The sequence below is a fragment of the Cottoperca gobio genome, chromosome 15 (assembly GCF_900634415.1).
Source record: "Cottoperca gobio chromosome 15, fCotGob3.1, whole genome shotgun sequence".
Lineage (NCBI taxonomy): Eukaryota > Metazoa > Chordata > Actinopteri > Perciformes > Bovichtidae > Cottoperca > Cottoperca gobio.
The window spans coordinates 16913567-16978597 of NC_041369.1; the positions used below are offsets into that span (position 1 = coordinate 16913567).

The 65031-nt window shown below is 41.5% G+C and overlaps 3 protein-coding genes across 5 annotated transcripts in view; all 3 read left to right on the forward strand.

Annotated features, from left to right (window-relative positions):
• The window catches only part of eef1akmt2 (EEF1A lysine methyltransferase 2), a 5761-nt gene extending 3178 nt beyond the window's left edge, over window positions 1–2583 (forward strand). For all 3 annotated transcript variants that reach the window (XM_029449572.1, XM_029449574.1, XM_029449573.1), the window contains 2 exons: window positions 113–329; window positions 1830–2583. In XM_029449572.1, the coding sequence (XP_029305432.1) occupies window positions 113–329; window positions 1830–1927 (315 nt within the window). In that variant the 3' untranslated portion in view covers window positions 1928–2583. The remainder of the gene's footprint in view (window positions 1–112; window positions 330–1829) is intronic.
• A 2018-nt stretch (window positions 2584–4601) lies between these two features.
• LOC115020359 (protein FAM53B-like) lies at window positions 4602–26345 on the forward strand. Its single transcript, XM_029450329.1, has 5 exons — window positions 4602–4884; window positions 14628–14912; window positions 16645–16699; window positions 18858–19735; window positions 25126–26345. Exons 2-5 carry the CDS (start codon window positions 14832–14834, stop codon window positions 25459–25461), a joined length of 1350 nt encoding a protein of 449 aa, XP_029306189.1. The 5' UTR covers window positions 4602–4884; window positions 14628–14831; the 3' UTR covers window positions 25462–26345.
• A 14114-nt stretch (window positions 26346–40459) lies between these two features.
• nkx1.2la (NK1 transcription factor related 2-like,a) lies at window positions 40460–58695 on the forward strand. Its single transcript, XM_029450232.1, has 3 exons — window positions 40460–40585; window positions 56116–56333; window positions 57678–58695. Exons 2-3 carry the CDS (start codon window positions 56117–56119, stop codon window positions 58286–58288), a joined length of 828 nt encoding a protein of 275 aa, XP_029306092.1. The 5' UTR covers window positions 40460–40585; window position 56116; the 3' UTR covers window positions 58289–58695.
• The last annotated feature ends 6336 nt before the right edge of the window (window positions 58696–65031 follow it).

Sequence of the window (65031 nt, forward strand, 5' to 3'; positions counted from 1 at the left end):
GTTCACCCTTCATATAAAGACGAAACATTAGGCGCCATGTTGTATATTTGCTGTAGGGTTGATCAACAGGTAAACCTTTTTTTAAAGTCTCACTTTTTTCCCTGTATTTTAGGAGCTGGATTTCTTAAACTGCCAAGGGGAGCTAAAGGGTTTTGATGTCTGCATCGACAAAGGGACATTTGATGCAATAAGCTTAAACCCAGACAACTCCGTGGAGGGCAAAAAACTCTACGTCCAAGCTCTTAAAGATGCTCTCAAGGACAAAGGATTTTTTGCTGTCACTTCCTGTAACTGGACAAAAGAGCAGCTGCTAGACCGATTCAGTGAAGGTGAGGGGAAACACTGGAATTTAAATATTGTATGTCTAATCATTTATTTTGTTACATTCTGTTGAATCTTTATGAGAGAGGACTTTCTCGTCAGGGTAAGTAGTTCTCCAACAGTTGTACGAGGCTGATTGACTCTAAAAAAACAACCCTAATTAGACAGGTAATCTAGCCTGTTGATCAGGCTTTAATAAAAATGTAAATCATGATTATGTCAAGTCATTCCTTATACAGTTTTGATTCTACCTTGCCATCGCTCAAGCAGTTCACAGTTAATTATTTTCTAGCCGCATGCAGTCCTTTATTCACCGTTTTAAAGTATTGCAAAAGGTCAGTGCTTTGATCTTGGGCAATATATTAAGAAATGCATGAGATGTGTGTGTTTCTCATTTCCCACTGGTATTGTACGAAAGAGCCACACACTTTGTGCAAGCAATTGAAGCAATAGATGAGGTTTGGTCAGAATCAGCCCTTGAGAAAATAAGGTCACTATTATATTTCATTGAATTAAGAAGCCTCTAAATATGTTTATAAAGCTACATTAATGTCTGCTGTTCTGGCTAACATTCGTACCTGAGTTAAGAAGTAATGGCAGCACACAAAATAGTCCCTTCTTTTGGAAATTTGACATAGATGTGTGCATTCTTGCGCTACAGTACAATGTGGTTAACTACTTGTCAGTTGTTACCAAATGAATAAGAATGAATAGCTTGTAGTGGAAAACACAATAAAAAAAATCTAAAAATATATATCAGGGTTGCTTGTAATGATAAAGGCTCCCTGTGGAGTTATTGACCATAAAGCTGTTTTTCTTGGATTGGGAAAAACTGTCCAAAGCTTTCACACTATTTCACTGATCCACAGTCATTGTTAACGTGCCAAGTCGTGCAGCAATATGCCAACAAAGGCAGAGGAAAAGAAGATGCTGGATTTGAAGTACTTTTTCTTTTTTTGTAATTGGCTTTGCTAATCTTTCATGAGAAGGGAAATACATGCTGTTTGTTAGAGCTCAAGGATACACACCGTGGGTTTTGGTGAATAACACTGAATGTATATAACTTGTGAAACTCTGCAGGGCATCTTTTTTTAACTGAATACGTGCAGTGTTGTAAATGGGTTACAAATAAGGGGGAAACATGTTGAGTTGTTGTCTGACACACAGTCAAAACACAGACACGATTCCACAACTGCTTCAGTTACCTGGCAGGTTGTTAAGCTGCAGGCAACAACAGCCAGAATTTGGGCTAGCTTCCATTAGCTGTCACTCCTCTCAGTGTAGTCACTCTGGAGAGCCTGCAGGGGGCCAAAGGGCCTTGAGAGCTCATCCGTCACACTGACAGACTGTCTTTACAAGGCCCCAGGATGCACCACAGATGGTGGATGGATAGTTCTTGACTCACAGTTCTTCTCATAACCCCTCTGTAGCCATAGTCAACAAAAAAATGTTGATGTTCTGCTAGTTTGCACTTCTTAACTTGCACATTTCTCTGTGTTGCTTCACAGGTTTTGAGTTTGTACAGGATTTGCCATCACCCAGTTTCCAATTTGGAGGCAAGACGGGAAACAGTGTGACAGCACTCATCTTCAAGCGAGTACATTGATGCACAAGTCCCCAAAGACTATGGGACTCTGCACGTTTTTCTGCTTATCACAGGAAATCCACCTTTGCAGACTTTTTATACAAGACCTGATTATATAGTTGTGTAACTATAAACTATGTGTAAGGAAGCAGATCTGCAGTGTAACTGAGTGGGACGATTCTCTTGAAATAAATTAATCAATCTTTGTTTTGTTGCCGTCGTATTAACTTTGCATTGATCCACAATACTTTAGGAACCTGTTGTGTATATATATGCATATAAAACTGGTCTGTAATAGAGTTTTGCAGAAAATTAAGTTTTATTCAAGCAATTTTTCAGTCTTTGTTCGGTGAGTTCTCACAGGCCTAGAGGTTAAAACTCATTCTGTATTCATTTTGTAAAAGTGCTTGAAGGGAACGAAGATATAAACAATCATTTGGACTGAACATTTTTTCCCTGTTTTCCATAAATCATCTTATAGCTCCTCAAATTACTTTGCCAGGACCCTGTTGAGATTGTTTGAAAACCACTGTTCTGTCTTACCAGGTAGTTAATTGCATCCATCTTTCATGTCATGTGAAAAATAGCCCATACCTAATTGGCTAAACTGGAAACCAGCAGAGCTTGGGGTCCCGAGGACTTTTGACAAAAAGAATAAACAAGAGGCCATGCTTTCTGTGGAAGAGAAGCCTGTCTGCCATTTCCTTTCTCAATGGCGTGATTAATAACAGTCAATCTCTGGATCCTAATTGCAAGCTGTGCCTGTGGTCCAATGGGAGCTGTGGATGTTGAGGCACGCTGTTGAGTAAACACATGCAAGCTTTACAAGAATTACTGCCTGGAATTTTACAAGGCTCTGGATATCCTGCCTGGATGTGCATATTATGCCCACGTTCACAACTCTCACAGATTTTCCCATGAAGTGAAACCTCCTCCATTGAATAGCCTGTCCTTTACCTTTCGTCAACGTTCACTCTCACTAAAACAAAACACCTATAAAGGCAGATCTTTTTTGATTTTGTTATTAGATATTAATATGTACTGAAGTTACCTCTGTGAATATACTGCAGCCTGCTCATTTCCCTTGCACAGGTGCTGTTGCTAAGAAACAGACTACACCACAATCCATTTTGCCTATGTAAAGTCACGAGTTTCTTTGGTCAGTTTTTCCATGAAACATCATTCCTCACCGTGGACTTGGGCTTGAATCAGAATTAGGTTTGTTGCTAAGAAGGTTTTCACATACAAGGAATTTGACTTGGTATTTTGGTGCATAATGGTGGAAATATACATAGTAAGAGAAAAGTACTGCAAGTAAAGAATCTTAAATATAAAATAGAATTGTATAATAAAATGTGTAAAATATATCTGTTGCTGTGATTAAATAAACATCTTATTGGTCGTGTCATATCCTTTCTATATTCGTACACATACATCATACACATGAAGACGGATGAGATTTAGCCCATAACATTAAAATATGCATAAAATATTAAGCAGATCAAGACAAAGTTCCAGACAAGGACCATTTGTAGAGTTGGGGGGATAAAGGACAAATACTGTCTGTACTATAGTCTGCTTAAAGATAGTGTTGCTGTAGTCTACATGCTTTATTTTACATCAGCGCCATGTGAAGTGGCAGCACTTAACAATGAGGGGGTCCCCAAAGCAAATCCTGTTTAGGGCCCCCAGTGGAGCGTGTCTCAGTCAAGGGCCAGCCTGGACTGAGACACGCTCCACTGTGCACTGTAGACTCATTCAGGAAGTCAACCTGGCTTTCTTGTTAAAAGGGTCCATTTGAATCAAAGGGGAAGTTGGAACCATTTCATCTTTAAAATCATTTTATTACCAATTCACCATGAAGTAAGAAATAAAACTGGACATTTCTAGGTTGAACTGAGCTGTACAGTACATTTACCACCATCAGCACTTTCATGGCTTTTGGGTTGGCACAAATGTCTGAAGCTACACTTTTATTCCACTCATAATACTAACCTATAAGGGTTTCAGACTTGATGCCATAGCCCACTGGCTGCCCTACCAGCATGAATACCGTGCTTTCATTTTAACCTCTCAAGTGTGATACTACAAATATTTATGTGTTTTTATTCCCATCTCCCTGGAAACACGTTTGAAGTCCTCCTAATAGGATTCACGTGGATTGATTGAATTTCTCCACCATGTAGTTTTCCATCGCAAGAGAGCCAATGTGGAAGTGGGAAAGAGTCCTCTTTCAAGGAATGTCCAACCTTTCTAAACTCTGCCTTTTGAGTAATGACTACCGTGATTAGCTTACAGCATGATATATTAAGTCCACGGAGACTTTAAAGTCCATTTTTTATAATAATTAACTTTTCGGTACATGTCTGGGTCATTGTTTTAGGCTGGTTACGACTAAAACAGACAGAAACGACCAAGAGTCATGGTAGCAACTTTTATGTTTGGTTAATTAGTGTAAATGTAGCTTTCTTTGTAATACTGGGACGTCAACGTCTATTTGCTTCAATAACATCAATGAAAAGCATGATACAAAGTAGCACATGAGTATTGTGAATGCCTGAGGGAGGACCGCAGCGGAACGTACCAACTCGGAAGGGGTGGGGGTGTTAGTATAAAAACAAAGCTTTGAGCCGTGTGTTATCACGCACTTAGATGTTTTGTTTTTCTACACGAATAAATACTGATAACGATTTAACTGTAGAGTAACATGATACTCCCGTGGCTAAACAAGTTTATTATTCGGTCACTTTTCTTCCTGTCTCCCCTCGTCCGCATGGTTCTTTCTGTACGCGGATATTGTTACAATCAGTGCTGAAGGCTGAAACCAGCAGCGAGCTCTCAGCTGCTCGCAGTCCGGCTTAGTCCTGCGCTGGCGACGCTGAACTGTCGGCTGCAACTGCGAGAAAGTTTAGGTGATTTTGTTCCTGCTTTCCCTTTGTTGAAGATGACCTAACTTCGAAAGAGCCTCTGCTGGCCAGGTAGTAAGACATTTGTTCAGAAACACGATAACTGTGTTGAGGCGTGCATCATCATGTTTCTTCTTTCACTGCTGTATACTTTGTCTGCTCATACTAGGCTTTCTCTGCTAGCAGATTTGTTAGATTACTTTGGGGGCAGAAATCAGAAAGGTCTCTTTTTTTTGTTGAATTACTTTTAATGGCATTTTGTCTCAGTCTCTGCTACCTTTGAAACCTGATTTGGCTCAATAAAGTGCAGTTTGTAGCATGTTGCACACTTTTTGGATGTCACATTATTGCCTCCAATTCATTTATTACAACGTTTCTGGAATAAATCAGCTGATATGAAGTTTGCAACTCAGTTTGCTCGCTCAGCCTGACCAACCTGTTGCTGCATTAAAAGTTACTGCTTAATAACCTGCTGTAGAGGGGCTGCACACATTAACTAAGCTCTGTGAGCCAGAAAACTCCCCATCCATCTATCAACCATGGTAATAAAGCCTAGGCTGTTGTCACAGTACCTGTGTAGGTGTCAGAGAGAGGCAGTGTGGTTGATTTGCAGCTCATATTGACATATGGCTCCTCACCACAACCTGTGAGAAGAGATTGAGAGCAGCTTGAGTGCTTTGAGTCATAAGGCCTTGTTGAATATGTTTCACCAATCTCCACCACAGATTGTTTCCCCTCTTGATGTCTGTAATTACTTATTGCCATGCTTTTGACATAGTTCATCATTTCTTTGTGCTGAAGAGGTTGAAATTATGAGCCACTTTATTCTTCCTCAATCTTGTTTCTGTTTTCAGAGCAAAGCTATAAAGCTGCATCCTTGGAGTCCAATCAAAATTTACACTGTGTTTGTGGTCCATTTTTATGACTATGCGGGACAGAATTTATGTTATTACACATATGAAACTAAAACTGAGCTTACACAAATTGATAAGAACTGATAAGATACTGATAATAACTTAAAGAGCAAAGTCAATTTTCTTTTTATATCTATGTGTGGATGTATTACTGACTATGAGTCTTAATCACAGCACAGGAGAGCACACACAGTTCATTTAGAAACTACTTCATTGCCTTCTTAGTTCAAAATGAAAGGCACTTTGAATATGAAGCACCATGGCTGCAAAGCACTAAACTGCTTATTTGTCCGTGTTGTTTCCTTTCCTTTGTGGGTTAGGAAGTAACTGTTGGTGCTTATGTTTTGCCCTCTCTAATATTGCACGGCAGTTTGTTGATCTTTGTGGACACCATAAACATAACACCACGTAGAACTGGTTTGTACCCTAATTGTAAGTACCTGGAAATGTTTCTTGCTGCCAACATGGCAGCAGTAGTCCTTGACTCGAGGCGATGGCTGGCTAGTTTGGTTAACTAAACAGGAAATGACTGTAGTTTTTATTTTTTCAAGAACCCTGCTCAGAAAATGCCCTGGAAGTGAAGCAGAGAGTCGGCTACAAGATTTAATCGCATGTCAACTGTAGTGTCTAATTACAAAGAGGATGTTGATGGATGCCTTACGAATACCGGCAGAGGAAACCTTCTGAGTATCTCTGATCTGCCTTTCCAGTTTTGGTAAAAAATTATGATTTACTATACCTGGCTTTGATTTAAAAAAATAAATAAGCCACTGCTCGATTATTACAAATTGATGTAAACAAGCAAAGGGCAGCGTTGAAAATGTTCTATACTCTGTTTCATAAGTTCATAAGTTTCATAAGTTCTATACCTCTGTTTCATAAATCCTTACTTTGACAAATATTTGACAGACATCTGTTTTCTACGAAACCTACGAAGCCAAAGTACAAATGCATTATGCATTAGTGTTTAATATTGCGATAAAACAAACCAGCCATAGAAGGCCTTTTGAGTAAATGCAAAGCAGATATTTGCACATTCAACCAGCTCAGATGCAGGTGCGTTTACGCAAGTCTAAAAGTCTAAAATTAGAAAAAATATTATTTTAATCTAGAAATATCTGACTACTGATTTAATTAAAAAATATATTCTGATCAAACTTTGAATGGAGCTTCTATACCCAACACAATACTGAGCAAAGAAGAAGTAACACATTCTCATCACAGTTGCTGCTAATCACTTTTATCCTTTTATGTTTTTAGTGAAGCACAACTTCATGCACTGCAATTGTACTCCTCGACAACAGCTCTGGCATTGTTAGTCTGTAGACTTGTTTTTGGACATACTATAGACATAATTTATGAGAGCAATTAAGGCCGGGTTTTTAAAGGGGATCGTTCTGCACTCCAGTGTGTGCTTAAGACGCGCACATTTGCAACGTCTTTTGTGTTGCAGGCAAAAGGCCCTATTAGAGCTCCATTCTGTCTGTGGGCAGCTGTGTGCCTGCGAGCGAGCCACTGGTCCATTCTCCGTCTGTGTGTACTACTCTCACTCAATCCACACACTGACACACACTCTGCCACTTTCCACTCTGTCAGTTTCTTTCTTTTTTGACTTTCTGAAGATTTCAATCTTACTTTTTGCCTGTTTTTCTGCTCCATCTTTCTGTTGCACTAATACCGTGGCTCTCTTTCTTTCACTTGTTCTCTGGCCCGATGCATTATGCAAAGCTACCAGAAAAGGATTGTTAGCCATGCCTGTTGTGCCTCTATGCTACTCTCTATTCACTTCAGAAGCTTCCTTTTCTTCTATGTGACCTGCAATCATAACTGCAGCTGCTTCGCACACATTAAAACTCATACCACTTGGCTTCAGAGAGTTCAAAACAAATACTTTATTATTTCATGTTGTCAGGATACTTGTTGTTCCTCATTTTGTATATTCCTTCCTCATTAACATGATAGATTTGTAAGTCTGGCGTCTCAACGCCCACAGAGCCAAAGACCTGCAGCTGAAAAGAAAAGAAAAGAGGCATTCTCACATACACCAGAGAAGCACTCCCCCAACCCCCCAAGACATGCACCACACTCTACTTAGAGATGAAAAGCATTCTGGGATGCAAGAGGAAGGCTCCCATCTACACACCCACTGTGGTTTTTCTATGTGGCGATAGTGAGAAATCAACTTAAGTTTACCAAAAGAATAAGTTTTGACTCTCAAATAGGACTTTATACCCTCGGGGTCTTAGTTTTCTTTCAATCTCTGTTTATTTTCCTCATCTGCTTTGGTTTGGCTTCTCCTCAAAATGTCAGCCGTCACATAGCTCATGACTGAATGATGTTGTTCGGAGATAGCTTTGATCCAGTCTGGTGAAACAATCCACAAATAACATCCTTAGGAAAAAGAGATCTGAAAGCTTCTGTTCCACAGTTGTGACAAAACTAAGTCTCCCCTCCAAGTTATAGGACTTCTGCGGTTAACTGCAACAGCTTTTCCTCATACAAACCTGACACTTAATGTGTAACGTCTTCCATGCTTTTTGTGCAAACGTAGGATTGAGAACAGAGCCACGGTGTCATGACAATTCTGCTTGCACAAAGAAGGCTAATTAGCATTGCGACGTAGCTGGGTGCGAGTGCGTCTGCTTGTTTTACATACACCTGCAGGTCAGTGCAAACAACTGCACAAGGCTAAACACTAGCAAGATTTGCAACCAATTAGCCTTCTCGCAGCAGATCAGCTGACTCAGAATGTCAGGAAGTAGATTTAGGATGGTGCAGATGGAGATCTAACAGAAGCATTAAGAGAAGTTTAAGCCAATCTTTAGTTTGTGTGTTAGTGAGCAAAGTGTCACTCCTATTCCAATTTACAATCCAGTAAAAGATGGACCTTATCACTGCAGAGTAAAGGGTGTAACAATTCAATCTGCTTTCACACCTTCAGTAGGCTTTCAAGTTTTGAACCGATGCATCCGTTTTACCTCTTGACTACACACTCTGCTGAGCAGTCAGAGGGTCCATATGGTGAGCTGAGCCCCCTCATGAATAAATGGACCGGTGGAATACTGCTCATAGTTTCTTTGTTTTTTTCCCATACGCACTCTCAACTCACCCATAATACACGTCCACATCGTGAACATTGCGTAACAGCAGTAATGTCACTTTATTAGTCGATTGGTAGAGACATTCTGTATAACATCACTTGCTTACACAATATAGGAGTGGTCGCCCTTATAGAGCTGCACAATTGCATGGGATTGCTAGCAGTGCTGGAGGCTCCCATGTAATGTATCCCTGATGGATTAGGGCTCTGGTTAGTGTGTGCAGAACAGAACAGGCACTCATGGATAATGGAAGAAACCACAGGAGGAAAGGCAGGGGTTGATGGGGAGGAGGGGTGGGGTGGGTTAGTGTAATTAGTGGGGTACCTGATGTATGGAGAGTCGTGGCATGCGAAGGTCACTCCAGGGGGCAAGAGGCCCCATACCTCCCTTTTACTCAAACTGAAACACCTGATCCTACGCCTGTCAGGCTTCTTAAGATTTCAGTTAACTAAGTCCTTGTCTGAGACACCGCTCGACCCCCAAATACATTTCAGGCTGCCTAAATAGAGACGCTGTGTTTGCATGTTGCATGTCACCGTGTTGCAGCTTAGTAAACTGGCCCTGTTCAATAGTCCATTTTCCTACAACAAACACACTCGCTGATAAAGAAATGATGAACTGTTCAGATCTGGGTGATGTCTGCCTTTTTCACAACATCACCAGTTGTCACTGTTGTTGTCCACTGTTATTGTTTGGTTGCCATGGCTACCTGTTGAATTCCAAGAACAGTGTACTACTTAGCAACTGTTTTATGAAGAAAGTCAGCCCCCAGAAATATATCTGTGAAAAATCTTGAATTGATTAAAAAACATCCTTTTAATGTTTGATGGCGTGACTGCATAACGTGACATTACATCATGTTGTACATTACTAATCTGCTCTCTGATAGTAAATGTAACAACAGCAGATGTGTTACGTTAGCCTTCTCTTAAAGCTATCGCATGTAAGTAAACATAGTGGGGTAGAGCCAAGTCACTGCTTACTTAATGAGGCAGATAACCTCCTATACATGTGAATGTAGAATCATGATGAGGTGTTTGTTGCACTAGTTTATTTATTCTTTTTTTGAAAGCAGGAGTGGTCAATAAGGCATGTAATGTGTCATAATGCTTTGTCGATATCACTTGTGGATGTCACTCTTTATGCATTTGGTAATAAAGTCAGTGCGTTCCACACCCAAATCAGCAGCGGCATGTGACCACATGGGAAGCACAACCCGCACACTGCAAAGGGAAGTTTGCTTGCAAATGTGTGTTGTACTAGTGTGTCTTCTTGCAAACTAAGCTGTGAGAAGAACGGCAGTATTAACTGGACTGTCGGGTTTTAAGGAAGGGCAATTCTCAAGAAGTTCTTTTGAGTTATGATTCTTTATTCAGTTTTCATTCCAGAGTTGTTGTCACAGGTAACCACTCTTTTTCTAAAGGGGAAAAAATAAGGTGAGTGATCTTTTTAAATCGCTCATTAAGTAGGACTTTAAGTGTCGGCTGTGTTTAAGCTGAGGTTGTTGGTCGCTGTCGTTAGAGAAACGTTCAGGGGAATCTGCAACAGGAGGCCAGAGCCCGACTACTGACAACGCATAAAGTTTGACTGAATGAGCTCTTCATTGTTTATGCACTTCTGAAGATCTAGTGGTGTGATGGCGTGTGGTTTTTGGCCAGTGTTCCCGTACCACTGGGTACTAGGGTGATGGCCAGAAGATTCAGTGGTATGTCTTGACCTCCCTAGGACCATTTTTATGACCCGGCCTCATTATACGAGAGAGGGGTGGCTGTGTGTTCACCCTGAATTAACAATCAACACTGCAGACTTTCACAAAAGAATGGCTCTTACTTTTATTCACCCCAGACTACAAACAAACCTGACTGTGCAAAACCTTTCTAATTCTAAAGTTTAATTTTTGTTTCCCTTGACCATGTCCACATCGACATCCAGCGTCTTGCACCATAAAAAGTGTTCTAGCAATGCAATAGAGAAAACTTCCCAGATTTAAATGTACGGTGTGCACAACGTGTTTGATTTTGCCTCGCCCATGCAGTGTTTTGTTTGTTTGCTCCTCATAGTTTCATGAGTATGAAATGAGTTAGTTTCTTTCCGCTGTAGCCACCGATCAAAGTCTTGACACCAGACGCGCTCCGCACAAGTATGCACTAACCAGAGCCAATTGGTGATGGACACCAACACCCCGTCACAGAACTTTAGGGGGCCCCAAATAGGCTTCTATTCATCTGCCTGTACAAATCACCGCCTGGGCAAAGAGCCATATTATCTTAGCTGCCCTTTCTAGTGCCCTCCTGAGTCATTGGCTATTGTGAGCCAAGAGCTGCTGTCTGCACCCCAGAGTACACAAATCTGACTCAAATTAACATTTAGTCTTTAGTCCCCTATAGAGGTTACATTTCTTTACGTGAACCTAGAATGTTCTATAGGCCCAAACAATATCTTAGTTTCCATTTAGCGATGAAGCTTCAGTTTAGTTCTAATCAAATGTGAAATGACAACTGCACAAACATCTCATTCGACATTTGTTTGAAACGGCGCGGTGAAAGTAGGATTTATGATGAGTAGATGACTAAATGAGTCCGTGTTTCTCCAGATCACAACTTGCTGGGCTGTCCTCGATCTTTACAGCTGTCCTGAAAATGTCAAATGTCTTGTATTTAAACTAATCTGAAAGGATTACATGTGCAGGAACACGCTTCATTTGATATCTTCTATACCTTTTAAGCAGGGTTCGTACAAAGTCTTGAAAAGGCTTAATCTTCATCTACGCAAACCACATTTTTTTTTATATATATTTGAAATGAAACCATACCATTGTCATATTTGTGTTTTGTCTCTTGGCATCTCACGCCGGACACAGAGCAGTCAAGCGTTAAATAATGATCAAAACATAACACTCAATCTTCATATGAACAGCTGGTAAAATAAACAAAGTGACAATATACGTTGATTGCTGTGGGTATAAAGGAATTCTGTAAACTTTATTTTTTGCATCTGCATTTATAGTAACAATTGAGATTTCATAAAGGCTTTGAGAATATTTGGTTTAGGAACCTTGAAAGTGCTTGAATCTTACTCTTAAAAGGTTGTACGAATCCTGCTTGTTTAAATAATTGCGTACGATATTAGGGAGTACTTTGTGGTGTGCTGTGAACTTCCTGGATTTACTTTTAGTTTGACCGCAACAGTAAGATGTAGCCGACAAGAAGACCCACTTTAAGCAATGAAAATCTGATCAGATCAGTAGAGTCTGCACACAAGTGCTCTACAGTTCTCTCTCCATTAAGCTCTGGTTTCCCCATCATGAGGAGTCGGTTCATTAAGTAAGCATGGCTCCGGGGTTGAATTCACACTCGGCCTGCCCTATCCCATGACCCCACATGCCAGTCACTACACACAAGTACAGGTCAACACGCACACATACACACACACACGCACACGCACACACACTCAGTCTCACTGGCTAGTTGCTGTTTGAGCCCTGATGGAAAACGTCACACTTTAGTCAAACGGCACACTGTAACAACCTTTACACAGGACCGTCATGCTCCTCAACTCCCACTCTGTCTAACGCAGACGCACACTCGCACTAACGCTGCTACATTGCCGCGCCCATTACTCACTGTCAGTCCTAATCAGTAAAGTAATCTGCAAAACTGATCAAGAAGAACATTCCCGTCGTCTCCTCTGACTCCCAGCACCAGCCCCTCTTGCCAGCGGAGGCCCAGTTGTGCTCCACTGACTCTCCTGGATAAATGGAGATAATGGGAGTCATATGCTAGCAGTTGGTTTGGAGCAGGCATACATGAAACATTTATAGTCTTCATGTAGTCATGGGGCTCGAGAAGAGGGAAGGGATCGAGATGACATAGTGAAGTAACACAACATGACTAGATATAACATTTCTTTATCAAATCCCTGTGTGCACAACCTGCCCATTTCTTTCTTTTATGATGTGTCGTCGTCGTCCGTCCGTCCCCCCCCCCCCCTTTTATTTCTCCATACAAGTTACTGTCCCACAAAACTCATTTAATACCCAGTGCACGCTTGCATCTGTCTCTCAGAAGCATGTTATATAAGTGCAACCACTCTCACTTAACATGAAACCACATGTTACACGGACAGGATAACATGGTAGGCCTGGAAGATCCATCAGCCTCATGTGTTGCTCCACAGCAGAAAGCTGTCATTAGCAAACAGTTGATCTGAACCATGCTGGTACTCTCTAATTGGATGTCGTCAGTGTGTTTGGTGGTTGGCTAATGACGGAGAGAAGTCAAGCCCAAGGTCACGGCAGCTATTTCTTCTTTTACATTTTTTTTTTTTTTTTTTTTTAAGGATAAAGTAAGCCTAACTGTCCCAGCCTGTCATTTCCCATGCATTAATATTAGAGACATTGAGAAGAGCAGACATGATGATGCATGTTAAGCATATGCACCATAGCAGCTACTGTCTGTCCTTTACCATCTGCGGGTGCAGGCAGTCGATGAGGCAACCGCAGCTCCATATACGTTCCTTTTTTTATTCATGCGTCTTAGCCACATCTGTAGTCATGTGCTGTGAGTGATTCCTTCTCCCGGATTAGCTGAATTTTGCTTTCTGTTGCAGCATGTTTAGATTCCCATATATTTTGTGCATTATGTTGACATGCCAAATGTTCCATTATGTAAAGGGCTTAGGAAACTATTTAGCATATGGCAGCATGTTTTGTTTACAAAGACGGTAGTTTTATAGGCGTTTAGCTATATGGAGAACTGAGTGGTTAAGTTGCTATAAGCGTCAGGGTGGTAAGTGCTGAATGGAAAAACACAAGTCAGCACTCAGGTTTTTTCAACTTTGTCAGCAGTTAAATTTTTGCATAAAATTACCAAGTTAAAAATCCAGAAACCGTGAATGAAGCTCAAACATCCACGTGAAGTAAGAATAAGCAAACATTTAAAACTAGACGGGGCAAACCTGAAAATAATGTTTATCGGCCCTGTGTTTTGGATTCGCTCCCAAATTTAATGTTTTTTTTCCTTGGCCCATGCTTCACCCTTCCACCAAGTTTCCTTAAAATCGGGCTAATAAACAAATAATAATCCTGCTGACAAACAGACAAACGAACCGAAAACATGGCGGAGGTAATGAGGTGGGTTATATTATTTATGTGTGTTATTTAACTGGTTTTATTTAGTCTGACTCACCGGATGTAGACGGTGGGTTTAAGCCTGCCAATAGCCACGCATCGCACGCAGCCTTCTACTTCCCATCTGCTATCAGCGCTATATACTTTTGCAAAGGGCACCATCACTACATCCGATTCTTAGCGCTGCCCAAGACAATTTGTGATTTGGTTTAAAGAAATACAAACAAGCCAGAGTGTTTTTTCCCACTACACCAAAATGATAATATGTAGGAGCCAGATGTAGAGGTCTGGCTAGGTTTCATTGGACTTCAGTCAAGCACCACAAAACAAAGCATAGTAAGTGCAGTTTGCACACAGGTATGCACAGTATTGGATGATGCATATTTAACACCTTTTGTTAGTGTTGTCTTCAGTAGATCTTTGAAACCTCTTGTAAAAGTCTTAATTACTACAACTGCTTTAGGCTATGCTCAAACCCTAAGCTGTGTATAGACTCATCTCTTTGCCCGACACACCCAAAAGCTGGATTTTCTTTGTCCTCCAACTTTTGTACCTGTGGCATAGTGGAAAATAACTGTGTTGCAATGATCTGTCGTGTCCTAGATATAAACCCAGTGTCAGTGTTTGAATGAGTATTTGCCTTACATTACTTATCTCTTTCCGTCAACACAGGGATCAGCTGAAGTGTGACAGACACCCTCCTACCTCCACCACCACCACTGCCATCAGCACTTAAGGGCTCCACTGCAGATGGGAGGTCACCAACCGGTCGTCTGTTTCGCCCAAATGCACTATCTAGCCTTCACCCTCATCTAAAATGGCTGCCCGTGGCCTTCAACTGCATCCGAACAGACTGGATCAGAGCTGCGTGTTACCATGGTGATCATTTTCTTGAAAACACTGGAAAAGAAGAAGGCTGTCAATGATGTAAGGTCCAAGAGCAGCGAGAGACGGCTGGTGAGAGAACATTTTTTAAGTTTCACACAAACCGGTTGTTAAGTATTGTTGCATGTAAGCTACTGCACAGTGTTTCACAGTCGGCTCAATGAAAAGGTCAGTGATTTATATAACATCAGAGCGTGGCGACATGCCACAGATGCCCCCCCCCCCCCCCCCCAGACCACAATGTTCATAAGTAAGTAATTTAAAATATTTTTTTGACTTTATTGTCTTACACCCAACATGAGAACATCCATTTCAATATAATCTTTGTGCGTTCAGTGCCAAGAGGTCCAGGATTTGTTTAGCCTAGCTTAACACAAAGATTGAAAGCAGGAGGTAACGCTAGCCTAATGTAGCTCAGTCCAAAGTTAAAACAAATGCATTGTAACAACTCAAAGCCAATTTTCTTTCAGCTTTTATGTTGAGTATTTCACATCTGTTAAACAGAAAATGGAACAAGATATTGAGTGTTAAGAGTTAGCTTACACAGTGTTTTGCTAACCGTAGGGCCCACTGCACGTAGCGTTAGCATCACAGAAGTCTTGGATGTTATGTTTGACGTTGGAAGGCTTTTTTGATAGAAAAGTCAGCCAAAATCTTTTCTCCTTTTTTAGATTTTTGTGTTCAGATAGACTGACATGCCCCAGACCTGCAGACGCTCGACAAGTTACAGGAAATACAATATATTTCCTTTTTCATCTACACCTTGGTTTCAGTTAAAGTACAGAGCATGCCATAAAATAAAATAATGCATTTGATTTTTCATCTCTCAACTCCACATAGACAGAAGAATAGATCAGTTGTGTAACATTTGTAATCTAATCAAAGAATCAAAGCTTTCCATCTCCCTGCTGTTATCTCCCTGGCTCTTTGCTAAATATTTACAAAATATTCATAATGTTTTGCAAAGATTAACATCAAGAAGTCTTTGTAATGAAAGGTCCAGGAACCAGTTAGCTGATCAGGTTTAGCATGCAGCCTAGCCTAGCCTAGCCTAGCCTAGCCTAGCAAATGATGTTTCTCTTATGTTCCCTGTCTCGTCCTCACTGTTTCTTTTTCAACATCTTTTATACACTATTGAATATCTTTGCTGTAAAATATATGGCGGCTTAATAATACCCTTTCACTCATAAGTTAACCATGTAGAGCCTTGGGTTTTAGTGTATTAATTGTTTCATTTACTCATCCTATGCAATCCTATGTCTTGTTTTTGGGTTGGGTTTTTGTAGCGGTGATGAGTCAGAGCAACGCATCATAGCATTTCCCTTTTTGTCCAGAAAGCCACCACCTTGTTGTAAAAAAAAAAAGAAATGCGAGAGAGGATAGAAGATAGGCGTGTGTAGATACAACCGTTTTCTACTTCCTAAATAACATTTGATCTTTATGAAAGTATAAAACAGGCGTGATGTTTGTGAATATAGCTCTCTACACGGTAAGATTACCGTCAAGCATCATCTTGAAAGTGGAAGTAGGCATTACTTTTTTAAATTTGTAATTAGTGGATTAAAAAGTACAATATCTTTCTTTCAAATAGAGTGGAGTGGATTTATAAAGTAGCATTACATTGAAAATACTCAACCAAAGTGTTACTTTCCTTGAAACGTGCAGCGATTTTAAATCGACATTGATCTTTTCATTTGATCGTGGTTCTAATGGCAAACATGTTGGACTTTTTGTTCTGCACTTTTTTTGGTGTATTCTGTGTCTCCCTGACTTCCGGTCTCTCTGTTTTGCTTGTCCTCCACAGCGTGAGCTCCACACCATGAGCAGAGGGACCACCCTCTTCTCCTGTGGAACTGTGGGTGGGTTATCTCGATTTGGATATTTCTTCTTTACTTCCTCCTTCATGCAATAAGAAAGCATAGCACTCATGTTCCATACTCTTTTTAATATTGCATAATAACTGGTGCTCATTAATTTGTTGTGTGTGATAGTTGTATTTGTCTTGTATTGTTTGTGTGTTTTGTTGAAACGGTGTTCATGCTGCCCTCTCGGCCAGGTCACTCTTGAACAATAGATTTTAATCTGAATGAGACTTTTACCTGGTTAATTAAAGGATAAATGTATGATTTAATCCCATCTTTCTGTCCTCTGCATTCACTCAAGGTCTTGACAGTAATAACGGTTGAGGTGGGATCCTTTGCCAAAACATAATTCCACAGATGTAATAACAAAATGGATTGCCCCTTTAATCCCATGATAAATGGACCCCCACTATAACCGTCGCATTGTTGATCCACTCAGTCTCTCACTTCTCTCTTTCTCTCGTCAGTCACTCAGCCCCCTCTCACCATCAGGGTGCACCTGCCTCCACACAACGTTGCACACCACTCTCATGGGAGTAAACTGTAATTGAATATGCTGTTACCAATGTCAACAATTTCCCTTTGGCTCTGTTGGCGTCGCAGTAATTGCCCCCCGTGTTGAACGACATGCTACTGTAAATCCAACCCCTCCACGCTATCACTCACTGTCCTCTTCTTCTTTTGTGGAGTGGGGGGGGCGTGGTGACGTCAGCGGGAGGAGCGTGGCGTGCTGTTTCCACTGTTGATGTTGACATTAACATTGTCTCACGTGTCTTGTTAGTTCAACCAGCACTTTGTCTCTTTCTTTCAAAGGGTGGCTATTTGAAGTTAATCCCTTTCTCCCTTTGTCAAGTTGTTTTCCTAACATTCCTGTCAGGTCGTCACTGTAGCCCCCGTACATTGTTTGTCCGCCCAAAACAATGATTTCCGAGCACCAGTCTGTGAGAGAGCATGCCAAAATTAGAGACAGGCATCCAAAAGATCGGGATTTTGGATCAGCAAAGGGCCCTTTTTGCCAAAAGCTTCAATAGATGCACGACTTGACCGCTTGGCTTAGTAGCTCGAGCCACCATGGCACTTTACTGTAGGTCTATTATCTCCCACAGCTAGATAGATAGACTCTATTGTGCAGACAGTGAGACAGCTGGCAAATCAGAATGCTTTGCGAAGAATACACCGCTGACCATTTGCCTAGTGGGAGTGTCTTACCTGCTGTTTCACTGGCTGATTCTTATCGTGATGGGAAGTTCAGCAGTCTTGCAGGTCCAGGTTTTAGATTGAGATTCGTCTTTGCTTTTGTGGAACAACTTGCTCTGTACCGAGGAACAGTCGTTGGTGATCTAGGATTTCTATCATAGACAATGTTAGATTTTTGTCTGTAAGACAGGATGTTGATTCTAATGAGTAGAGTATGGGGCCATTACAATTTACAACTGAGGTTTTCTCTTCATGTCATATAGTTGTGAAAAATAATCACACATGGCACATAGTGATCTTGTTGAGTCACGCTGTCAGAGCCCTAAACCATACAGTATACCACATTTTTCATAAAAAACAACACACTTCTTCAGACATACGAAATGTTAATGTCTTTTTAAATGCATTGAGAAAATGTACTTTTTTCCCCTTCTTATCTCGCTGCCAGCTTTCAGAATGGTTACACATGAGCAGCACTAGCTTGAACTGTGCAGCTGCAGTGTATTTCTTCCAGGCTTAATCCTATCATTCATCATAGGGCAAATGACTGATGACAAATTTATAATCTTTTTTCAGATGCATCAAAGCTCAGAATTTTCTGTTGATTTTTATGCTTTGCGGTGTGTAACTGCCCTAAATGACCCTAAGTGTGTGTGTGTTCAGTTTTATTCCCTATGGCAGTCGCCAGACATTAATCTCCAGCTTTTCCTTAGAGCAACCATTCCCTCTCGCCTTAAGCTTGTTCCTATTTGCTTGTGCCTTTTGTGTCTGTGTAGTTACATATTAAATGTTCCTTTGAGACACTGTTGCCTTTCTTTTAAACTAATATTCGTCATGCTGTAATTAACACAGTGAAGAGTTTGCCTATTATTACTTATTGCATAGAAGGAGATGCATAAAAAAAAAGGGCTGCTATCGAGGTCAATGTGAGTGAGTTTGTATGTTTTGAATATTGCAGAGGCAGATAGGTGGCTGGACCTGGGGCAGAGCTGTGCCATCCAGCAGAGAGCTCCCTGCCAGTCTGGTGCCAGTCTGGAGAGCCTGTGGGATGTGATGCCTGAGCCGGGGAACTGGCACTGGGCCAGCTCGCCAGGCAGCGCCACAGCAATCACCACGCTGATAAGAGATCTCAGCCTCGGCGGCGGTGGCGTGACCACCTCCCACTCCTCCCACACCACATCCACCACTGATCCCTACACCACTACAGCCACCAGCCAAGCTCCTACGGCACCCCCGAGCAAACGTCAGTGTCGCTCCCTGTCGTTCTCTGATGAATTCAGTGGGTTCCGCTCATCTTGGAGGCCCCAAGGCTCCCGAGTGTGGACAACGGTGGAGAAACGAAGGTGCCACAGTGGAGGAAGTGTGCGAGGAGGAGGGGGTTTCTCCAGCGGTCATTTTCCTGCCATGCAGCGTAGCTCCAGCTTGAGTTTGCCCTCAAGCTCCAGCATGCCCTCAGATGGAGCCGTGGACATGCCGCTCTTCACCCAGCGTATGCCTCTCCACCCTCAATTCACTGCCTCTCCAGTCTCGCCTACCTCTCCTTCCTCGCATCATCACCACTCCCTCCATCACCACTTCCTCAGGCCCCTCTCCCTCTCCCACGAGCAGATCAGCCTGCCAGAGCTCCAGAGGGAGGAGGCGTCGGAGGCCAGCTCTCCTGACTCCACCCCAGAATTGGGGAGGAGGGCCGGCCTGAGAGCAAGGGGCATGGGGTGTCTGTCTCGAAGCAAGTCCCAGCCCTGCGTGCTGAATGACAAAAAGATTGGTATGAAGCGCAGGAGGCCAGAAGATTCCCAGGAGCAGCGGCCCTCTTTGGACCTGGCAAAGATGACTCAGGTTAGCTGGAAATGTTGAACACATGTTGACACTCGCAAACAAGCACACACTGTCACATTCAATCGAATGCGTGATATTATAATTTGTGTAATTTCACAGAGTTTAGTATCACTGATTAAACACCTGGACCTGAACTCACGTACCACACAGACAAACACCTTCTTGTTTTAGACCAAGGGGAAGGTAAAGAGATCCTCAAACAATAACTGGGCCTGTCTCACTCAGAGTCTGATCAGGGATTGGATTAAATCAAGCTGAATTAAGTTTTCTGGGTCGTCAGTCCGGGGCTTCAGGGCTAAGTGATCTCAGGCCTCCCTCACTCGAGCTCAGGGAGTGGTTCTCGCTAAAGAAGCATTCCTCATGTTCGGTCACGCTGCCTAGCACCACGCTCTAGCAAGCCCGGCTCCGGTTTATCATTTCATTTCCTTTGTTGGGTAAACAGTCCATCCGAAAGTTGGACCCCTCGCCGTTCATTTGCTTCCTCTCTGCAACTTCTGCCCGTGTATTTCCATCTTTCCCTCCCTGTACTGCTTCATCTCTTTCCTTTGCCTTCTGTCTGTGATCAGGCAGCCAGAGCAACCATATGTGATTTAATAGTGGGGATATTTGGATGCTGCTTTCCCCACGACAAGAGTTTGTTTGTTCTTTTGTAAGGTCAGAGGAAGCAGGGAAACGGCCAGAGAGTAAAAATGACCCCTGGACAAACCAAAACCCAAAATAGAACCGTAGAAGTATTTTAATGACATGTGCTGTTTTGATGCTTGGCAGTGCTCTGATGTATTTACAGGAGCCCAGAAAGATCTTGATTTTTTCACATCCTGCATCATTATTCATTCGAATGCTCTTAAAATACTGTATAGAAGCTACAGCAATAACAACAGGCACTGATGCCAAAGCCAACCTTTACCCTGACTTCTGTATATTCCTGAGTTCCTGCATGTATTATTCATGTGGCACGCTAGATTCTGCCTTCATTCTACCCCGTCTTACGGAAATATGGTCTCTTTCCTGTTCTCTTATTAGAAAGTACCATCAATTTATCCCTCTACCCCTCCCTTCCTTTTCCCAAAGATTTGTGTTCCCAGCCAGTCACTCTCAAGACCTAGCCAGGGTTGGATCAACAAGGACTTAGTAATGAAGCCTAGCGAGCATGTTTCCTTTAGTCATGCCAGCTGCTAAGAGGGGAAAATCAGGCATGATGATCACACATGTACGCACAAACACACACATGGAGTCAATTTGACGTTACCTCTGGTTGCAACGATGCTCGAATGCAGGAGCACACCTCTGCAGAGACATCGTTTCTCGCCTCAGACTGTGATGAGTGCATGTACTCAGCACTGTTGAAAGGAGTCAGGTTGTGCATGTTGGATTAATCATTTCAGAATCTACTGTCACTGTGTTTACTTTCTCATTCTCCCTCATGTCTGAAGTGAGGACAGCAGCACAGCTTAATTTATATCGCTTTTACTCTTTAACTTATCTCAGCCTTACTTTGAAGTTATACCCCTTGTCATTAACCAGTCCTGGTCAAAGGCTGCCCTTAACGAGCAGGGTTGTACAATGTCACGTAAATTAAAAGACCCAAAGCACCCATTGAAGATTCTCGCAGCTGTCTTAGGTGTCTCTGTGAGAGTCGAGGGAAAGCTCCAGGAGCTGGCAAACTGTCTGGAAAAGGAAGCGGTAACGTGAAAACGCTGGGCTGGTTACAACCTGTGCCGTGTCTGTATACCGTCAGGGCACAGATGAGATCTAAACACCTCTTTTTGGAATTTGGTCCTTCATGTGATTGGTGGAAGCAAGTTTTTACCGGCAGTCGAAGATGTCAGAATTACATCACATTTCTGGCGTTTTTACTTCAGCTGCTTTTGGGAAAACTCGATGTGTGAACTGACCGCTGGCAGTCGGTGTGATTTATGTGACACTCTTTCTCCTTTTCCCCCTGACTACGCCCCGCTCACACTTTCTCCCACTCAACTCCCCTCACTCTCAGGCTGAAACGGCATCCCACTCGGCCCTGCCCTCGGGAGTTATTATTCCTTCTCACACCTACGCACACTTGCCACCAAACCTCTTTCATTTTATAGGTGTGTGGCTGAGTAATGCAGTCAAAAACAAAAGTAGTCTGTGCATATTTGTCAATGCAAACTTTGACCCTGCAGCCGAAGGAGTGTCTTGTCTTGTCCCCGCTATAGAAGTGTTTATTTTTTTAATTTGTTGGGCAATCCAAATGCAGACGGTTGTTGTAAAGTGCGCTGGAGGTTCAGAGCAGTTAAGGATTGTGCGGGTTGACATATTACAAGTCCCCCGGGTGTGTTGTCAGTGGAACATGGTGTAATTTGCCCTCTAGATTCCTCAACCACGCGAATGAAGGCGGGTGTGAATTCTGGGGATTCATGTCATGCTAACTGGCTATAACTTGACTACCGTTGGGGTTTACGTGCGACCAACCCCAAAATTCCTCGAATATCCTTCCCCGACTGCCCTTTCACATTGTATTTTCGTTTTCATAGTGGGTGTAGCGAGCTGCCAGACGGGGAACGCTATCTCTTTATTCTTTACTGAATGATTGTTGACGCAGCTCACACTTTGCTTTTGAGGAAATGGCCCGTGTGAGGCGGGTGTCATCTTTAGCCGCAGTGTCGGTACAACTCACAACTTCAGATGTACATTTTAAAGAAAAATCCCAGGCTATCTTTGGCTTAGCTGCGTTGGCAGTAGAGGTGGTAAAAGGGGGCGTGTTGAGCCAATACTGAATGTGTGTATGTGGGTGCCTGTGCATTCAGGAGAGAAATGGCAGGGTGAAGAAAGGGGGTATTATTTCTGCAGGGAAGCTGACAGACAAACTCCTCTCTATTAATATCTTCTCGCTGGCCCAAGTTCGAGCTGCTCTGCTCTTCCCCTCCTCTCTCCACCTCTCTCCATTCCTGGGATGGCAGACATGGCGATCATAGCTTGGCGTCAAGCCCCAAAGGCTCTGTGGGAACACCTAGGTGGGCGTCTTGAGGTGCGGCGCTGGTCGTGTATAACGACATGTTGTGACTTGTCCCAAAGGTGCTCTGTGTGCAGCCACCTCTGCTTGCTCAGCATTTTTATCCGACTTATTTGTCATATTTTGAATTTCTCATTGCACCTATCTGCCATGTATTCTCTCTGCGGTACAGTGAAAACCAAACCAATGCAAAGAACCAAAGCAAAGGTAGACAGCAACGCGGGTCATTGATGCGGAGGGGTGCAAGTATGTAGTCTGGCTGTCAGGAATGAGTTAAGTTCTCCTGTCTTTGCTTGCACCTCTGCCATCTCCTTTGTTTTATGGTTGTTTGCCTGCTGGAGGTTTGTTTGCCGTTTATGGCTGTATGTTTTTTCAGCATTAAGCTAATCCAAATAAACATACTTAAAGTAGTGTAGTAATGTACCTGCAAGTGTTGTTTCTCTGTGTATAAGATGATTATTTGTGTGTTTATGTTTCAAGTTCACAGCGGGTCCCTTGCCAGAGTACTTAGCAGGGTGTTGTTTGTTGTTTGCCCTAATTATCAGGAGGATATTTGCGTAACCTCTTGGCTTGTGCTTCCCCTGCAGCAGCTGCCTTTTGATGTCCATGTCGTAGATAATGTCGTTGCACTGGTAATTCTGGTTGTGTTGATTGTGGTTTGGAATAATAAATAATTGTCTACCAGAATATCGGTTGTAAAATAGTGTTTTATTTTATGACTTGGAAAAAGTAGGCTCCCTGTTAGAGAATAATCCAATCAATCTCAAAAAATTGGTTAAAGTTATAATCCTTAAGATTTTCATTATACCCAATTAAAAAAAAAAAACTATTTAAGTTTATTATCACCACGTGGGACAACTAATTAACTTCTTCTGTCTTCTTTATGAAATCAATGTGACATTGGCTGTGTTTTAAATAAGTGTTTAGAAAGAAGGGGATTTAATTTTGGGACAATATATAATCCAGTGTTTTTGGAGCTTGATGCATGCATGATCTAAAGATAATAAGTCATTCTTCATGCAGAAATGGCAGAAAAAGCTGCTTTCTGCCTCTCAAATATGGAGATGTCCTGCTTTGCTCTGTTTTATACCATATTAAACTGAATATCTTTGGGGTGTGCGTGTGCGTGTGTGTGTGTGTGTGTGTTCCATCTGGTTGGGGGTATGCTCAAGTGAAAGGATAAGAAACACACAGGCCATGCTGGGTACACAACAGAAATCTAACCCTGCTCCCCCAACCTTCACACCCACCCCATTCCCAGTCAGCCTCAGTAGATTTTATAGAAAGCATATTGTGGAGAAGCTGCCCCCCCCCCTCCTTTCTCCCTTCCTCTCGTCTCCTCCTATGCTGTGATAATTAGTAGTGGGGTAATACCGGGGGTTGAACCGAGAGAGCGAGGGCTCAGAAATCCCCTTTTCCACTCCAGTGGGGTAACTACAGCAAAAGACCTCCTTCCTACTCCTCACATGAGCACCTCAAGCGTTTGCAGATGCCGTATCCTGCCTTTGAGCAGTTTACATGTAAAGTTAATCCAGCCAACTTTAAACTCAGACAGCCAAAATCATGCGTTCTAGTTTTCTTTTGCACCGTGTTAAATCGAGGCAAAAAAAAAAGTGAGCCTACTGAAGTGAGACTTAAGAAACGGAGACTCCCAGCTCATTGTAACAGGAAAAGCAATGTCCTAACACACTAGGGAACATTAGAGGTGTCCGTCATGTAAGCTGAGGCTCTATAGAGAAAACCTCATCTCTATTCACCTCCATGCCTCCAACATCTGCTGCTGGGGCACTCCAGAGATCATTAACCCCTTCACTGCGCTGCACGCCTGCCTTTCTTTGTTGCAGAGAGGAATTTGGGGTGGAAAGAGAGCATAAAAGACAACTTCTTAGTGAATTAAATCTCTATAAGGTCAAGTGTAGAGAGCAAAAACACGAGCAGTTGTTTCACGTACAGATTCTCCCCGACTCTCCCTCTGAGAGTGCAGAACTACAAAACATTGTAACCACTAAGTTTGGCTTCCCAGTATGTGTTTCACATTGGCTTCCACTGTGATAAATAGTCCTGGAGCATATTTTGAAACTAGATACCTTTTTTTGTGGTTTTCAATTCATCTTGATGTTTTTCTGAAGCCAGAAGTATGTTCTTTGGTGTCTTGTGTGTGTTCTCGTGTGCCTGCGTGTTTACATGTTCACATGCCGTCGATGAAAGGGAACGCCAGCATTTGGCTGACCGACTGAAACCCAATTTCATACTGACATTCTGGAAAACCCTGAGCTCGAATTCCCCCCCCGACAAACCCCTCGACTTTTATAGACTCATTAGAGTGAAGCCAGAATGTGAACATGATCTAAGGTGTATAAACCAACATCTATTTTCCCTCTTTGTCTCCTCTGTACAGAAACTTCAGACCTTTCAGAGTTTGAGCTGCCCCGGATTCTCAGCCACCGACAGCTGCCAATCAAGCCTGCCCCCTCCCACCTCCAGCCAACCAGATTCAGACTTCACTGCTGTGTCAGAGCTGGGACCGGATTCAGTGGCAGGAGATGACGAGGAAGAAGATTCATCCTACGAGGAGCTGGACAGCGACTCGGCTTGTAGCGTGGACTCGCGGCCTGGCTCGCCTGTAGTCATCGTGGGCGGTAAACACACCCTCTGGAAGGGTGATTGTGGGACACAGAGGGACATTTTCCAGCTTGGGGGAGAGCTGGATCTTGACCAGATTGAGAGAAACTGAACATTTTTATAGGAGATTTTAAAAGACCTTGTCTGGACTGTTGTAGAAAGTTATTGGACATTGATGATGTACCAAGAGGTGGATATTAAGAAGGGCTGTGAGGAAAAGAGTAGAGGAAGTGACTTTGAAAGGGAAATACAAGGAAAGTGATATAGATGATAAAGGATTAAGTATGTTATTAACGGCTGCCTTTTCAATGACATGTTTGCCTTGAACATTCGTACTGTTTGAATCAAAAAGCAGTGACCTTAGTTTTGTTTATTGGGTATTCAGCTTAACTCAGGAGTAGGAAAGTGAGGGTTAGTCTTAAAAACAAAACAAAACAACAACCTCCCAGCCCCAAATGTGTTTTCAACCTGATGACCTTTCCAAAGTCGGCTAACCATAGGTTTGTAGTACTGTAGCAGTAGCTGGGCTCTCCTGTATTTAGCTCGAGTTTGTTTGTTTTTCAGAGAAAGTGGGGGCGTCAAGGATGGGGTGAAACAGGGAGAGGTAAACAACAGGAGGAAGTAGCTTCTCAGACTTACCCTTGACCTTCGTCTTTGTCTTTTGTGCACACATGAAAATCTGATTTTGTTTTTTTTGCTGAATGTCTGCTCAATAAGCTTTATGAGGAGTTCGGAAAATGACAGTGCCTTCTTTTTAGATGCTTGCTCTACGGGTTCTCTAGCCTCAATCGAAGCCACCTTTTCTGACCTATTTTGTAGTTTCTTGATATGCAAATTGTATATTTGAATTAAACACTGAATCTCAAGTTTTCAGTTCTAATATCAATGTATATTTTTCTAAGTAACTGTGTTTTATGAGCTGTTTGTGAAGGAGCACGAATACAAGGCCTTTCTCCTAACAGAATGGACATGAAATAAATGTACAACCTGCACTCATATGTCTGGTTTGATTTCAGCTTTTTAAATGAATGCTTTGTACTAAGATTTCTGTAGAAGACAGATTTCACTTTGACAGATCAAAGCTCTGAATAAGCTGCAAAGTTTCCAGATACTCTTTAGAAGTTGTCCTCGCTCCCCCGTGCTCACTTCCTGCATCACATTTCAGAACCATTTTACTGAAGCTCACTCATTCAAACATGTTTTGAATGTCCACAGATCCGTTTTGTTTATTTAGTCACGTTTATTTTCACAGTGATTAAGTCATTTACAGCTGTTGATGAAGACGAGTTAGGAACACATCTGTGTAATGTCCTTATTTTGCCCACCAGCCCCAAACAAAATGGCAGGAAGTCTAGACATGGAATATCCCTGGCCTGGAACCCAGCAGTGACCAGCGGAGGTGATGTCAGGAGAAAATGTCCCGGGACGTGCGAGGCAGACAGACAAAAAAAAAGTGTGTTCCTCCCTGGGATTTCCTATTATGTCTCTCTTATGTCTGTCTAAGTTATTGAAACAAACTTAAAACACCTGCCACCTTTTGTATAAGACCTACTTCTTTAGGGATCTCTCTTTAAACGGCATTAAAGGCTTATGTCGTCATTTATTATTGGCCACTGGGGAGGCCTGATTGTCGACAAAGTGATAGAACACATTGTTTTTCCAACACTGGGAGCAGCCCTGGGTACATAACAGTGTTTACATCCAAAACAGGATATTCTAGACAGTTGCAGCTTTTCCTTCAAACATGGCCTTGGAGGAAGGTGAACTCGGACATCTCAACCCTGCGGTGTTGGCTTACACAAGCACGCTTCCAGACACGTACAGCACACACACTCGTTAAAAGGCCTTGAAAAGGATATGGAGTGTGCTTGGCTTGTATACGCAGAAAACCTGTCACCTGGCCGAGAAAACTATGTGAGCCGTCACTTTCCCCTCTTTATCATTCCCAATAGGTTACTTTTGTTTAGATGCAACAATAGCAATAAGTTGATGAAAAGATTGACAGACGGCTCAAATTGAGATGAAAAGCAGCTGAGGCATCTGTTCACACCTCACTTAACGTGACACAAAAAGGCTGGAAACACAAAATCCTGTTGCCGTCAACAGCAGTCTGGTTGCTCGCTTTGCCATAAAGGTCAGTGAACCACACACACAAACACACACACACATTTCCTCTCTGACAGGAAGTGGCAGGCTAAGCGGGGGAGAGAGTTAATATCTTAGGCAAAAGCTGCTATAAATAGTGAGTATTGTAGTTGCGGCTGGCAAATGTAGACGTTGGAGAGAGAGAGAGAGAGAAACAGGAAAGGCCAAGTTACACAAATTTACAGCGGCCCGGACTGCACGGCCTCGATTACATGTGAGAAAACATTGGCTGCGTTTTCAAAGCGAGCTGTGTTTTCCGCTGTCAGCAAATTTACTTGAACTATCCTTTGAGAACTTCAGACGAGGTCAGAATAATGACATCACTTTCCCCAGCCCTCTAAGGCGTAATCTAGTGTTTATGTCCAGCTGAGTCGCTATCACGCTTTCATCTTAGCTTTAGAAGATTGTTTCTTACAAACTACTCACACAAATGAGTTCTCTAAGCTTCCTCTTGTCCTCTTCTGGTTGAACTTGTGAGTTTATTTGTGTTAAAGGTGAAGGTTGCCCTTTTTGTTGTTCGGGGAAAATTGACGTAGTACAGATGGGTAGTCAAAAATAGAACAACAGACCTCAGAAGAGCTGGGAAAAGAGTGCAAATAAAGAGCCAATGCAACTAACATAGTGCCAAAATATAATAATGCATAAAAGCAAGATAATTACAATAGTTTAATATAGTAAAGTATATTTTGTTTTGAGTGTCATAAAGTTGTTTGTAAATCAAAGCTGATGGTTAGATGAAAGCTTGCTAATTTGTTCAGTCTGCGAGAAAGTCTGAGAACTGCTCTTCCAGATTACTGACGGTACATTTTATGCTTGAGGTTGGTCCAATTAATCATCCTGTGGGACAGCTGCGTTTCTCTGTGTCTACATGTGTCCTTGTTAGTATGTGCGTGTGTGTTAGCAGACACCTATCGTAGTGTGACAGGTGGCCGGCAGTGTCACATGTCACCCACTAATTCTCCACTCAAAGGTGACAGAGTGCAACCCAACACTTTGTCACCATGGTTCCCATGAATGCTGCACCCTCCCCTCCACCTCTGCATCTTAGTTTGATTTACATCTTCATAACACGCTGTGATGACCAGTCACAGTTTTGTTTTATGCCAGCCACCCAAGAGTACCTGGAAGTCCCTGAGGTGCAAGCCTGCTTTTTTCTTTTTCTTTTTTTTGGATGATTCTGACATTACATAAGCAAGTCACATATATTAAAGCCACTATGCTCCCTGTTCGATGGAGGAAAAGCTCACATCTCCTGAGGAGTTTTTCTTGCAGGAATCAGACATTGAATCCCATAATGAGTTTAAATCTCAAGAGGAATTTCTCAATCGGCTTCACGGGCTCAAAAACAATAACCGTTAAATGTAGTCTCCTCATGGATCACCCACACAAAATGACCGTTTTGTACTTACTATAAATTCCAAGAAGAAGTGTAATAAGTTGGAATGAAGTTGACTTAAAAAGGTGTAACACAGGCGCGCTACTCGTCCATGTGAGTATAGCGTATGTAAGTGTTTTAAACAGTATGGTTTTAGCATGAATTCATGTGTTTGGGAAGTAATAAGCATGTGACTGGATACATGAGTTTGTAAACTGGATACAGGTTTACTGTTGTTTAATGGGCCCCAATTGACTTCAATTCACAAATACTTTTCTTTCCCTTTTTTGATCCTTCGTTCACCGTGGAGGCATGTGAGAAATTCAAGGTTACACAGGGTCTGTAATTGATATATAAATTGTCATTCTGTGGATGAAGTATTCCTTTAATTACTGTACGTATAATGCAACATGTCTCCACAGAGAGAGACCAGTTAGCAGCTGTCAGTTAGAGGAACAGAGAGCGAGATAGTGATGGCGATCTGAACAGTACATGTTGTTGACTTCCCCCCCCCCCCGGGAGAACTCCCATTGTAACGCTGCTGATAAGTCTTGCTCAGTTTATGGGGAGCAGATGGCAACATTGTTTGCTGTTAATGTGCGTTGCAGTATTCACAGCAACTCTTTCAAATCAAATGTTTCTCAAAGGACTGATGGTATTACAAGAAAAAGGAGTGCCATAGGGCCACAGACTGTTTGACAACGCATATGCTGCCAAGCATTTATTCCATTTTGGAAATGTGTTGCCATGCCACCCAAATATTTCCCATTCTGGAGAGAGAGAGAGAGAGAGAGAGAGAGAGAGAGAGAGAGAGAGAGAGAGAGAGAGAGAGAGAGAGAGAGAGAGAGAGAGAGAGAGAGAGAGAGAGAGAGAGAGAGAGAGAGAGAGAGAGAGAGAGAGAGAGAGAGAGAGAGAGAGAGAGAGAGAGAGAGAGAGAGATAGAGAGAGAGAGAGAGAGAGAGAGAGAGAGACTCAGTGGAAGGACACGTGCTGAGAGAGGGGAAACACATGCCCTTTTTATTTTTTTCTATGAATCCTTTTTCTTTTGTGAGCAAAAGGGTAGCACACACAGGAGACTGCCTGTTGACTTGCTATATACACAGTGTTGACTGAATGCCAAACAATGGAGGACTGAAATAGACATGTTGTTGCAGCGGCTGGTCCACATCCATCCATCACACTAGTCACATCTGGGTCGACTAGTGCTGCCTTCCTCAAGGTCCGAATCTTGAACCGCAGCTGAAACCTCAACCGTAGTCAGTGAATATCTGCAGCTAAAAATAAACACGGAAAAAAAAACCATCAAACAAACACGTAATCGCCCTCACACAACAGCTTTATTTGCATGTCGTTAAACAAACTCGGATCATGCAAAAGCAGAGTAAACTGTTCTGTATCACTGTGTTGAAACCTTGATTTCTAATCTCTCCTGTCATTTTAATTTGCTCATGTTTGTTTTCCAGCTCCAGTTTACGATGCGAGTGACCAAAGCAGACCGGGTTCAGTCAGGACGCTTTGAGCTGTAATCAAACTGACATCAGCCGTTACTCAGGGCCGACTATCAGAAAACCGCCCTCACAGCTGCAGCCTGCCTGCTTACCTTTGACCTGGAGTATAAAAGTGGTGGTGGGGGGTCGTCATTGCAGGAGACTTGCCTTGGTCATGGCTAATAGAGGCTGAATTGGTGAGAGTACCACCTGGGGTGATAATGGATGTGAGGTGACCTCTGGTTCGACACAACCATTTGGTTTAACACAAATTGTTTGCATGCATTTGAAAGATAATATTATAAGAAATATATATATATATGTGTAACTACAAACATCAGAGTTTTAGTAATCATGGTGTTGTTTCAGTGACATTCGATGATGATAAAACCAAAAGAAAATGTTCTCCAGAGGCTCCAGACAGGACAGACACCTAGCTATTATCACATTTTAGGACTTAACAACTAGAACGTTTGACCTTTACAACCTGCACCTGTTCTTTGAGGAACTTTGAACTCTAAGTTGAGGTGAATGACAAAAACAAAACAAAATCACAAATGGTGCAAATGGCAGGATGGGATACTGAGTATAAAGATCTGATTGTGCAAAAGTATCATTTTGTAAGTTTTTACACACAAGGTTTTACAGCTAAATATGTTCTGCATACATGGGCTACAGTTTGTATTGCCCCGTGTCTCTGAAACCCAGAATGAACTTGTCTCCGCTTTTATTCTCACACAATCCGTATTCTTCAGAGAGACTTCAAACAGAGCAGATGACCTTCTCTGCACCCACCGAGCAGGCGTGAGAAGGCAATCGCTTTTTGTCGTTGAGTGTGAGGTTGTGGCTATTTTCTGGAGGAAGTACGTACCAGTGTAGACCCGGTGCAAGCAAAACTCGCAAATGAATCATTTTTTGCCAGCACTATTTTTAATCCTGCCTCCAAAGCTCTGATTGTTCAATAATTTCTCTAACAAAAACAACAAATCTGACATGTCAATGATATGAATCATTTACAAGCGTCTGCTTTTTTCCTGTTCCTCCTAAACAGTACAACCAATGACTAACAGACACACTTTCATAACATATTGATACAATCTGCATGCATACTAATAGATGAAAAAGAAAATGTTACAAACACAACAGCAGCTCTTTAAAAAGAGGACACACATGCAGACCAACACACACACACAGAGCTGCCTGAAAGAGCTTCTGTGTACATGACTTGAAATGAACTTGTAGCCGGTAACCTATGGACTACAGCTCTATAGATGTGTGTTGTGTAGATCTATAACTCTGATGTCCGTCAGATCTACTCCACCGCCCACCTCGTGTGGGTGCGCACTCTGTGGCCGCACATCTCTAAACATGGGCAGACGACGAGGCAGCAGACAAATGAACATGAAAAAGGTAATTAAGTTTAAATTAAGACCCTGGATGAACTGGTTGGTAGGTTTCTGACCAACAAACAAAACTAGAAGACATTTAAAATGCTTTACACAAAGTCAAATGGTATTAAAACTAAAAAAGTTGAAGTTATATTAATGTAAAATGTCTACATTTAAATGTCTAAAAATGACTAGACCTATGTTATACAGTATCTTTGACTTGTGTTGTTTGTGTTGTGTTTTATCAAGGTAGTGGTGCGTTTTATTTGGTCGTCTGTAATGGCGACGTATCCCCTTTGTGAACGAGTCAGCATTGTGGTTGTCATGAACTGACTTTTTATCTAGTTTGAAGCCACATTTTAAAGATATACTTATTAGATTTTGGTCGTTTTTAACGATACATTTGAACCGGATGAAGGATTTTAGTGATTGGACCTCTGGATACTAAGTTTTGGAGAGGAGGATACCTCTGTAGACAATTTGGTTTCTGGTAAACAACAACTCCTGAACGGTGACTGCGATGACAAACTCCCATGATCCCCTAGCCGTTTTGTTATTGTTTGAGAGCCCCCTAGTGGCAGAGAATTACATATTGTATGTTTAATTTGGGGCGCAAAGGAAGATCCAAATAACATCATATCATTTTTGCAATTAGATCTAAAATGAACTGGCAGCCACACACCTAGTTATGGAATATAATCATGTTTATTAGCTGAGAATGACATTCTTGGTTAGAGGAAGCCCATTTTCAAACTACTGTAAGACTCACAAACCGGGGAAATGTATCTTGATGTGAACCACCTCTCCTTTTATCCTGTAAGGCACTTATAACAACTCTCGTATTTTATACAGCAAAGTGGTCATTAAGCGACTGTATCTGCGTGATGAATGGATTCTGTTTGATGAATGTTTTCGTTTTGTTTCCCAAAATCTGAGGGGAGGACGAACAAACAGGATCTTGGACTGCCCTCAAATCCTGTGGGAGAAGATATTCTTGATACGACTGGTTACAGTGTTTCAGGTTCCCACCGAGTACTGACAGATTACTAATCTGTGTGAGCCAGTGTTGTTGCTTTGGTGTGGGTCTCCGTCAAGGATAGGCACAGAAGTCCTGTTTGATCTAGCTGGGAAGAGAGAAAATTAGAGTGCTTAGAAAATCCTTGGTAAAGCACAAGTAGCTTGCCATTATCTGCAGAAGTAGTACATCGTGTGTCGTTTGACTTTTGACTCCAAGCAAAGCCCTCAAGGTTAAAATAAATAGGGTGTCTTTTAAATCGACGGAGAGAGGGAGAGGCTACACCTGTAACTGACAAAGAGAGCAAAGCTTACTGTTTGTATTCATCCGTCTGCAGTCTTTAACTGTCTTTGTAAAGACTCCTCTGTTGTGCCTGTCTCATGTTTTCACTTCCCTTTACATCCTCGGCCTCAATGACGCACAGAAGCAAAGTTGGCTATTGTGTAACAGCTCTGCAGGGTGATCGAGTGCAAAAGGTGGGTGTCTTTATAATGTACTTTTTGCCATCGTAGAGATGTGAGAAAGACGAGAGAGGACAATAGAGCTCTATGGGAAAGCAAAAGACGGCGCTGGTGTCTGTTATTTCTGCCTCCCTGTAGGTTTGCATGTCTGTGACAAAAGAGAAAGGCTCTTCCCATGTTTGCATAGTTTGTGCTTTCCAAGTGTGCGCCCTGTTTGTGCATGCCTTTTAACAATCAAACAATGAAGTCGTCTGTGTAGGAGTCACTCGGTGTTTTGTACCGAGTGAGTCAGTTGATGCGCCTCACGGCTGTCGCAGATTTGGACGTTTCCTCCTGTCCTGGCTCTTTTTTAATCGCTCCTACCTTCCTTTGACACTCATAATCAGAGAGATTAAAGGATGGGAGGAGTGTCGGAAGAGGGATCTGAGATGGGGGGTCTCTGTTGTCTTAGTTGTCTGATCCGTGCTGTTTGAGCATGTGGCAGTTCTTTCCCAAGGTTAGGGAGCAAAGTCCACTCAGAGTGGAGGAAGTGGAACTGTCACTGGTGCTCCAATTTATCAGATTTCCTTTAAGATTTACAGCCGTACCGCGGTCTACTCCTCTGCACGGAAATCAACAGGCTGCTATGAAGAGGCACACGTGCACATGCATGGGCAGTGCCATGCATACCACAGGCACTCCATCATGTCGGTGTGCATATGTACGCACATGTGCACGCTTCTCAGCACACTTATCTCTCTGAGAAAAGTGTGAAAACAGGGAGAGCATGAGTTGTGAAATGTAGGGCAGAGCTGAATCAAAGATTGAACCAAGAGTGCACAAACAGCCAAGATTTAAACAACTTCTCTTTCGGCAAAATGTTTAATGTTACAAGCCTGACTGCGGTATTTATCACCAAGCAAGAGTGTGAGAAAGCCACAAAACATTTTTCAACCTTTGTCCTTCATCACATGCTGGATGGTTTGTAAGCTGAGGGTAAATACAGATAAATTCAGCACAATGTAGTCCACAAAGGCCTTGTAAGGAGTTCGGTTTTGGAAAGCCCCATAGCATGCTATTCATTTTCCCTCCCCTGCGCTCGCCAGCCCACTCCACCCGGCTATTATGGCAGGGTTGCTCTCCAGGGACCCCCAACACAGATGCTAGTTTGGTAACCCCAAACATGCCCGACCGCCTGCATTTCAGCGAAGGAAAGAAGGGGAAGAAAAGGAGAGAACAGCCTTGTTCCTGGCTGCATCCTCCTGAAGTCTGTGACTTCCATCCACTGTGAATGTAAACAAACAAAGACATGAAAGAGGAAAACATGGGCAGAGTGGAGGAAAAAAAAGAGGAGGCGAAGGAGGAGAGAAGAAACATTCAGCAGGCAAAACATATCTTGGCACGAGGCGTGAGATACAAGCCACCAGCTCGTTTACTGGTACCACTGCCAGACACTGAGACAAAAAACACATGCAGGCAACAAAAGCTGGCTTCCAGACACACCAACACAGAGCGGATCTTTCTATGAAGCCTATGACACACATCAGTGTAAACTTGTACAACAGCTGCGGGACAAAGATTTCTGATCCGGGGTCACAGATAAGTCTGAAAGGATCACAAGACGATTGGCAGAATAAGAAACCAGATGAGACATATTTCTGCTACGTAAAATGCTATTTATTTTTACAAACTTTTTTCTAGTCTTTGCTTTTTGAAGGAAAGATCACTTTTGTTGAATTAGCCATCATATGCATGTGGTGACTGGATCACAACTAGACGAAGCTCAGTTTTAAGTGGTTGCAAGCCAAAAAGGTTAAGGGACTGGGAAAAATGATAACCCCTTAATATACAGTAAATAACTGCTGACATTGTTAGAAATCAATGTATATTATGTCTTACCTCCTAGCAAGCTATTTTCACTTTCATAAAAAGATGTTAGGAGAATCTTCTTAGAGTAATCAGAGTAACTATTTACATTATAGTTACATCCCAGTGGAAACTAATATTTCATTTGAATGTATGTGTTTCAGTGGAAAGCTACCACTGAGTGGGTATTAGATAGTAAAAATACTTTCACTTTAGAGTATACACAGTCAATTTGTGTAAGCTCTTAGTAACTCGGCAGCTTTAAATGAACTTTTAAAACAAGGACTGTGGTTTTTGTCCCCGCAACACTTACAATATCATTACTTTAAGGAAGTATTGCTTTATGGTCAGAAAGAAGAATCACAGCAAAGATGTACATATGGATGTGTGAGTCTTGCTTAAACATGTCCTTTTAAAAGATGAATTCGGAGCTATTTGTGAAATGTCTGATGCTGAAGTTTCCCACAAGCACTTAAATGCACCAAGAAGGGAGATATTTTTTAAATGCTCTCTGCATGCATTGCAGCTTGCATGCCTGTTAACATTTATTTTTTGAATCATAATAAATCACACAAAGTAATAATCACTTGGGGAACGGCTTTTCTTGAGATGACAGCTAAATTATAGGAACTATACATGGCTGCCTAATGAATACTTCTATGTGAGTTAATCACATTGATGTAAAATCATACTGACGTCATGTATATGTTAACAATGAAACTTCTTGTCAGCAAATGACAGCTTATGACAGGTCCTGTGTTATAACACACTGTTATATAACCTGCACAGAACACAAATGGTACCATGTGAAAAGGCCCATGTTCGTGGGCGGACCTGTGCAGAGACGTCAGGGACAGATTGATTGGGTGTCAGCAGAGCAGGAGGAAGGAGCTTTATGAGCTTTAGGCTCAGGTTTCTTTTTTCAGCATTAGTCACTATTACCTCTTTCTGTTTCCCACTAACTGTTCTTATTTCTTTCATCACAAGTATAGTGATAGGAACAAGGACGTGCTCGGCGTTGATTGAGACGAACCTCATGTGTAAAGTATCTGCAGCACAAATCTTTTTCAGCTTCAAAGGGAACTTTGTGATTGTTTCAAACATATGGCAACTTTTAACCTGAAATGTGCCATAATTTTGGTTTTCATATGTCTCTCCATTATCCCAGACGTTCCGCTTGACCTTTGTGGAGTTGTGGAGATTATCAGATTTTGCTTTCCTGTTCTCCAATATCCTCCATGGGGGAATAATGGCAAACATATATTCACCAATCTAAGCCCATATGGAGCCATCTACAACTCTGGGTAGACACAGAGACTCCCTGCAGAAAAAAAGGAGGTTTCATTTATAGCCATTTCCTTCTTTTCTTTCATTTACTCCACTCCATTTTATCTTCCCTTGGTGCATACCATGGAAGCTATAGTGGTGTTTCCAGCTGCCAAAACCGGCCACAAAGTGATTCCAAATCTGTGTCATATGGCCTTTATGTGTTTTGCTCTCCACACGGCTTCATCGCTTTAAAAAACTGCAGCAACTGTGACATAAAGGCACTGCATGTGCAACAACAGCGTACATACTTTTTGTTTAGATAGATTAACCTATAAACACAGTTGATCTGCTTTCTGATCTGTACATATCTGTAATTTAGCTGTACGTAAATATTTACTGAAAGCTTCCTCCCATTCAGAAGATTTCATACTCAGGACGTGAGGAAAGAATTCCTCCCATGTATCCGATTTTGGAGGGCGGCCAATCATTGAAACAGTCGCTGTGGCAGGTGATCTTGTAAGTATGGGAGCTGTCAGAACTACATATTGTATAGGTTGATGAACAGAGCAGTACAATTAAGTCTACAACACGCTGTAAACACAGCATTGATATATTATCACATTTTAAGGTTGTTGTGGAGAACGTGTTAGCATAGAGTTACCGATTTACATGGAGCAACATTAGCGTTCATTTTGTGTTGTCCAACATTCTCTCTCTTTTAGGATCAGTGTTTGGTCTCCACCAACTCCTGAGGGAAATATCTGGTTCTGATAAATGCTCCGCCTTGTTCACCGTCTAACTTTGTCTGTTTCTATTTGATGCTGGGCAGGTAGTGCACAGTGAGCTTCTCAGAGCATGTTTGCTGAAAACATCTGCCTGCTACATCTGGAAACAAAGTTGATGAGATCACTGAGACTGAACCAAGTGAAGTTAGACCGAAAACAAACAGCTGAAAGACGCTAAAACGCCACATTGAGTCGATCTGTCGGGCCTGGGGGGGGGGGGGATCATTTCCTGTGGGTTCATCAGGACAGTCAACACCTTTCACACATAGTCATCTGAGACATTTTTTATGTAAAAATATTGATGAGTGCATCTTTAAAGTTAACATAGCTAATCCACAGATGATGATGGATTCATAGATATTTTAAATTTTCTGTAAAAAGTGCTAAAAACGCTGGAGTTTCTGTGTTTTCCTTAGTCAGTTTCTATTATGAATCCTTGATTGGATGGACTCCAGACTTGTGACACGGCTTATTTTCATAGATGACGGTTACTTTCCTCGTAGGCCTGCTGCAAACACTGCACTCTATGTATGTTTTACTTGGAATTACCTAAACACCATCTTGTTTCTGGCATACAGCCCTTTGGATTACTCAAGGTGTTTGTCCAACAGAGACTGTCAGACAGGGAAAAAGCTCTCAGCTCTGACATGGAAATTGTGGGTTTGTGAAAGAGGGAGTGAGCTGACATACAAAACAAACAACACTCTTCCTTCTTTTGTGAAATCCTGAAGGGAGGTTTCCCCGCACAGCGCGACTGTCATTGGTCGGTCAAAGACTTTATTAAGGAAATCCTACATTTGTTTTTCTGATAAATGCAGTGCTGATGATAAACATGGTGAATCACTGTTGATCAGACAAGTTCTTCTACTTTTCAGAAAGGTCCTTCCCCCCCCCTCCTCCACAGATTGGTGTACGGTTTCTGCCTTCCATCTGTCCGGCTGCATGTCTCCCCCACCCCCCTTTTCTTTTTTCCACTATTGATTGTTTTCAATAAAAATGCACAGGAAGTCTTTCTTACTCTCATGATCAAGTAACCTGGTTTGACACATGCAAAGTGTGTTGGAGTAACCCAGTCACTACTAGTGTTAGTCAAGCTAATAATAACTCAATTAAGATGTCTGACTTTCTTTGATGGTTAATTCAATTAGTGTGAGTGTGATGGCTAATACACACATTTGGCTTCATCACTCTCTTCTGTATGAGAAGCAGTGGTGCAAGAAGTATTCAGATCTTTTACTTCAGTAAATGTAACAAAATAATACAAGAAAAAGTACTTAATTAAAAGTACAAAAGTTTTAGCATACTTAAAGTACCAAAAGTAAAAGTGCTTATTATGCAGAATGGTCCATTTCAGAATAATAAATATTATACACGTATACACGCAAAGTTTTATGGGGGTTATGTATCAGACTATTTCCTGGACAGGAGCATGTTTGTGCTAAGCTACGCTAACCAGCTGCTGGCTGTAACTTCATATTTAACAGATCGTGGTATCGACTCTATCTCTACGGCAGAAAGCGAATTAACGTATTTCCCGAAATCTCGAACTATTCCTCTGAATTTGTGCGACACACAGGTACTTTAAAGGGCACATCCTTATACGTGCACATGGATACACAGTGCAATAATAGCGAGATGTTTACCACAATTCCAAGGGGGGTTATCTATAATTCAGGAAGTGCGTGTGTAATGAAGGAAGCCTAACTAAAAGATAAACACACCACACCTCGTACTGTCTTGTCCTGTGAGATCCTGTCTCACTCTGCCCGACTGTTGCTGCTGCCTCTGGATCAGGAGTGGCAGTTGCATGTACCTTTTTAAATCGCTACAAGGCTTAGCTTTTATTGTCCTCGAATGCATCAAATATGTTGCAACACTCCTCTTTAAAGAGAATGCTTTATCCATGTGCAAACTGCTGTGTAAAAAGATGAAACTAGGTGTGTTCAATGCAAACAATTACCTCAGTTTCAGCAACTGAAACTCCTTAAGCATACTCATACCCATGAACACATTATATCATGATATCTTAAAGGGTATTTCCCTGATGAAACTTTGCATTCGGTCAGCTTTACCTGACACTCCCTCACATACACACTGAGAGGCATAAACACAAACAGACGGAGACATGTGGAGACACAGAAAGAAAGTGAGAAAGACGGAGCGTGGTGTGTTTACTTTATCGCCGCGTCTTGGCACAGGGCCGAACAAAAGGTCCCGTTTTTTGCCACACAATACTCTCTTGCAGGTTATTTCGGGTGCCCCGGCGGTGGAGAAGGATGAAAGACAAGCCACAAAGGAAAGAATGTGGTTCCTGTTGTGGTCTTAGGGGGTCATGGGCGAGTAGATGTGGGGGTGGGGTGTCTGCCTTTTCACATTGGGTGGCCCCTGGGGTGCACGAGTCAAGGTTTGCTGTGGGAGCAGGGGTGAAGAGAGGGGAAGATGTGTGTTTATAGGCAAGATCTGGAAGGGTCAGAAGAATGAGTTACGTTTTGAGAAAAGGACGATACAAAGGATGCCACCTCGGTACAACCAAAGCCAGAGATAAGAGACTTTCACTGACGTAATGTTTAAAACTGACGCAAGATGATGATGGAAGTGGAATTTGCTAAAGTCTTTGACAGCAGCAGCCACCGACACTGAACTCAAGCCCTGACAATTACCCTGAAGGGACATCTCGGCCTCTTCTAGTACAACAAAACAAATACTGACAGAAAAGACACGGGCGATGTTAATCCCTGTGATAACATTGCCTTCACTACATCTGTCATGTTTACTGTTTTAATATCATGTGCTGTGACACTACACACATCTAAGATCCTGTTACTACATTGTATATGTGTGATAACCTGTCACTTAGTGAGTATCTTTCCAGCGGTATGTGTGTACATGCTCCATTTTTGGCATGCTTCCATAACTGTCGTCGAGAAACACTGCTACAGAATCTAGTTCTACCACTGTCTGGCTGTCTGACTGTCTGGCTGTCAGTGTTCTCCACCACAAAGGCTGTCATTATCACAATTTACTTATTGACAATGATCTTCTATCTGCATAAAGAGTTGGATTGACGCCAACCAAAACACAAAACAACTCCGATAGAATACAGATTTTAAAACATCCCTCTGAAGAGAGACTTTTGAATCTTCTTAGTTTGTGTGCATATTGTTGAGTGATGACATGCATTCAAATATATTATGGCATGCAAATGTAGAAACATCTTCTGTGAGGATGATGGTGGCCCGAGAGGAAAAACAAAAACAGTCATGTTTTCACTTCTTTTTTCTCTACTTCATGTGGTTGCGTGTGCAGTCTAATTGGCAGAGTGGTCTGGGACCCTGTGGCTGCTTGCCTGGAAGACCGGCACAACAATACAGGAAGCCAGCACTTATCTGCAAGGCATGGGGAGGAGGACACAGCAGACGGATCAAGAACTGTGCAAGATTTCTAATAAAAATGTACTCAAATGAAGGTAATCTTTGTTCAATTATAAATCTAAAAGAATTAAAACTGTCTTTGTGCAGGAGAGGACAGCTTGTGGGAAACTGAGAGCGAAGCAGCGGTGCGTAAGGTCCCGAGGATGTTTGATGTTTAAACTGCCAATTACTGATTTGTTTCTTTTCCTGGTGATGACATGCAGAGAGAAAACAGCTGATCTGATGGGACAATGTGAAGTTGAAATACCTAAAAATAGAAGTTGACTGTATTCACGTACAATTACCCTTTTGTCCCGCAAAGAAAAGTGTGAATTTACACTTTGTGCATCAGCATAGTGTCGTGAGCATTTGCTTAGACACGCTCTGGGGAAAGAATCTATAAAAGGATGAAATGGACTGAATGCTGGCATGTAACTCGGGCAGCATGTTAATCCACTTTACATGTTAGAGACATGGTTTTATAAGATTGTTCACAACCAGGCCTGCTGTTTATGTGCGTGAGATGAATGCTGACCCGTGGTTTTTACATTTTGCAATGAAGTGAACGACACTGTCTCACGCTGGCCAACTTATTTAACTCTCCCTCGTCGGAAAAGCTTGATAAACCAGAACTCCGTGCGAGCTCCTCTGAGATAAAGAAACCTGTTAAATGGCTTTTTATATTGCAACTTTCTGCAGATGAATCAGCCGACAGACAGATTCTGATGATGTCAGAATGAATAATGAAATGTAGAGATGTTAATGGGAAAAACAGTTTTCCCATAAAGCCATGAGGAAGATCCACATGAAATATTGTGTAACATTCTCCACTCAACAGATTGGCCTTTCAGCAATTCTGCAGAAAGTTTGTTGATATTTGAACACCCAAACAAATACCCTCTTCCAGATTAACTGTTCCTTTCTCTTTGTACATCCAAGGCTTTACGCCTTTCCTCTGCACGAGCACCAACGCTCCTTGTTGCTGATTGACTGGAATAGTGTTGTGTTTGTTTGTTTCTAATGTAGAGAGCCAGGGCTGTGTATGAACACCAGCGAGCACACACAATGGACAGCTAACTATTTGAGATATTTGTTGACTTTGACAAAGAGTGTATTGGATTAGAATCGCTGACTGCACCTTTTAAGGGGCCTTCCTCTCCCCCAAAGAACAATTTAATGGGGGAATCGAAAAAAGAGAGAGGTCCCAGGACGGCTGATGGTCCACCACAGAGGAGCCTGAGTGAAAAGAGAGGAGAAGGAGGAGAAACTAGGGAGAAAGAGAAAAGGACTGTCAGCAGGGCCCACATGCTCCTTCAGTGCCTCTCTGTCTGTTTACATCATATACACAAATGAGGCCTACTGCAACAAAAAGACCCCAAACTGAACTGTTTCCCCTCAAAATTCCCATTTGGACAACGGCTTTAATTCAGAATGTCACAGATTGATGTCAGTCCATCCAAATCCCCCCTGAGCATCATGTGACCTAATACGGAGATGGAACGACAGATTTCTCTACTTTAAACTCCCTTTTAATCCCCCAAGATTTGCTTTCACTGAGTAAAGTGGTTACACCATTAACTTGAGTGTGTAATTGTACTTATGCGAGCTAATAGAGAGAGAATAAAACTGAACGAGCAGTTCGCTTTTAAATTCCTGATTTTAGTAAAATAATCTCAGCTAATCAGCCGGTCTGTTCCTGCAGGGGTTGTATACACACTGGAGGTAAATGAGAGAGCAGAGCCGTGTTGGAAAACACAGCAGGGCATAAACAGGTTTGGGTAAGGCAGCACATAACTATTTATGCAGTGAAGCAGAGCTTTTGCATCTGGCTTTGAACAAATAAACAACACATTACAAATTGCGTTAAAGTGCAATGTTAATGAACATAGAAACGCGATATATTTACAGCTGAGGGTATTACATCCCTGTCCTGAAATGCCATTCTGTTGCACTGTGCTCCAGTAAAAAACAATCTACATGCCTATCTGGCAGAAGGACAGGAAATGTGAGAAGCCATAACCAAACCAATAAGCCCAGCAATGATTATTCAAAACCCTGGCAGAGAGGCAGCTGTCAGGGAAGTCAAACACTCCCCACAGCTTTGAACCTGAACAGAGCCTTCAGGGGAGTAGACAGATGAAGCTCGGTGGAGAGCTACACTCTGTGTGTGTGTGTGTGTGTGTGTGTGTGTGTGTGTGTGTGTGTGTGTGTGTGTGTGTGTGTGTGTGTGTGTGTGTGTGTGTGTGTGTGTGTGTGTGTGTGTGTGTGTGTGTGTGTGAACAGATCTTAGACGGCAATATACGACTGACCTTCCTCCATCCACCAGCTGAAATGACCCAGATGATGTTTAACAAAAACAGGTGACGGAGAGTATACAGTATGTGTGCGAATGTTTATATCTCTTGATAACCCCTTCCTGACCTTTTCTATCGGGGGCTCATCTTCTAATAGTCTGTGTCAGGGTCACTAATCATTTCACAGTCCGTTGCACAACACCTTTCACCGGCTCCAAGGAACAAACTGTGCTGCCAATAACAATCATATTTAATAAAGGCATCCAACAGCATCCCTTTGCCACTCACACTCACCAGTATACAAGTCACAACATGTTTTTAGCAACATTTGAGCTTGGAGAGATTATGACACTGAGCATGTAAAGGCTAAATCCAGTGACCAACATATTAAAACCCATCATAGAAGTCATGTAATTTGTGGGAAAACACTCCAGCGGGCAAAACTCAGGAGCATCTCATTACAGTGGAGTGCCAGCAGATGGCAGCATTTTTCTATTATAGGTGCAGAGGTGATGAGTTCAATGTTCAGTCCAGAAGTCTCATTTGAATACTCCCTTACCCCACAAACTGCACGTGCAGATTTGATTTAGCCTATGTTACACAGTGACTCAGTAGTTTCTGTGTGAGTGAGAGTCTTCTTAAAATAAAAGCTTATTATGTGGCATTTTTTTGTGTGTCCATTTACTGCACTGGATGTCACAAGCATGAACATAAAATATAATTAACATTATACATGTTTGCAGTTAATTCATTCTGTTATTTATTCATCACAAACTATGTGCAGACCTCCAGATAAACTCCTCTCATGAATGTTCATGGTGAGATATCTGAGGGCACTGCTCCCTCTTGTGACAAAGAAAATATCACAGATAGTAGATCACTCCACTGTGTTATAATGTGACAAAGATGATGTAAAAGAAATACAATAAAAAATAATGGGATAAAGAAATAGGAATTGTAAGTGTGGTTTGGGTCTGAAATTTCTGTAGAAGTAACAAATTACATCCTATTATTGTTTTTATCTCAAAGTCCTGCTAATCTGCATTTGGCTACATTATTATAGCATTATTGTACTTTGGCATAGATAAAAAATAAAATAAAAGGTTACATCTACCTTAATTAATCACTGATGCACCACCCAGCGAGCATGTAAAGTGACCTAAATCAAACGCACCCACGACGTTGAGTGACAGGTACGATGTGCATGCTGGATCTGGCTAAACTTTCTAAATGCTACTATGCTATCGGTGGATCCTTCAGGTAACTGACAATAACCTCAGAGAGGAGACAGACAGGCTCAGTGCACTGGTTATAGTTTGCACTGAGAAGAACCTGCATCACATTGAGCAGGACTCTGCGGTGTTCAAGACTCGCAGAAGGCCGTCCGGACAGGTGAGGAGGCCTGCAGTAACATCCTCCCTGTGAGGGTTGTAACTCCAGAGGAGAAACACTGTGTGTGTGCATGTGTGTGTCCTACAAGCTGTACAATGCAGCACACAACTAATGTGTGTTTGTGGCTGCAGCAGGAGTGAAGTGTACATTGTTTATATATCTGTCTGCTTTGTTGGAGTTTATTATACTGTTGATTCTATAAGAAGTGTTACTTATTACATTTTAGTTAAATGTTTTTTTGCACCCACGACGGTTGTAATTTATTGTCAGCCATTTTTATTTAATTGTCGGAATTGTTTCTCTTTTCTGGTTAATTCTGAGGTTACACTTATTAAAGCAGTTGTATTATTGATAATCACTCGTGTGCACAGGCTGTAAAGTGCATCTACAGAAATGATTGTTTCTTTACTTTAATAACTATCATATATCATCATCATATAGGCTGCAACAACCCTCCCTTTCCCTTTAAAATAAATACATATATAACACTAATGTTTACTCAGAGTACATTTCAACTGACCGACTCTTTTTCTTTTATCTGATGAAGTAGTTTCTCTTTTATTTGAGTAAAACATCTTTTACAGTAAAATCTTTTTACGTAATATGACGCTCAACAATACTGCCACAAAGACGGTTTTGTTTTCTGGTTTTTAAATAAATATCTGGAAGATGACTTCCTGCCCAATTTGTTGAATACAATAAATGTCAATGCTGTGAGAATAACTGACTGAATTCAAAGTTCATCACCTCATCACCAGTGCTCCGAAGTTAAGACGAGTGTAACGAAGGTCCAAGGCAAATAATGCTAATAAAAAAAAACATAGACACCGTTTCTATATGTTTAAAATGGAGCTGAATTAACAACCAACGCGTAGCAGCACAAACAGCCACCTCCATTGTACTGAGGTGGATGCAGAAATCTCAGTGATAGACCAAAACTATCTGCATGTGTATGTCTATCTATCTATCTATCTATCTATCTATCTATCTATCTATCTATCTATCTATCTATCTATATCTATATCTATATCTATATCTATATATCTATATATATATATATATATATATATATATATATATATATATATATATATAGATATAGATAGATAGATAGATAGATAGACATCTATATATATACCATTAGAGTCAAAGGAGACTTTTTATTTTTTTGTGTAATGTGGATGAGTAAAGTATCTAGAGTGAATTGTCCTTTGTAGTCCTCATGCATATATATAACCTAAATGTTTTAAATCTATGCTGCGTTGGTTTTAATGGGGTTAGAATAAAAATCAACATTACACCACACCATATGTGCTGAAAAGTATGATTCAGCATTCTGTAATGTTGCGTTAACGGAGACAAACTGGACCAAGCAGCGATTCACTTTGGGCTGTTTTTTCTATACAAACCAAAATTTAAATAATTCCCCCTTGACATGCAGGAAACTACTAGTGGAAACAGTTTACAGCCAATTTAGCCGCACCAACCCGGCCTTTTTAATAAAGGGCATGGCCTATAATTGATGAATAACTTAATAGTCTTAATAATGGAGTGGGGATTTGAGGAAAATGGAGCGAACCCCCCAGAGAGTGCTCTGTGTCCCGGAGGTCTTATCAGTTGCTCTCCTTGTCCCTTATACGGCCCTATTTGCTGCTGACTGTCATCCTGCCAGATAGATAGAGGTCTAATAGAGAGGCCTGTGCTCTGTTAAGTGATTGAGCTGTAAATACAGATTGACCTGAACTAAGACTCTCATCATCTGTAAACTCATTCAACACTCAGCGTCCTCTCTCTCCCTTGATGTCTGGGAGTGTCTGAATCATTTCCATCACTGAGCGCGCGGGGGGGGGGGGGGGGGGGGAGGGGGGATCTCTGATCATGAGACAGAGAGTGAGCCCCACAGCTCATAGTGTATATAGATGTGTGTGTGTGTGTGTGTGTATGTGTGTGTGTGTGTGTGAGTGTGTGAGTGAGGGTGCTGGAGCGTCAAACTACAGCCCCGAGATGATCTTTCCTTCAGCCCCACAGAGAGCGTAGATTGTCCCAGAGAGAATTTATGGAAATAGACATAAAACGTGAAGACTTCAGTAATGGGATATGTCGATAAAACCCACAGCGGCACAATCTACGGCAGTTTACTGAGGAGATGAGTGGCCCGGCTGTTAGACAACTCAAATCTAATTTTCTCAATAAAGCCCTGTAAGTCAACAACCCTAAAGCTTCCATAAATCATAATACAGGACAGATTCATCAAGACCATATTTATTGTTATAGCAGAGGGCCACTGCAGCATATCACTGTGTGCTCTAATGGCAAAATTAACCGTTTCCCTTGTGTAATGTGTACCATCTCATACAGAGCTCTGCAAATATCGAAGACAGGTTTCATACAATTTGATCACAGTTGAGTCTAACTCAATTGAATTATGAAAAATTGAAAATATTAAGTCTCAATGAAGGCATGTGTAGTTTTTCATTGTTATTTTTTTTACAGGAAAATAGAGATGGGCACTGGTGTGGGTGGATTTCAATTTTTAGGGATACATTTTCAGACAATTAAGAATCATAATTATATAATACTATTATAATATCAACTTTCCTCCTTCCTCAGAGGTTGTGCATTTAGTGAGTTTAATGTGGGAAAAATTACGCAAAATGTGATATATGAGTTATACACAGTGAAATCAGAAGCATTTTGGCAGTTACTTTTTCTTGGTGTTTTTTCCCCCTATTCTGTACTGCAAGTGTGAAATCAATACGGTTAAGTGATGGCAGTTCGTTTTAATTTCAGGGATGTCTAGTCATATGTTATTAAGAGCAGTTAATGACCCATAGTGTCCCCTGCAGATGATCCCCATTCAACTTGCCAGAATTATTGGTGATTTTACGAGAGGTCATTTTGAGTATTTAATGAAGAATTCTTAATGTGTATTGACTTCTGAAAATCTGCAAACTCTTCAACCTTTTTTGCTAGCTAGACAAAAATGTATTACCTCAGCATTTCTGGATGTAATGTTATGTTAGCCTACATATATAAAGTTGCAGATGTGAATCGTCACTACTGCCAGAAAAACAAAAAATGGGTCCCACAGAATTTGGTGTCACTTTTTTTATTTACCTGAAAGACACCAAAAAAAAAAAAAAAGCCACTTTTTCTTTCTCTGCACCAGAGTTGGTCCTTTCACTGCTGGATGCTCCACATGGGCAGTGATGCCTGCAGAGCCAGACAGCCAGGACGGACGCCCTTATGAACGCCAGCGACTCCTCCCCCCGAGGGAAGGAGAGGACCCACACCGTTTTACTAGCACAGAAGGGCAATAAGTGCTAAAGGAAAACAATTATACCCCAATCATTTCCGATTCTTTGGCAGTCTTGGACCAAAACAGTCTTGAGAATGAAGGTTACAGAGCAGTAGAGGGCAACTTTGAACACTGACCAATCCGCTCAAGAGGCTTTATGCTTAATAACTCAACTTTAAAAACAGAAATATCAAGCACTTATGAAGAAAGGGATGCTGTAATATAGTCACTTAGATGGGGAACAAAAATGGCTGAAAATGATGAAAAATGGTTGCTTTTAGATATATCTATGATTTATTATGTTTGGGAGACTATTCCCTTCTTAACGTAACATAATGTAATCAGTATTTTTGAGATTTAATGCCCAATACAGTTTCAGAGAGCTATTTACTTACTCCCCGCTGCTGTAAATATAGAGAGCTGCATTTGTGACTTTATGAATGATTCAAAATAGCAAGTCAACAGCTTTGCTAACGCAGCCAAACATTAACAGAAGAAATTGGAAGCCATCTAATATTACTAACCCAGTTCATTATTAAAATACCCAGCCCCACGCCAGGCCTGAAAACCTCCTCCTCCCGGCGGTTCAGAGCTCCTGTGCTAGAGGTGTAAATAAACACCAAAACTCCCCCGGTGCTCCTAGCTTCCAGTGCTGGCATCACGGCTAACTGAGCTGACACCATCTGCTGTTATCAGCAGTTAGGGTTACTTTAGCTACACGTGAAGCTCTCTGTCCATCAGTAAACTCTGGAAGTCACTGAGAGTCGAGGCAGAGGAGGACATCACAGGGAAAACCAGAAAACATTTTCTCCACTAAATATGATCCAGTTTCACCAAAGTCAACTTAGTGCCGTAAAGCCTTACACACTAGTCCCAAGAGATCGTACAACACGCTCCCCAAAGTTACACAGAGCAAGAACAGCCATTCGGGGCGCAGAGTGAGGCTGACAGAGACACCCGTCTCCCTATTACAAGTCAGTGTAGCATCACATGTCAAGCTGTTATTTTAAGGTTGTTACATAATGTTGCTTTAAGTTGTTGTTGGCAGGTTTGGGGTATCATTGTTAAACTTGCCTGCTTAAAGTGTAAGTTAGTTCTCCTAAATTACCACCCAAATAACAATATCTACAAATACAGATTCAAATATTGTGTTTTGAACTGACCCTTTAAACATTTTTAGGAGAGTTTTAGGAGGTTAATTGGAATCCGCTTCACTGTTATCAACATGTGCCAGTGTATTTATAATAATATATAGATGTAGATAATCTTTTTAAGGTACATAAGGTTTATGAAGAGGATGTTGGACCTCAGTCTCTGCGTCCTCTGTTCAAAGCAGAAACTATATTCCTATTTATTGCGTTGAGCTGTCACCTTAACATATTTAGGTCTTTATTTGAGTCATTGGTCGTGCTCGGTGTCAGAAGTGGAGCTGCTCTAGGGAAGCTTGATTGGATTGACAGTAATCCTCCTCCCATGGAGGTCACCGTTTAGTTATAGGAGGCAAAGGTTCCCTCCGCTGTTTTCAGCCCAACTTCCATTAGCAATCTGTTAGCCGCAGTCCATTGAGAGGGAGGACTGGAGCACAAGCTCCTGGGAGCACACAAACATACAAAGACACACACACATGCTCACGGCATAGACCTTGTTTGATGAAAAAGAACAATTAAGGGAGAAATGAGGGAGAATCATCAGGGGAAATGGCTGATGAAGACTTTATTGATTAGAGCAGCTCCACTGATCCAGCTCTCACTGTAGCAATTACTGCCTGCCGCTAGTGGGGCCCTCATGGTGCAGGGCCCCATTTGAAGACCAGGGCGTGAAAGACGGGAAGAGAGGAAGCATTTTGGGACTGACCGATTGACCGAAAGCAACAACAAAGCCTTTCATTTTAGGTTGAACTGAAACTGAAGAATGTCACTCGTTTTTCTATAAAATTAATTTGAAAACAAAGCATGATTAAAGGATTTGTAGATGGAATATTCTGCTATTTAAATCCTTTTCTTTCTAATCAAAACGTAGGGCAAGATACATAATAGAGACTAAATGGTGATGAATGCACCCTTGGCCTCACGGGAAATAAGTTTCTGGTTGATTCCTGGGTGATGGAGGATACTATCCTCAGAACAGTTTACTTTGTAGGACCTGCTCCTCATTATCATAAATGATTCCCTGTCTCCTTTTGTTTCATCACATTTACCAAAACCCTTGACTTGCATATCATTTATACATGCATCAGAGCAGATTGGGATCTGCCGAGTGATGCACCGTCTTCCTATTTGTGTCTCTCTCTTACAAACATGCAAACTAACACCAATGATTAATTCAAATCTCTCGTGAATAAAGCAATAAAGTCTTATGGGGGCACATCTGAGTCTACATGCCTACCTTCAGCGTCTGATCATTTCCATTCATGTGTTTGCTCAGCTAAGACAGCTTTGTATTTGTATTTAAATCAGACTTGTTGTCTCTTCCTAGAGCAAAGACGCTCTGAGGCAGTATGTTGACTTATCAATGAAGTTGTTTAGATTGCAGACACTCGAATGCATGGGTGGCTTGAAACGGCGTCCTCTCTGAGCACGGTATGTATAAGGTTGCACGACCAACAAGACGAGACATATTCTGAATCTCTTTATGAGAGGGAATAGGTTGCATCTTATTGCGTCGTTGTATTATATTGTCATCCTGCGCCGAAGAGCAAGTGAATGTGCTGGATTAGAATATAGATCTTCATCCCTGTCGCCGAGATACCAAGTTCAAAGGTCAGATGAGGTGACCTTGGGAGAACAGTCGTCTAATTAAAGGTGAAGGGCCAAGATTTAATCAGAAATGTGACCTGGTGCTCTGCGAACAGAAAAACATTAAACTGACCCAAACGCACGTGAAGATAAGATGATGATGATTTTATTGTTAAATGGAAATACAATAGAAGTGAACTAAAACGGTGAACTTAAAAATAATCAGATTTAAAGAAAGAATATGTCCAGTAGTTTGGATTTCTCTATATTTCTGAAGATCTATGACTCTCTTTGCTCTCCAATATAATGAAGAATGGGTTGTTTGGCCTCTATATGAGCTTTACTTATTTTCATCAAAAGGGAAAACCATACATGTGGCATTTTGTTATATTTTATATATATATATATATATATATATATATATATATATATATATATTGCGACTATGTAAAAACACCTACTTTTAAATAGTTATCATCAGAAAAATGCCTTCTTTGCTGAATTATAAACACATAACCTAATGTCTGTTAAAAATAAAAAATAAAAATACCAAACTCATGCTGATAATTGACCAAACATGAAAAAAAAAAAGAAAAGAAAAATGTTGCTCAGTAGTAAAAGGAGCACCTGCGTCGGGCTTTAATGCCGTCATTTCATACTGGGGATGGATAAAAAGAAACCAGTCCTCCCAGTAACATCCACCATTACACAGCCACCGTGCTCTCATTCTGCAGCTCACTAACTACAGCCTCACAGTTTCCCAACCTAGTGGAGCGTTTGGCAAGGGCACAGAAACAAAAAAGAGATAATGGTCAATGGAGAAATATAAAGGGACAAACACAATCTGTTTCTGCACTAGATGGAGATGAATGGGGCATAATCCATTGCCTTCCATCACACCTACCCAGCCTGCACCGTGGCTGCTCCCCGCTTAACCGCAATGATGATTAATCCTACACCCACTATTTATATTTCGTAATTGTAATTAGCACGAATTATCAATTACGGTTAGTGCCTAATTGCCCTTCATAAAGACAGCTCCCCAGGTTTAAACGGGTCCATTTAAATAATGTAACTAATAGCTCTTGCCTTTGCATTGCAGATATATCTTCATTGTTCCACGCGTGAACCGTGATGGTTGCTCGTAATTTAACAGGGCAATCGAGAGAAGGAGTGCAGGTGGCACTATGGGACTAATTATTGTTAATGAATTATGATGTGACCTTCTCAGAACAATGGCTAATCAATGCTCACGTTGAGTGACAGTGTGCTCCGTGCAGATGCCAGGGACCACAGAGCCATTACTAGCAGGCCTCAGCCCTGTGGAAAACAGGCAGCTGCAGCTCTTTCTGTTTTCTCTTGGTCCCTCACAATACCTACACTCTTCTTTACAGTCGCCTCCCTGTGGCTGCCGTTGCATTTTTTGTGTGTGTGTGGAGGACAGGCCGGCCAAAATATCTGTGTCAATTCACAGACGGAACAATTTGAAGGTCTAGCCAGGGCATCAGACAAAGATAGCTTAGCTTTGTGCACAGTCCTTCCTTGGGAATTCAAAAATGTTGCTGTGTCACCTGGTTTTCATGAAGAGTAATGCTTACTATTAGTATTTACACATCACGTCAGTGCTTATCTGCTGTTGTACAATTAAAAGTGAGCCCGAGCTTAAGGAATGGAGATGAGATCAAATGCTCTGATCCTTTGGTCCATCACCCACAGCTATCTCACAACTGCATGATTTTCATTGATTTCCTGAGTCCATGTATATCTGCAAAAGCCATGTGAATGCCTGAGGTAACTAAATATGCATTGTTTGTATCATTAATGAGGTATGATTCAGTCCAAATCACTGTTTTCCTGCACAACAATGACAGGGAAACAGAAAATGACTACACATTTGTCCTCTGATTCTCCTTTTTATGATTTCAGTTGCATTAACACAAGACTATTTTAAGTAGTGATGTGCCGATCCAATATTGGTGTCGGTCCCATACTGGCCAGAACCACTGGTTGGGATATCGCAGATATATATATTTTATTTTATTTAATGCGATCCAATAACCTAAACTGACAGCAGTCATTGCGGTATATTGAGTGTTGAGTTATATCCAGCATTTTACACTGGAATTATAATCAGATTTAAACTTTTGCACAAAGTTTCACTTTAAATTTTATTTTGAATGTTTTGAATGGTGCTGACTCATCACAAATGTTGCTTAAAGTTCTGTGTGGAAAAGAATCAGCAGTATTACATAACAGAGTCGTGTTGTACTTCTACCTGTTTCAGGGGAGTATTTGTTTTACAGTTTGAGGATGATGTTTTTTAGATGCCAAGGTAATCAAAGTGCATCCATACAAATGATTGTTAATTATTATTATTAACAGTTGAGTTGTTTAAGAGAGAGAAAAAGATGGGGAAACTATTTTTAGGTTTTTAAGGGGCACAATTGTGGTTTTCTTAGCAGAAAAAAAAAGTTGTCTGGTCAGTATGCGTTTGAAAGTTTGCACACTTTGCCGACATGACCACACTTTGTTAGTTGACAACGTCAAGCGTTTGAACTGACCTTTACCTTGTTGTGACAGGGGCGCAGTATGACTGACAGTGTCCCTCAGCATAATTTACCCCCACCCCACATCGCCCTCCATCTCCTCTGTGATGCAGTTGACCCCTTTACAAATCACCCCCAACTTTACACATCTGCTGCCTGTCAGCATCTGCCAGGCGCACTCACCCATCCCGCCCATAATGAAAAACTCTCATTACTCGCCTCCACCAAACAGGTATACAGGCCGTTAGGACAATTACTGGGCAATGCCACTGACCTTGTTGTTGGAGAGAGTCAAACAAACACAGAGGTCTCACTGAATGGAAGCCGTAGGCATGCAGTGCAGACAGAAGACTTGGCTAAATTAGGGAAGCTTCATGCCCGTTAAGGAAGATTGTGCAGTACTGATCTACAGTGGCACACGTCAAAGCCAACTACCTCTGAGTGCAGATAAAGTAGAGAACATAAGGAGTAGCTCAAAGGTAGTGTTGCATGTTAGACAAAGAAACATTCCAAATAAGGCCATGGGGTCATGAGCTTGGTTTCATGCAGCACAGCATGAAAATAAACATGCAAAGTCTAAAGCTGTGCATGGTTTGTAATGCATGGTTTTGTCATTTCGTGGTTTTTCTTACCAGATTATAAATAGTAAGCCAACGCAGATGCTGTAAAAAGGATGATGTGGAGTTGGTAGATAATAATTCAAAAATAAATAACAAGAAGGTCTCTGCAGATTCTCGAATGAATGGAGACGGACAGGAAGGCAGAACATCCATCTAAGTTGGTACGCTTTGAAATTGACTGAGTGAACAATTATGTGCCAAAACATTCAAAACCAATAGCATTCTCTTCAGTGATGCTACTGTATCTTAGAAACCGCAACAACTACAATGTTTAGGAATCTTGCACGTAGGATCTAACAGCCTCATCCTAATGATTCACCGGACACTGACCCTTTGTTTGAGTCCCACTTTACAGGTGTGTCGGGGGGGAAATGGAGAACTTTAGAGAAAACAATAGCCACTACAGTCTGTGAGTAGAACCTCATCCTAGACAAATTATCTGACGTTTAGCAGACTGGGGGCAACCTCCCTGTGAAGTGATGACTTTATTGACCCTTGAGGGGGGTCTTGGATGGAAGTGTGTCTCTTTGGCTCCCCGCGGTGGAACTCTCCTCCTCCTCTGAAGTCTCGCTCTGCCCTGTACAGACTCGGAGCTGAGCCAGCTGCTGTTCCCGCTCTCTGAAGTCGACCTGAGGGCCTCTTTGTCCCCGGGGCTCTTCCCTTTGTCCCGCTGATTCACACAAACAGATGTCCAGCCACTGGGCTTTCTCGTAGGAAGTTGTAAACCTCCAGTGTGCACTGGGCTCCATTCATATGGAGGGACTACAGTAATGGCCGTGCAAGTGCCATACACATGCAAATGCTGACATGCAGACACCCTGTAGGGGCGGCTTTAACAAATGTTTGACTATGTAACTACTGCAGACCGTGCCGGTGCACCAGACTATGACTGGCTAGCAATGAAACCTCCATGCAGCAGAGTAATCACCCTGAACTGTATAAGTAACACAGGAAATTGTGTAGGGAGGAATTTGAGAGAGTGTGTAAACATGTTCGGATACCCCATGTCACTAACACCAGACACAACTACAGACAGAGAAATGGCATCTGTCTCATCCACACACAATGTAAGACCTCACAGGCTTCGACAGTAAAATATGTTAAAATGTCGAAAGAGTTACACTAAGCGGCCTACAAAAGTATTTTTACTACCAATTTTCAAAATTCAAATCCTACATAAACACACATTACTATTATGAAATTATGAGAAAAGCATTCACTGGAAACGCAAGTAGGTTGTTAAAGCACTGAGTAGTTAAAGGAAGCTCCTGTGCTCTTGCAGTTACTGGTTTGGCCTTCCAGTTTCCTAAATGCCTGTCTGTAGCCATCAGGTTTTATCTGTATTGGACACCTGCTGAGAATATTGATCTTGGGCTGGTTTCACTATTTTAGCCATCACCAGGCATCACGCTTTAAACAACCTTATGCCACTTTATATTGACTACTAATACTAAGACTATGGAGCCGACTGATTGTGAATATAAATCTATCACCTTAGGTGAAAAAACAATTAACCGTATTCATTGTATACCTACACTTTAGCTTTGAATGCTTAGAAGCTTTAAAGCATCTGACTCATCATGGATCTTTTTAGTCTGTCCAAAACACACATCCTTATTTAGTTTTATTTAATTATAACAAGTTACTTTGGCATAGATTGCCATTAATGCTATTAAATGAGGCGTAAACCATTTTCTGTTTTCTGTAATTAAAATGTATGAAAGTTGTAATGGAGTGAAATCGATGCTGAAAATAGAGATATATACTGGGAATATTGTCATCACTGTTTCCTGAAAAAACAACAAAAGAAAAGATATAGAATAATTATAATTAAGCAACCATTATAAATAATATAGGAGGTTATAATCACATTCATATTTAATTTGAGGCAATTTAAGCTGTTACAGCCTTTTAAGTGTCTACGAAACACAATGTCTTCATAATGCCAGGAAATAATCATCTGTATGAGTCCTCCTGAATATTAAACCTAATTATCAGCTGAATACATTATAAGTAAATATCAAGATGACTTTCTTTTCAGTCATTGCACATCCACTAATCTGTGCTTAATGATACAGATGCCTCCAATATTGACAAATTGGAGAGAGCGACATTTCAATGTTTTACATTTTGATATTTAACGTTATTATTTGTACTGATAGGAGTCGTGGCTCTCTGAGTTTATTAGCTGAAACTGTTTGGTTTCGATTAAGAGAATGTGTTTCTGTAGCTCAAGGGACACGAAAATCTCCTTCCTGACAGTAACGCCTCTAAAAGAGTTTGGGGAGACGGGGCGATATCTGATATAGATCAAGTGCCATCTGTTCTCAATTTACTTTCAGGTCGTGGATTATTGAATTTAATGATATGGGTGATTATCGACGAATGCTTTGAGCCCATTAGGTGGTCGTGTGAAACACTAATAGTGTTTGTGTCACGTGTCTGCTTGAGAGACTGGGGGGGGGGGGGGGACACAGACGCTTTAAAGACCGCGCTCCGGTCATCTCATTCACCCTGCAAAACTGACAGACTGAACCAGAGGAGCGAAATCCGCACACCGAGGGATCATCACCAATAATCCGGTTTGATGAAGCTTGAAGACGAGAAGTACAGTAAACTATGAGAAGTTCCTCGCCACACGCGTAATTACGCACCTCGGTCCTTTTCCATCTTTTGAAGGTGTTTTTTTCTTTCTATAAAGGATGCTGGACCCCAAGGACTGTGGAGTGACAATGACGTCCAGTCATAAGATTTCTTTTTCTATAATTGATATATTGGATCCGAACAAATTCAACAGCAAAAGGGGAAACGAACTTTCTATCGGCAAGGAGAAGTTCCCTGTGTCACATGAAGAGGGAACAAGTTTGGAGTCGGACAGCACTGCATGCGAAGACTTCAGAGTTGAGCAGACGAAAGCAGGTAGATAAAACAGCCAGTTTTAGAAAATGATTCCTATATACCAAACGTTTACGTGTAGTATTTATATATATTTAAATGAATTGCATATGCCAACTATTTCAAAAACATCCAGACTTATCAACGAATCGCATCCACACACTATCATATCTAAACACTGTAAAAATGAGAGTGCACGAATAAAACGAATCGTTCTTATGAAATCCTACAATAAAACTTTTTTTTTTTGCTCTCGGTCTAGACTGAACACCAGCAAGTGAGACGCTATTTTCTATCCGATTTATTGCCATCTCTGTATGACCTTCCCTTAATTTCCAAGGCTGCGTTTCCTTTGAAAGAAGCCACAAAGGCTTGCTCCCAGAGCCCCAGCGTGTGATTGGCACTGGGACAGGCAGGCTAGATAATTGTTTAAATCGTCCCATTGAGGATGCCTCTGCGCGCTTTGATCGATATCCCATTACTGCATCCTGCATATCTCTCTCCAGCACCTTGCAGGTACAAACTTCACACCCCATCCATGTCTGATCCTAAATATCGTTCGATTAAAACTTCCCTTTAAATAGATGACATTTATCGATCCACCCGCAAATATGAAACTCCATTAGCACGTCACGGCTGAGGTGGCGGAGCTGGATTTAGACGGGATTTCTTTCCGCAACATGACATTTGAGGCACTGTGTGGTTTATAAATTATTTAAGGATTAGAGACCAAGTCTCCTCTGATTCTATGCTCCGTTCTGCAACAGCGACCTCAGGATCCAAATCAAACGCTTTACAGATGTAAACTTCAGGTCTTCTGTGTTTGGTATTTAAACTGCGGTTCAAACGGGACAAAGAGAAACATCTTTGCACAATGAAGATACCTTTTTTTAAGTAGGTGGAAAGCATCGGCTCAGTTTTCAGGAGCTGTCCTTTCAGCACTGTGGCCGATTTATAATTTTATACTTTTAGTCTTATAACTGAAAAACGCAGACTCGTTAAAAAAGTGAATTATCTTTATTTTGAATTCTTGAATTTATTTTTCTAGATAAATATAGTTTAATCTGGTAAATCACCTTAATAATTCAATCAAGTAATGGGTTACGTTTTTAAGAACCACCAGGGAGGCCAGGTCTACTTGTCCAATATTGTTGCAGGTGAATATGTTTCCACACTGAAAAAGATTTTGCACATTCAACACGAAGTGAAGATGGCCTTCAATTTCAACCATAATTAGAGGAAGTGCCCTAACGACTGGAAAAAAATTAATATTATATGAATCAAATCTAGCTATTCCTTACACAAGCTAAATTTGCTCCAGAGGTTTACAGGATGTGGGCTAACTGTTTTTTTGTTTTTGTTTTACAGAGGAAGAGGCAGGAGATGAACACTCTGCATCCTCCAGGCATCTTGAGGTTGTTGCTGACCCCCTTCTGCTCTCCCCACTGGCTGAAACAGAGCCTTGTCTCCCTGGGGAAGAAGAGGACGATGGGGAGTCAGCGGCCAACCAGCAGGACCCCTCACCCCACAAGCGCCGGCGCACGGACCAGGCCTGCTCAAAACCACGGCGCGCCAGAACAGCGTTCACGTACGAGCAACTGGTGGCTCTGGAAAACAAGTTCCGCACGACACGGTACCTGTCTGTGTGCGAGAGACTAAACTTGGCCCTGTCCTTGAGTCTGACTGAAACCCAGGTGAAAATCTGGTTTCAGAACCGGAGGACCAAATGGAAAAAGCAGAACCCTGGGGCAGACAGCAGCACCCTGCAGCCCGGCTCCAACTCCCTGGTCAACGCCAGTCCAAACCTGTCCACCTGTGGGGCAAGCCCCGCCAGCTTCCACCAAACTTTCACCAACTTCCCTCCTGGGAATGTGATCTTCCACACGGCCGGCGGTGTTCCTCTTTCAAATGGAGGGCTCTTGCATCCCTTCATGTCCAGTGGTTTCGTCCAGCCGACTTATTTTAACCCACATCTATGAGAGAAGCCAAGACTGACTGCAGCTGGTGATAATGTTGGGTGAATCTTTACAGTCACGATTCACAGCTGAATCTTACTGCCCAGAATCATTGTAACTGTTGCATTAATGCCATATCATGTTCTACAAACTGAGGAGAAAAGGACGCACCTGTTTGTTATGTCCCATCACCATTTTCTTCAACTGGGTTATCTTTTTTTTTAAAGAACTTGAACTTGAACGCCATAACAAAAAGCCAAATCTGTGACTGAGCCTATCAATTTTTCAAACATTCAATGTTCCTTTCTAGCTCTGTGAAAAGACTGCACCTCTCTGTGCTAATTGTCTGTCATTGTGTTTGCTGAAACACCTGCTCACGCTGTATATTTGACAGTTCGTACAGTATCATTTTCTGCATCGGTGTACTGTCTTACGTCTCGAACTGTGCCATATTGCAACCATCCAATACCCAGCTGCGTCTACCTCTCACAGGCTGGCACAGCTCACGTCTGTTGCCATTCATACAACATTTTCAGTGTAACTTAATAAAAAAACTAAAACATAAAACATCTGTGTGTGTGTGTGTGTGGCTCGTGTATTATAGAGTTAAAACATTTCAAACGTGAATGCATTTCGGGACATTTTGCATCCCTCTTAACATTAATTTGGTGAAATGTGACATTAGTAATTTTAATAGTGGCAGATCATGTCCTTGTTAAAGGGCCCGGGGGAAATTACGCGTATGCTGCCATCTCCTGGGCAGCAAGGGGCAAGAAGGATCTTAATTACTTCATGACCAGAGACTGAAGCACCTATCAGCGCAAACCTAGTACTAGACATTTAAGCACACATTATTTAACTTTAAAACATAATTTAAAATAATGAAGTACATTTCCCCAGGTAAAAACTTCAGCTACGTGCACTCTACTTGAATATAAATGCTTTGCTAATTCTTTATAGATCAGTTACGAGCCATTATAACAACTTTGGGATTGTCAGGTTGTGGGAAATCCTCCAGCAGCAGGACATTTGCTTTGTCTTTTTTAGTTTTTTTTCCTCTTGAACCTGCAATCACTGAATTATTTGGCCACTTGGGGGCAGCAAAGGTGTGAACACGGCATTCACATACCACCACCTTTCAGTTGCTTATTTACTCCAGCAGACAGTCAGCTTTACGTCACAACATCTGGACCAAACCATTTTCCACAACATTGAAAGCCATGTATTATATAATGTATTCATCATTAATAAAGTCATTAATTACATTTAACTCTTCATAAAGAGTGCGTGACTCGGGAGTAGCACCAATATATGTATATTTATTAATATGAGTAATTAGCTACTTTTTAATACTTATTTTTCTGCTATTACTTTTGTATTTATTAATTAAACTATTGAATGCAGGACTTTTATTGGAATGATTTACTTTGAATACTTCCACATCTACAAGTCTACAACCTTCACTTACAAAATACAACCACACAGTGTCACCGTTTCCTTTCTTTTTGAATATTCCCAGTTTAAATTTAGACACTAGTGAAGAAGAGACTCCATTTATTGGAATTTAGGATCAGTGTCATCAGTTTTACGATGCATTCATCCATTTTAGGTAATTGTTTTTACGAGTTATATGGTATATTTGTTTCTGTTAGCAAAGCAATCTTACTAAATCATGTCTTTGTGATTTTTGATGATTCTCTTCGTATTCTAATTTATTGTAAGTCAGTGAGGCTATTTCTTGGTGAAATAAAGTTACATATTCGTTCATATTTCCATTCCTCCAGTATGTGAATAAAACACAATATATGAAAAAGACATGGCATATTTGTGGAGGAGTATCTCCAGGACGGCACGTATGCACATATATTATTTACACATTGATAAATTATAAAAACAGAGACATGCAGCCACATTTAATAGCAGACCTCCTGATAATTCATTGCACTATTGCTGTAATAGGTGGAAGATTATCTTACACTCTTCAATTACACTTCATTTACGTCCATTCCCATGTGTGGCAGGTGTGCATGACTGATGTAACGTATCACCCTCTGAGCTGAGAGAAGCCAGCCAGCAGAACAGGACATAAAATAAAAAGATCTGTACTGTACAGCAGCTATACGTAGCCAGGAATGATGTGTGCAGTCCTACAGCAGAGGACTGGAATAGGAAAGCTTCAAACCCGCTGTCAAGCCAGTGTCATTAGTTGACATCTGTCAAGGGTGTGTTGTGCTTTCACTACTTTAATCTTCAATACACCGGTTGAATAAGAGGCTTCTGTCTGTATCTGCAGACTGTGAGTGTGCTGCAGGGGGTGGAGACGGGAGGAGAGCAGACTAAGAATGGCTGGTAGGCAATTTTCCTCTTGACATCAGACTGCGGTTAGAAGGCTGACAAGCATCCTTCAATTAGATAGGATTTTCTCACTGCTGTCAAAACCTGGCCAATGTCATCCTGTCACTGAGGTGCTGGTGTTAGTGTAGCTGCAATTTCCCCCCCCCCCCCCCTCTTTCACATACCATTACACATGCTAATAAACATGCACAACACACATTAATACAAAATGTGGCATCCTTCCATGTATTTGTTTGTTCCGACTGGTGCATATGAATGTCCCCCGCTTTGGTTCAGTGATATTTTTCATTCCAACAAGGCCTGGCATGCAGCCGAAGAATTTGACAGTTTTGATCAATACTCTGGGAAATACGGCATAAGGAACCCATCCAGTATTTGGGCTTGAGGCAACTCTTGTATGACAATGTGATGAATAATTTTGTTATCTGAGTGGGGTCCTTTAGGGGTCGGCGAAGAGGGCGCATGTTTAAAATTCATGTTGGAGAATGCTCTGGGACAAGGTCAGATGTTAATAGTAACAGGGCTTTCATGTTTGTGTGTGTAGATGTGTGTGCGGTGATGTGGGGAGAAAATTCCATCTCCAGCCCCTATTCGCTGTACTTATCTTTTGCAGAGAAACGAGTAAGAGCCTTGAATAAATAAAATGGGTGAGGATTTCTGTGTGTGTGTGTGTGTGTGTGTGTGTCTGTGTGTGAACTATCTTCAGCTGAGGTAGTCCGCAGGGAGTTCACAGGTCAGGTGGGAGGAGCACGTGGTGGAGTGGGGGGTAAAAAGAGATATAGGACAACAGAAGGCGAGAGGTTTGGTAGAACATTGTGGGAGAGTTTTATAAGGATACTTTAAGTACTCACTGACCATTTGTGAACATTTTTATCCATCTTGATTTTTCATTTATTACTCACTCACATTAATTTGCACTTAGCACTTGACTCAGCTACATAAACATTCATGCTACCTGTACCTGACTGCTTATTTCAATTTTATATCTAAAACATATTAACATCTGCATTATCATTGACACATTTTCCCCTTTTTAAAGTTGATATGTTGAACTTGTGAGCAAACAGTTGCCTATTTATATAACCAAAATATCCTGTGTTGCGTAAATGATAATTTTAGCGATGATTTTCTCTCTATAATCAGCGGTCTGCAGTGTTTTAGCTCCACCTTGTAGCATTGTCTCAGCTCGACAGTGGTGGTACCAAAAAAAGTACCAAATACTACCCGCAACTTTTGAGAATGGGAAAGCAAAAATGAGTCGAGTTGACACTGTGCAGGGGAAATGTGGACTGAAACTGAACCAAAACATTAAAGTTCCGGGCTGTGAAACCAAAACAATGAACTGAAAAACACTCAAATGCTCTGTAGACCTAAAGGGAACTGCAGACTCCAGTGATAATTCACTTAAGCTTTGAGACTACAAGCTTCCTCTTTCCCATACAGGAGGTTATGTGATCTATTGTTAATACAAACATATTTAATTATAGCTGCTGATACTGTGATGGTTCTCACTGATCTTGTGCTGATTATGTAAAGTGCTTTTTAAATCAGCAGGTACAACTACATTCAAATCAAGTGTGAAAGTTTATTCTTGACCCCATGTCCACTTCTTAGCTTTATCCGGGGCTTTCAACCGCAACTCACAGTCTTCCTCAGCAGATAGATTTGTCTCAGTTGTCATGGAAACAGCTCATTTATCATCACCACCTTGACAATGACGAACTCCATCCACTGAGGAACACAGCAAGACGCAATGTAAAGCCCTGTAAAAAGCTAGTAGTTATAATTTTATTCAGTTATATCCGTCTCATTTCATTTTTATCACCCAAAGAAGAGTTTCTACTGTCCAGTTGAATCAAATTAAAACACAACAAACAACATTTTAATCATGTATCTGCATATATCCAGAGGCGCTTTTATAGTGAGGATTCACACATTTGGTTTATTTATAATCCACAATGGTAGCAGTTCAGATATTTGCACCTATACACACCGTGCCACGTCTGCATATTAAAAACCTTTTTCCTGTGAACAACTCACAGTTTCACTACAACAGGGAGTTCTGAGTGAAGTGTGTGGGCTGCACAGTGAACTAAAAAACCCTGATTTTATTCTTTTATATGCTAAATAATAAAGTGGGCCAGCCAATTTAATAGACACAGGTATAGTTTAAAGATTAAAATTTCACTCTGAGCTCATTATCTGTAATATCTGAGCAGCGCGTTTGATTGGAGGATAAACGTGAACTCCTGAAGACGACCCAAGGATTTTACCATTAATGTTTAAGTGCAGCCATTTCTCTGTGAGCTCCTTCTAAATGTTATTACATCTTATAATCTCCATCAACTTTAAGAATCATTGGGGTTTAATATAATAGAATCAAGTATAGAAGCCTATACTGTATATAAAACTGTTCTTCTGGTGGGAACATTTCTGCCATGCTGTGAGTTATATGCAGGCCCAAGAAAAATAGAAATAAAGTAAAAGCTGGTCATGGAGAGTTTGCAGACGTCCTGCTTTTGAATTGTTAGTTTTGCTTGACATCTCTCTTAGATATTTTGTATTTCAACTGCATCCTCCAGCGCAGCAGGGACCCCGGCCAAGGCAGCAGGAGATAAAACTGATTTCTTCAGCACCAAGCGGCAGTCAGCCGGTAGAAGCTGCCAACTTGTAATAGTGTTTTAATCAGTTGTGGAAAGTGAAAGTCGGATTGAGGTTTAAAGGAGATCGTGTCCTCGGAGGTTTAGGGCTTGCCTGTTTGGGAATTCAGAAGTGAGCTGTACTGTCCGATGTCGTCAGTTCAATGACAAACCGAGGAAGTCGTAAAAACTTAAACAACAAGATCTGTTGAGCACCTTTGCACAATTATTTCATGCTACAGGCAGAATATTTACATTATGATTGTAACACCAGCTGTTACTTCGTTAAAATCTGACTAAGACCTTGAAGCTAAAACACAAATAACCCAGACGTCAGACAGCTACTGTGCCTGAGAAGGAAGAGAATTGCCAAACGCTTCAATCCAAACACTACCTTCTGTTTGCCTGCAGTCTGCCATCATTCTAGCTGTCTCCTCCAGCTGTTACCAACCATTAGGAAACAATGAAATGTTAAAAGTAAGTAAGTATCATCTTTTCCACATTCATAATTAAATCCGAGTTTCCTTTTAGTGTAACCGAATGGGCTTTGTCTTTGGGTTTGCCTGAGGGAGTACAGTGTGTTAGATTTCATTTAGTCATTTAGTCTTGCTTTGCCCTCCTGCATTGATTTGTTTCTTCTATGATAAACAGTGGTTTTGATAAAGCAATTTCTTCAGAGAAGTGCCGAAAATTCAAAGTGGAAAAACAATTAAAGCATTCCAATTGAGCTACAGCAAGAGCAATTATGATTTAGAGTTCCTGATCTGACTTTAGGGAACATTTGGACAACTTCCCAGTTAGGCTTTTTTGCTTAAGACTATCCGGAAATGGCACGGCAGAGTGTGAGTGATGTCTTGGATAAATCTCTGGCAGGCAATCTCGATTAAGCTCTCCTTGTCCATCTTTTCCCTTCCCTCGCAAATCTTTGGACTACGTGTTCTAATCTTTGCACACAGGCCCGCGTAGACACGCTGATGTGATTACAAGACTACTGGCACAGGAGTCAAGCAGTGGATGAAAACACATTTTCCAAAGGAAAGGTTTCATGGTTTGGGAAGTAAGTGTAATATGATTTCATCGTGAGTAAAAATGAGGGGGGATTCCAGATCCTTGAATCAACTCGAACGCTGGGCTGAACTCAAACAGAGCTGACTGGAGAGTGATTCCCGTCGTCACTCTTAGAAGAAGTTGGGCTCTTTATTAGAAAATCCTTCTACCATACGATCAGCTTGGGCCAGTGACAGAGACATCATTAGGTAAATCCTCTAGCGAATTCTCTGTACGAAATACATTCATTTTGAAGTCTTATATAATAGTTTTCAGAGAGAATAAATATTGAAAATCCTAAATTGATATTCCAGAAGAATCGGGGTATTGATAACATATGGTCAAGAAAAATGCATCAATAGTCCTAAAATCCTGCAATAATCTGTGAAACCTCATCTCTCTGACAATCTCTGTTTAATATTCTCTTCACCTCTCCTCTCCTCTCCCCCAAACACTGCAGCTTTACCAGATGTGTTGTTTCACTCATCTGATGCAGTCAAAGGTCAGCTGTGCTAATAACACAGAAAAGGACAGAGCGCTGTTAATTACAGTCTGTCTCAAAGTCAAAGACCACAGTGCTGGAAGAGAGCTCGTCCTCCCTCGCACACGCTCATTAGAGGACATTATCTCAACGGCTGCTGGGTGAACTATTGGCAGTGTAATGAACTCGGTTTCTGCTGTTAGATTTGAAAAGGAAATGCAACAGCCTGTCGTCCTTTCACCTCT

Excerpts from the sequence above, each read along its gene's own strand:
- LOC115020359 (XM_029450329.1), top strand. The coding sequence starts at position 14,832 with ATGGTGATCATTTTCTTGAAAACACTGGAAAAGAAGAAGGCTGTCAAT. Across the intron at positions 14,913-16,644 it reads AGAGCAGCGAGAGACGGCTG|CGTGAGCTCCACACCATGAG; the intron begins GTGAGAGAACAT and ends TGTCCTCCACAG. Across the intron at positions 19,736-25,125 it reads ACCTGGCAAAGATGACTCAG|AAACTTCAGACCTTTCAGAG; the intron begins GTTAGCTGGAAA and ends TCCTCTGTACAG.
- nkx1.2la (XM_029450232.1), top strand. The coding sequence starts at position 56,117 with ATGCTGGACCCCAAGGACTGTGGAGTGACAATGACGTCCAGTCATAAG. Across the intron at positions 56,334-57,677 it reads AGTTGAGCAGACGAAAGCAG|AGGAAGAGGCAGGAGATGAA; the intron begins GTAGATAAAACA and ends TTTGTTTTACAG.